General features: G+C 28.6%; 3 protein-coding genes across 4 annotated transcripts in view; 1 reads left to right on the top strand and 2 right to left on the bottom strand.

The window, feature by feature from the left end:
* Positions 1–1,710, bottom strand: part of LOC101241393 (CUE domain-containing protein 2) — a 41,506-nt gene extending 39,796 nt beyond the window's left edge. Inside the window, exons 1-2 of the mRNA XM_065813043.1 lie at positions 1,576–1,710; positions 1,316–1,462 (exon numbers count right to left, since the gene is read on the bottom strand). Of these exons, the coding sequence (XP_065669115.1) occupies positions 1,316–1,462; positions 1,576–1,667 (239 nt within the window). The 5' untranslated portion in view covers positions 1,668–1,710. The remainder of the gene's footprint in view (positions 1–1,315; positions 1,463–1,575) is intronic.
* A 13,673-nt stretch (positions 1,711–15,383) lies between these two features.
* On the bottom strand, positions 15,384–22,092 carry LOC136088079 (zinc finger MYM-type protein 1-like). Its single transcript, XM_065811735.1, has 5 exons — positions 21,810–22,092; positions 17,325–17,696; positions 16,444–17,177; positions 15,783–16,402; positions 15,384–15,702 (listed from the first exon to the last, which is right to left on the bottom strand). Exons 1-5 carry the CDS (start codon positions 22,090–22,092, stop codon positions 15,384–15,386), a joined length of 2,328 nt encoding a protein of 775 aa, XP_065667807.1.
* Positions 22,093–27,925: 5,833 nt separating this feature from the next.
* LOC100212061 (receptor-type tyrosine-protein phosphatase beta) lies at positions 27,926–65,851 on the top strand. 2 transcript variants are annotated; one of them, XM_065813041.1, is made up of 17 exons: positions 27,926–28,096; positions 28,498–28,534; positions 29,080–29,298; positions 29,378–30,388; positions 36,923–37,145; positions 39,346–39,428; positions 39,555–39,672; positions 43,598–43,735; positions 43,822–43,903; positions 44,161–44,251; positions 51,511–51,587; positions 55,130–55,264; positions 55,342–55,464; positions 56,732–56,877; positions 63,209–63,344; positions 63,599–63,758; positions 65,535–65,851. In XM_065813041.1, the coding sequence occupies exons 4-17, from the start codon at positions 29,575–29,577 to the stop codon at positions 65,627–65,629; spliced, it is 2,421 nt and encodes an 806-aa protein (XP_065669113.1). In that variant the 5' UTR covers positions 27,926–28,096; positions 28,498–28,534; positions 29,080–29,298; positions 29,378–29,574; the 3' UTR covers positions 65,630–65,851. The 2 variants fall into 2 exon arrangements, with proteins under 2 accessions (XP_065669113.1, XP_065669112.1); XM_065813040.1 differs by having other exon boundaries at positions 29,080–30,388.
* Positions 65,852–72,089: the final 6,238 nt, after the last annotated feature.

Below are 72,089 nucleotides of genomic sequence, written 5' to 3'. Positions count from 1 at the left end.
CTTAGATAAAAAATTTATATACACAAGTTTAATATAAAGTTTCAATTTGGATGATTTTTTTGTATTAAGTCAATAGCAATTTAACAAATCAAGTCTGACCATCAAAAGTTTTTCTAAACTATCGTTCAAAACTAAGTGTTCAATTATAAAAGCAATTACTTCGAAAACTAACTTTAGATCAAGTGTAATAACTTTAGACAGGCCAAATGGAATTGTTATGAAATTCATCTAAATTTAGACTATGGCCAAATGCAATAAACTATTATCAATTATGGCATAATAAATAAATTCAACAAAAAAACTTTCATTTTACAACTGTCAATTTTCATGAGAAAAAAAAATCATTAAAAATGATAAAATGCAAGAGATTTTTCATCCTTAGAGAATTAAAAATTTATTTATCAATTAAATAAACATTTTCTAATGAATCAGCCTCCAATGAATCCAAGAGGCAAAACAAGAAAAAGGGCATATTATTATATAAAAAAAGTTTTATTGAAAACTTGGTGTCTCCCATTCCAAAAATGGTAAATAATAGTTTTGGAAAAATATCATTTTAAAAAAAAAAAAAAAAAATTTAATTTAAAAAAATTTTTTTATATTTGTCTATTTTAAAAAAATGTTTATAAAATGGAAGTGTTCATTTATTTAAAAAAAATAAAACATGAACTATTTGTAAAAAACCATGCAACAAATAATTTATTAATAATTTAACACATAGTCCAATAATTAAATATCATTAAAAACAAGGATAATAAATAAAGTCCAAAAAGGTGCCGTGCTCAGTTTAGCAAAAATAAATATAAAATTTAACAATATAATATTGCAACCGCTAAAACACTGGTTATGGTCACGTAAATCCTTAAACTTCCTAATATTGATGAAATATTTGATTTAACAAAGGATTTTAATTCTCATTTAGAAAGCATTGCAAGTTAATTTCCATAAACTTAGTAACCATTTCGTTTATGGTTCTTAAAAAAATTTATCCTTAAAATCCTATTCCAAGAGTTTAAACTGTTAGTGATCAATGAAACATTTGTGTAGGATGTAATTTCTGCTTTATTGGCAAACAATGGCTAATTAGTTGAACTAGAATAAGTGGCCTCATTCTGTGTCCAAAGATAATGATCACTATCTAAACTGTATTTTAAACAAGCTTTAAAAAGCAAGAATAAAAAATAAATGGGGTACTAATTGAGTTTTAAACTTTAATCCTCTTCAAATGAAGAATAGTATTTTATAAATATGTCAGTAAAAAATATAACAACTTTATACATATCATTTTATTAATAGTTATTAAATATAACTTAACCTGTTTATATTTTTAAAACCAGGAATAAAGTCTGTCATCATTGCAGTAAACTCGTCAATATCAAAACTTGTTTCAACATCATTTGAATTCTTTCCAAGACTTTCCAAAACTGTAACCAAATACTCTAACAAAATTTCATCCACACAACTAAAATTACAACAGGTGTTTTGTTTTGTTAATATATATCAATTTCAATAATTTATATCCATCAATAACAAATAAATTTTTTTATATCCATCATTAATAAATAAATCTCTTACCTTAAATCACAATCTGTGTATTCAAATACAAATTTCTCAAGGGCATTTCTAGCATAATCTTTTACTATATCAGAAGACTTACTCTTATCCATAAATTTTTATACCTAGTGTATATATGTATATATATATATATATATATATATATATATATATATATATATATATATATATATATATATATATATATATATATATATATATATATATATATATATATATATATAAGAGTAGTCTATTAGAGGAGATTTTCAAATACCATACACTCTAGATTTGGGGCAAATATTAAAAAAACAACTTTCTTTAAAAAAATTTGAGCTTAACAGGAACCACTCAATCCTTACCCCTTAAGCACTTTTATAGAAAAAAAATTCATAAAAACCTTCAAAAATTGCCGATTTCACAGGTCCAGGTTTAATTACAAAAATTTGAATTTTTTTTTTCCGGGTTGTTTATTTTTACCTATATATTTGAGTAAAAATACATGGTAACAATTTTTTTTCAAAACATATTTTATTTTGGTATTTTGAATTGAACAAATTACAATATATAGTTATATACTTTTACCGCATTTATGTTACTAACAAAAGATTATTATTAATTGCCCAGAATATATACTTTTAATTTTTTTAATTAAGAATGTAAATCTACAATAAAATTTAGTAATTTCTATGAGGTGGGAATTTGACGAGACCCAGTTATAGTAGCTCAAAGAACAATTCAATGATTCTATTTCTTACAGCTGTAAATTGTTTTACAATAATTATCTTAAACTTGATTTTTTAGATTAGTAAAAGTTAAATTAATTTAAATATGTATAAAGAAAAAGAATGTGGTCAGAAAACAGAAAGTGAAAGAACACTAAGATCTAAAAAAAACTATTTATTATTGAAGAAGCAAAACCAGCAATAAAAGGTAATAATTAGTTTTATAATAAATCCCTCAAGTTAAAAACTTTAGCTAAACTTTTTATTTCTTCTTTTTTGTAATTAAGGCTGTCGCTTCCAACAGGGATGAAGATACTGCAGCACTTAGCTTACAAACAATCATTTTTGCCAAGAACATCAAAAAAAGCCACTATTCTTGCTTGTCCTCCTCAAAAAAAATTTCAAAGATGTGCAATAGAAAGTAAGTGTGAATATATTTTGGCCAAGGTAAAAGAGCCATGGATTAAAGTTGGATTTTCTATACTAAACGATCAAAGTCTAGTGAAAAATCTTTCAAATCTGGACAATGTATATTCAAAAACGTAAGAAGCATGAAAAAAGGGGATCTGCTGCAGATTTGGCACAGCAACAAGAGTTTAAAGTTTACCTAAACAAAATATTTTGGCCTGGCATTTCTGATTTTAGAAATACAATTGAAAATGATAAAAAAAATCTGATTCAGACAAGCTTAAGGATTTGGAATTTCTGGAGGACCAAGAAGGGGAAAGAAGATTTATGCTTGGATCAGAAGATAAAAAGTACAGAAAAAAATTATGTATTTCTTTAAAACCAAAAAAAAAAAAAAAAAAAAGTTTGCAAGACTTTCTAAGCAACTTACTTACAATTTGCAAGCACTTAAAAAGATTAAAAATAAAAACAGCTAAACAAAAATAACAATGTTCACACACTATTTCAATTTCTCATATAATTAAATTAAATTATTAAATTCTTTTGACATTTTTAGGCAACAGTGAGTAGTAGAAAGAGAAAGCAGTGTGTGAAACAACGATATAAAGAATTAGAGGGTACAACTAATGTTGAGATTGATACAGATACTAGTGAGGACTCCTCACATGATTTTGATTTTAATCCTGGAGAGTGGTTTGAAAGAAAACCTTTTCAACAAAAAGTCACTGCTGAAATTCCTATTGATATTTTTACTGGTAATGTGGCTATTATGGCTACAACCAGTGATATTTCTCCAAGTGTTTTGCCTAAAGTTACAGGTGCAATTCTAACTCAATCAGGAGCTGATCTGACAAATTTCAATTGTAGCCAGTCTACAGCATGTAGGAAAATGAAATATGCCAATCATAATATATGCATGATATCAAAAGAAGATGTTCAACAAGCAATGAATGAACCCCCATACCCATGCATTGTGCATTTTGATGGCAAAACATTAATTGAACTAAACAAAGAAAAAACAATTAAAACTGATAGACTGGCTGTATTTGTAAATATTGAAGGTGAGACACACCTGCTTGGAGTACCTCCTTTAGCATCATCCTCTGGTGAAGATCAGTGCAATGGTGTAATAGACCTTCTTATGGATTACTTTCGAGTTCTAATAACAAGGGGGAGAGGGTGCTATCAAAAGGGAGGGGGGTGCTAATAAAGGAGAGGGTGGGTGGTAATTTTTTATGTTACAATAAGTGTTTTTAAAAAAAAATTTCAGTTTATAAATCCAACCCAATATTTAACCTAACACGCATAAAACTATTTAAATCTAGCGTAGCTTGCGGTCAAATGCGCATTTTCTAACAGCTGTTTTATAATAATTTCAATAGGATTTAACATGTTGATAAAAGTTTTATACTTTGGTGAGAAATAAATTAATTAAAATAAATTAATTAAAATAAATTAATCTCCATAAATCAAGATTTACTTGTTCAGTGATTTTTAAAGCCTGTTTACACTGAAAATTTTTGTTTTTATCAGAGACTGAAATAATAATTTTTTAATTTTTAAGGCTGATTTTAAGTTGTTTTTTTTATAACAAGTAAAAATGGAGGGCAGGGGGGTCTTAATAAGCTTGGGGTAGGTAAAGTACGTACGCAGTAAAACCACTGATTTAGGACCCCTCCCCCATTGTATGCATATTTTTATGCTTTTAACAACTAAAACCAGGATTCCAACAACAGCAGTATCAACAAGTATAGTCCAGTAATATCTAGAACTGTTAGCAAATAAAAAACAACCTAATATCCAGCCCACTAATAAAAACAGTGGAAAAAGGGCACTTACAAAATTTACAGTATATGTAATAAATTTGCTGAATTCTAACATCTTGTTCATTCTCACAATCTTGATGTTTTTTGTGTTGTTTGTTAAATAACAATTTGATAGTCTACACTATGTTCTGGATACTATACTGTGCTTCTTGTGACAGAAGTAGTAAGGTGGTGTAGCAATATTTTTTAGCTGTTTTATACAATATACTATGGTTGACATACCACCTGAGTGTCATAAATGGAAAATTGCCTGTGCCAATTTAAAGCTTGATGATTAGACATTCAGAGTTATTGGTTATTTTTGCAGTAGTGGTTGGGGTAATGAAGTCATTGACTATATAGAAATTAATCCAAAATATTTTTCTACGTTGTGTTCCATTGATAGAAATGCAGAAGATTTAATTTACCTGATATAGATTGGCACTATTATTATGGTCAGGATAGTGTTATCCATAACTCCTTTTAATGTTTTATAAATATGGTCTTACTCAGTATGTCGATTAACCAATTCCTGAAAATAACATTTTAGATTTTGTTTCGAGTTCTTCCCCATCACTTATCAGGGATCTCTGCATTAAACAACCCATTGGAACTAGTGACCATTAGGTAATTCTACTTACTCCTAATTTTAACTAATTATATAATAATGATGAAATTTTAGCTCAGGAGTTCTACTGTTGGAAAAATGCAGATTAACAAGCAATCAACTTATCACTTAGATCAATAGGTTGGAGTTATATCTTTCAAACATGTTTTAATATTGAAGATTGTTGGCAAACCTTCACTTCTATACTAAATAACATCATTTTACAATATGTATCTGAAGTATGTGTCAGTCTTGATCATAATTTACCACTTAAAGTACACTATCATCATTATGCTAAAAAATTGATAAACTACATAACAATTGCATGAAAGAAATTAAAAATATCAGGTAAACCTGGTGACAAAGCAGCTTATAAATCGATTGCCTAAAAAAGTTCTGATGTTATTAAAAAGTATCATGCAACAAATAAACTAAAGATGATAGGAAAGAACAACCTTGGTAGTTTCTATAATTTTGTAAATGGCAAACTTAAAACAAGTAGTAAACTTTCCCAAAATAAGAAATTAATATATTTTATTTTTAATAATTTTTTTGGAAGTAATTTTCAACTCGTTCGGATGGCATTCCAAATGTTCTACTAAAGCAATATTGCTTTAGTAGAATATTTAGAAGTATATTGCTTTAGTAGAACATTTGGTATGCCATCCGAACCAGTTGAAAATTACTTCAAAAAAGTTATTAAAAATAAAATATATATTATTTTCTTATTCTAAGCTATTAACGAAATGCAATACGCCAATAGCTTAGCATCTTCCTAAAGCCATTTGTTTGACTCCTCATTTAAAACTGGTGCTTTACCTTTAAACTGGAAAGTAACAAACATCATTTGGATTTATAAAAAGAGACCAAAAATTGACCCAAGAAATTATAGTCCTATCTCTTTGAAATTTACTTGTTATCGTGTAATTATAAAACTAATAAGTTATCTTTTACTTAACAACCTAATCACAAAAAATCATGATTTTTTTCGCTGATCGGCGTTTCTTTTATTTATTTGCTTTTTTGCGCTTGTCACAAATACGTCTGAACAAGAGTTTTTCTCTAATTTGTATGTTCGAGGTGACTCACTCTTCCACATATTAAAAAAACGTTAATGTGAGGGTCAGGATCAGGGTTAGGGTTTTGGGATATTACCAGGTTATAGCAACCCGACCCTTTTCTTTAACCAATTTATACCAGCTATGACCCTAAATCTGACTCTAATCTTAATCCCCTTTACCCTAAACATTGCCCTCGCTTGATCTACTTTTTTTTAGTTCTGGCAAGCGCAAAAAAAAAAACTTATTTACGCCGCTTAACTGTAGCATAGCCTAATATATATATATATATATATATATATATATATATATATATATATATATATATATATATATATATATATATATATATATATATATATATATATATATATATATATATATATATATATATATATATATATATATATATATATATATATATATATATATATATATATATATATATATATATATATATATATATATATATATATATATCAGTGACAGATCCAGCATTTTTTGGTGTTTGAGATAGCTAACATCCAGACATGGAGAAAACACCAAACATTTTTATGTTTATTCTTATGTTAAATAAGAGGCTTTGCAAAAAATTACGATAATTGGAGGCTGGGAACAAAAAACCCTTTGTCTTCAAAAACAAATGAGAGGGGCGACAAGTTGATAAAATATTATTTGTACTACTAGACTTAAATTTATCGGTAAATTTTAAGGTTCATAGAATTATCTCTCAGCGTTAATAAATTATGACCATTTAAAGTTTAAACCCCCTTCAATTTGAGGGGGTTACAAATATTATTGGTTATAATTTTTGAACGCTGAGAGAATATTATTAAACTTAAAACATATCGAAGAATATAAATCTAGTTGAGAATAGTGGAACAAATATTTTATCAACTTGTTCCCCCTAACGTTTGGGGTGACATCGTTAATAATATATTTTATATTTAAATGAAAAAAAACATCATGCTCGGTTATATATTATTTTTATTATTTAATAGTGGTTTTTTGGCTTAAGTAGTATAAGCCATTATCAAACTGAAAAAACCGTTATACAAAGTTCATAAGAATTAAAACAAAATGATTTTATTACAAAGTAACAGATTTAGACTTGTTAAGTTTAACAGAAAGTGTTCTCCAATGGCGTGTTATCACTAAGTTCCAATTGTCGCGATTTAAGACATTCTCCTGGGATTTAGAACATATTAAACGCTATATTTTAATTGCTTCGCAAATCTTACGTATATAGTTATAATATAACAGAACGGCCAGTTGATAACAGAATGGCCAGTTGACAACGTGCATAGTTATAACATAACAGAAATTATTTATGGTTTAGTCCAGTTAATTGAACCACTGCAACATTGGGCATGTTCTAATGTATTCCAGTTACCTTTAGTTATGTTTTTCTCGTGTTCATTAATGTGTGTGGATAATTTCTTTCTTTTTTCATTGATGCAACTCGCACCACATGAACAATCTTACTGAAAGATACCAGGATAATTATTTGGATGCAATATTGATTTATTGCAACATTAAATGTTAGATAAAGAATCACCATAGCAAAAAGCGTTTTTATACCAACTCTACGAAATTCTCAATTAAGTATAATGTTTAGTTTTGGTATGCACGACAGTATGACAATTTTTCTAGGGTCTATTAGCTGGTTTATTGTATTTTTATGTGATAGTTTATAGTCATAGATCATCCAGGTCATTTTTTTTAAAATCCGGAAAATTGCTTGCATAAAATATCCGGAAAAATCCGGAATATATTTTCCCTTATTTTCCTTTTAATTTTGCTTTTAGCTGAGTCGTTTTAATTTTTTTTTCAAACTTTTCATAATTTTTCTATGATTGATGAGTGAAAAAGCTTAAAAAACAAATATATTACAAAAATATATACCTAAACTTGTATTTATGGAAAATGTTTTAGATATCCGGAAAAACAAAAAGTTAAAAAAAATATCCGGAATTCCGGAAATATCTGGAAATAATAAATTGTATCCATCAGATATCTGAAAGATAATTCCTGTATAATTTTTGGCTATGTCTGAAAATTGTTTGTATGAGTGTCCTTTTTGGGAAAACACATCAACAAGAAACTTACTTTCATTTTAAATATTTTTTTCTGAACATATTTTATATGCTATTGAAAGAAAACCTTTAAAAATATTTATTGCTGTATTATGTGAAATTGAAGAATGTGGTTTAACTAATACTTTAGTAATTACTTGCTTGCGATGTATTGAAAATTCGTATTTATGAAAAAAATAATTGGTGGAAATACAAACGGCTAGAAAATTTAGTTGATTTTGAGAATTTTGGTATTCAATAGTATATTAAATGGCTGCATTTTGTGAATTTAATATAGCAAAAAAAGAATTTGCGTTGTCAATATTAGAGAAACTTGCGTGACTATCATCAAAGTACCTTTTATAAGTTATTGGTGCAGTATTAAAGCTTAAAGCTTGTTAGATAGCATAAAATTCGATAAATTGTAGATGGGCTTCCGACATAATAACCACAATGGACAAATCAATCGGACCAGAATTTTTAAGATATGTATTTTGTCATCCCATAAAAAATAACATTTATTTACACAAAGTTCAATAAGCTTGTGAATATCTACTAATGACAATTTAGTTCGCATCTTAAGATTATCTTAATCTTTGTTTAAAATATCAATTATAGCAATCGTTGCTTTATCTAGTGGAACAGATGGATAAAAATTAATAACATCAAACGAAACCTGAATTTCATTTTTTCGATAACCCATTCTTTAGCCTCAGATACAAATGAAAAAGAATTTTTAACCCTGGATTCGTTTTTGTTAAGTGTAGGTTGTATCATTTAAACAAGATGTTGCGAATTATCTAGGTGGAACAGTGTCAGAAGGATATATTATATCATAAGTTTTTTTATCAAATTTTTTCTTTTCTTAGTTTACTAAGAATTTTTTTGCTACAATCCAAAGTTTGCGTTGGTATTCGACATAACATTAAAGCCAGATTTTGTTTTAATTGGACTGTGTATGTTAAAAGACTTTGGTGTAATGTTGTTTTTTTTACATTTTTCTAAAAATATCTATTGATTTTTACAAGTTGCATTTTTGATCTTTTCTGTTTGTAATTGAACGGCATTCTTTTATAACTTCCCATCATAGGAAACTGTGATAAATTTTTTAAGTGACATCGGTAATAATAAACTTTATATTTAAATGATAAAAAGCATCAGGTTCGGATAAATATTATTTTTATTATTTAATAGTGAGATTTCGGCTTATGTAGTATAAACCATTATCAAACTGAAAAAATTGTTAAGATAATAGCTTATACTATAATAGCCGAAATATCACTATTAAATAATAAAAATAGTATATAAGTTAATATATAAGTTAACAGTTGAGTGGTATAAAATAATTCTATTTTTTCGCTTGTTGCGCTCTCGTGTGGAGACTTGCTCAAAGTTTTTAATACAAACATAAGGAATATTTATTGGGTTCAGTACATACATCGACTATCTTATAGACTGCTGTTACAAGAGCGATATTTTAAGCCACAAGGGAGTACTGCTACATAGACTACCTTATAGCCTGCTACTTCAAGGAACCTTATAGCCTGCTACTACAATATATATATATATATATATATATATATGTATATATATATATATATATATGTATATATATATATATATATATATATATATATATATATATATATATATATACATATATATATATATATATATATATATATATATATATATATATATATATATATATATATATATATATATATATATGTATATATATATGTATATATATATATATATATATATATATATATATATATATATACATATATATATATATATATATATATATATATACATACTATATATATATATATATATATATATATATATATATATATATATATATATATATATATATATATATATATATATACATATATATATATACATATATATTTATATATATATATATATATATATATATATATATATATATATATATATATATATATATATATATATATATATATATATATATATATATATATTGTAGTAGCAGGCTATAAGGTTCCTTGAAGTAGCAGGCTATAAGGTAGTCTATGTATCAGGGCCGTGCCAGACCGGCGTCCATTGCGTGCACCGCACGCAATCAGTCAAACTAAAAGGGGGCCAAAAAACAATATGAATACGTCACATATACTCCATATTCAGTGCCGTAAAATGTAAAAATTTACTATAAAACTGCGAAATAAAAATTCATATTATTTTAAATTTTGTTGTATTTTTCTTCATATACAGGAATTTTTTATGCGTTACGTATAATATTAGTATCACCACTTTCTTGCTGATATTAAATTTTTTTTCTTTACGTTAATTAAACTGTTTATTTTGTTTTTGCGCACATGCCACTAAGAATGTTTCCGGCGCGGCGCCTATCTATGGGAGCCAGTTGCAGCGAATGTGTTACACACACTAATACTATTGAATTTATATGTGTAAATTCAATGCTAATACTTTTACTACTTACTAATTTTTTTTATACTATTTCTTTAATTTTACTTCACATGCTCATTTCTGTATATTTTGAGTGTGTAGTGTGCATCATTAAAAAGTAAGAACTAATAATTAAATATATTAATTTACTAATTTATTCTTTATGTTTCAGTAAAAACAATAATTTTTGATATACATTTTATTAATATTTAATCAGAAATAAACCAAAAAATTAATAAAATAAGTGAATTACTTACTGATTACTAATTTTTTTAAAAAATATTTTTATATTTTTTGTATTTTTATATTTATATATTTATACAGTACAATCTCTTTTATTTTTTCCAATAAAATTCGAATTAGAGAAGTTTTCGAATTATAGAAAGTTGACCTTTTTTTGAAATATTCTTTTCAAAGTAACGAATAGAAATCAAACAAACAAACAAATAGTAATTCTTAGGCCTAAAAGCAATATATATTATTTGTTTTAAACTTTTAAATTTGAAAAAAAAAGTCAGTAATTGTAGATTGTCATTTATGAGCTAGTAAATTCATGTCAAAGACACAATTTATACCTTTAAGAGCCTTTGTCAAATTATCTCCAAAATAACTTGCTTTTTTTTAAATTAGTCTAGCCTCCTTCCGAAGCTTGAAAATTTTTGAAGCATAACTCTATTGCAAAATGTAAAGCTTTTTATCTTACCAGCAAGCCACTAATTGGTACATTATCAGTTCTCGTTCGTTTGAACCATTTAAGTACAGCTTTGTTTACTAGGTAATACGAATCAACTTTCACCTGTTTAGTCAAATTTCTTTGACTAAAAGCGTCAAAGATTTTATCTTTATTCTTTTTGCAGGTTGAAAGAATGTTTGGTGGAATATTAAAAACTTTCGAAACCTCTTTATTTGTTTTTTCTTTCTTCAATTTCATTAGATTTCTATATTTCCGCTTTAAATTGTCTTCTTTATGTCTCTTTGATGCCATGATTTTTTTAAAACAGTAGAAGATAATTTACACTAATTGTTTTTTAAAAACTCACGACATTCGAAATTTGAAAAAAGATTAAGTTAAAAAAGTTCGATTTACAGAGAGAATCTTACTGACGTATCTAATTCGAATATTGGAGGTTTTCGAATTATAGAGATTCGAATTATAGAATGTTATACGTAAGCGTTTCTTAAACGCATTTAACGGTGACTTTGCATTTAATCGAATTACGGAGGTTTTCGAATTAAGGAGATTCGAATTAGAGAGATTGTGCTGTATGTATAAATGAAAATGAATTATTAGCATAAAATACAAATGACAACATTATTAGTAACGATATATTAGGAGATAATATAGTTACAAATATCGACGATATCACGGGAAATGCTTGCAAATAGCCAAGCAAATTCAAGTAGTGATTTTTTTCCGAAAATACAAATGCTAGTGACAATATTGCAGTTGCAAATATCGACGATACCACTAAAATTGATGAAGCATATTCTGCTATGTGTCTGGAACTAAATGATCCAGCTTGCTGGTATTTAACGCTTACCAATAAAATGGCGGATATTTAAATTAAAACAGGTCCTATTCAAAATATACAATCTACAAATCTAGAAAATAAATTTGGAAGATCTTTTTCAAAAGTTTATTTCTATAGAAAAATGCCTAATGGTGAAAAATTTAAACGTGAGTGGTTAATCTATTCTCCGAAAAATAATGCCATATTTTGTTTCTGTTGTAAATTATTTGGCAAACATGAAATAAAATTAGTTAATGAAGGCTTCAACTATTGGCAACACACATCTGAAAACTTATCTCGTCACAAAAAAACATCGATGCACATCGAAAACTGCACTTGTTGGAAAGAATTGAAATTAAGTTAAAAAAAAAAAATTGATAATAATATGCAACGGTATTATGATCCCAAAAAAAAAGATGGTGTTAAATTGTCACACGCATGATATCTGTGGCACAATTTCTAGCAGGACAGTGTTTAGCATTTAGAGGTTCTTCCACCAAACTGTACGAAAAAAATAATGGAAATTTTTTAAAAGCAATTGAAATGGTAGGAAAATTTGATATAATGGCAGACCACATAAAATACGTACAGAAATTAATCGCTTTAATGAACCACATGCCACATTACCTGGAAAATCGCTTTCAAAATGAAATAATCACTATCCTTGTAAATCAAATTCAAAAATATATATTAACATCAATAAAAGAAGCAAAATATTTTTCAGCCATTGTACGCCGGATGCTGGACATGTCGAGCAAATCACAATGATTTTCAGATATGTACATACTAAAATAAATAAAATTGAAGTAAGAGAAAATTTCATTGGTTTTTATCAAGCTGAAAAAAGTACTGGAGAATCTTTTTATGATTTCTTAATTCAAAAATTAAACTATCTTGAACTAAATATTAACTACATGAGGGGCCAGGGATACAACAATGGGTCTAATATGTCCGGAAAACATATTGGATTGCAAAAACGAATTTTACACAATTATCCATGAGCTTTGTTTATGCCAGGCAACGTGCATACATTAAATTTGGCGGTTAATGATGCAGCTAAAGTTTCGTTTCCAACGGTGGATTTTTTTAGTACTGTATAAGCAACATATAAGTTCTTCAGTGGTTTACCATTTAGTTGGCTTTAAAGAAAAATGTAAAATCTTTAAATTAAAACAGGTTAGTGAAACTCGGTGGGAAGCAAGAATTAAAGCGATTAGACCACTGCGACATGAATTAGGTAAAATTTACAATAGCCTTTTAGAAATAGCTGAAGAATGTTCTGCGCCAACAGTTCGACATGAGGCTGAATTTTTGGCAATGAAAATTAAATCTTATAAATTTATTTGTTCAATAATGATATGGTACGAAATCTTGGAAAAGGTAGATGTCATTAGTAAAATGATGCAGAAAGTTTCTTGGAATATCAGTTCATGTGCTAAATCAATTATGGAAGTTTTGAAGTTTTTCAAAAGCATTAGAAATGATAAATGTTTCGAAAACTATTTGAGTATTTCTAATGAAATTTGTAAAGCAGTTGAAACAGAACCAGTTTTCCCAGCTGAAATTAGTGTACGTTGCCGAAGTCGCCGAAAACAATTAAGCTACGAAGGAGAAGAAGATATTCAATTTACTGAATATCTTCTTCTCCTTCATAGCTTTGAACGAGTATTGATGATTTAACTAATGTATTTGATTGGATTTAAAAATAAATGATTTTTGATTGAGTTCTAAACTTACGAAAAAAGTTTTATTTAAAAAAAAATACGAATTTTTTAACGATGTTCAATCAAAATTTTCTTTAAAAACAAGTATTTTTTAAGATATTCTTTACAATCGAGAACGGCTTATCATCTCCGAGACATATATAACGGCCTATCATCTAGAAGTCAACTAAACTAATGCAACATGTATAGGAATTGAGTTCCTAACCATTCCATAGTTTTACAGAAAAAAATTGGTATAATTTGTAGGTATGATGTCTTTCCAACTTTCCTAATTTCCAACTTTTTCGCCTTTGATATTTAAAAACAAAGTCAGCTGTTAATCAACGTTTTTAATACTTGAAGAACAACTCATAATACTTGGAAAATATTCAAAATACATGGAAAGCGTTCAAAATACTTGGATAATGACTCATAATACTTGAAGATCGACTTATAATACTTGTAGAACGGTCAAAATACTTGGAGAACGTTGAAAGAAATAACGGAAAACAGAAAGCAAATTCCAAATCCCTTCTGAAGATAATTAAACTAAATGATACAAATATAAATGAACAAAATGAAATTGCGAATGAATTCAATAAATTTTTTACTGATATAAAAATTAAAATGGCAAATAGGGTTCCTATCACAAAAATATTTTTAAATGATTTTTTACAGCCTATAAATAATTTGCTTTATATTGATGATTCATTTCCTGATTTATCTTTTTGAAATGAATGAGTTTGAAAGAGCTTACAAATCTCTTAAAATAAACAATGCTACTCAGCTTTATGGCTCTGATTCAGTTCATCAAGCACTTTTTTGAGAGTATGTGCACTTTAAAACAGCATCGCTGCAAACATATGTATATGCAGCCGTAGCGCAGTGGCTAGCGTGCTTCCCTAAGAAGCCATCCGTGGTTCAACGCTACCTCTGGGTAAATTTTATAATATTGGTAAGGAAGGAGGCATGAACTTCCTTTCAAATGCTCTTTTGCGGTGTTCTGATATATATATATATATATATATATATATATATATATATATATATATATATATATATATATATATATATATATATATATATATATATATATATATATATATATATATTTATATATATATATATATATATATTTATATATATATATATATATATATATTTATATATATATATATATATTTATATATATATATATATTTTTATATATATATATATACACAGTGCCAGCTCAAGGTATTTTGTCGCCCGAGGCAAGATCCCAGTTTGACGCCCTAACTAAAAAGCACCAATATATTAAAAAAATACCTTAAAGTAAAACTATGAGTGACGTAGAAAATCGTATATTTGCAAAACATTAAATCCAAAAGTACAAACACAAAAAGCAAGCAAAATACATACAAAATGGGCATATTTTAACATGACGTAGTGAAAGAAGTTTACTTTCCTACTCTTTTCAGATGCAAAAGCTTTCAATAATTCAGTAAAATCTAATTTTTTTGGCCATATCACTTTCTATGGAGATCAAAGAAAGACCTGTCAAACGATTTTGTGATATAGTAGATTTTAAGTAATCTTTAATTAATTTCAGTTTTGAAAAACTACGCTCTCCAGATGCAACTGATACTGGCTGTGTTAACAGAATTCGTAAAGCAATAGAAACATTTGGAGTGAAATTATTGTTTCTTAAAATAAACTCTAGTACTTTTAATGGTGACGTTTTTGGTTCAATTAATTCTGACAATGCAAGCAATTCATCTAACAATTCCATGCTATCAATATCTACAGAAGTATCTGTGCTTAATATTTTTGAAGATTTAAACAATTTTCTCCAAAACTTTCCTTTGAAAAATCTTTTTTAATATTTGCAATATCGTACAGGAATTGAAAAGCATCACAGTATTTATTTAGCTGGTTAAATCTTTCTTCAATCGAATTTATAGCACTATCCAAAATGCAATTAAAACATTCTATTTTAAATCTATCTTTTGGATTTATAATGGGAACATCTCGATTTTCATAAGAAAGCATTTGTTTTTTAAACCTTGGTCTAATAGAAACTTCAAATGAAAATGATGGCTCCAAATCTAATTCAGCTGCAATTAATTCTGCATCGAAAATAACTTTTTTAAAAGCTTCATCTGAGCGATATAACTTTAAGAAGTTAACAGTTTTGTACAAAGTTTGTGTGGCTTCAGAAATGTCAATTTCAATATTCTGATTAAATTTGCTTGCTAAGTTTACTTGGTTTAAAGTATTGAACCATATCACAGTACAGCAACAAAATTTAAAGTTTTTCATCTTTTGAGCTAATACCTCTGCTTCATGACGTGAAGATGGATCATAAAAAATGTCCTGACTGATTTCAAAAAGAGCATCAAAGATTTCTGCAGCACAGTATCGAAAAGGTTGCACAGCTTCAATCCTGCTTTCCCATCTTGTTGCAGTCAAAGGTTTTGGAAAGATTTTTTTCCAAGATGATTTTTCAAAACTGTTCTTCTACGAGATGATCCACTAAGAAAGTTATAAATAGCTTGCACCATTCCAAAATAAGCCACAGCCTCTCTAAATGATTTTGCAGCATTATTAACAACCAAATTTTTTGAATGAGCATGACATGGTACAAAAAAGGCTCTGCTGTTCTTTTCGAATATTCTTTTCTGCACTCCTGACTGATGTCCTCTCATATTTGCACCGTTGACATAGCCCTGTCCACGCATATCTTCAATTGGAATCCTAGTTTGAGTCAACATTTTTAGAATAACATCTGTGAGTGCTGCACCAGTTGTCTGTTCTACGGGTATGAAATCAATGAAGTGTTCACAGACTTTAACTTCAGCATTTTCCATCTGAACAAAACGTAGCACAATTGACATTTGTTCCACTTTACTCACATCTTGGGTACAATCCGCTATAATGGAAAAATATTTTACCATTTTGAATTTTGACAAAATTTCTTCACGAATTCGTTTTGCAATTATTTGAATGAGTTCATTTTGTATATTTTTCCCCAAGCAATGGGTGTTTATCTCCTTATTCTTTATTCGGTGAACATGATCTGCCATAACTGCATCAAACTGTGCTGGCAGTTCAACTAATTTTAGGAAGTTTCCATTACTTTTCTCATGTAAAACATCAGAATTTCCACGAAAGGCAAGATATTGTTCTCCTAGAAATATCACTATTGCAAATAATCTTTCCAGAACTAACTGCCAACGCTGTATCTCTGCACTAAGAAGTTGTTGTTGTGATGCATCAATTGTTTTGTTGGTATCTAGTCAATTTGCTAATTCCATCCATTTGCTTAATGAACAGATGTGATTTTTAGAAGTTTTATGTTCCTTCAGCTGTCTGCGCAAATTTTTCCAGTCTCCAAAACCGATTGTCTTCAAATGTATGTCCATGTCACCAAACAACTTACACGAGAAACAAAACACAACATCTTTTCTTTTAGAGTATATAAGCCAAGATCTTTTAACAACTTCACCATTCTTGAGTACTTTTTGCGTGCATGAAGGATTAAATCTCCTGTTGTTGGCATTGACAAGAAATAGAAATGATGGATTAGGTGCTGATGGGCCATTTTTAACAAGAGTCACTCGAAGATCATCTGAAATTAGATCAGTCCAATTGGCAGGATTTGTCAGGTCTGTAGTTATTAAAGTTTGAAAGCTCTGTTCTTCTTCTGGCAATACAATTTGCAAAGTCGTAAATAAATTTGCTTCATCTCCTAATTTAGATTTTTCACCTTTCAGCTGATTTTTCACTTCCAAGTTTGAACTTGTTGTCGCATCTTCAATTTTATGGATTTCATCACAAACACTAACATCACAAGGATCTCATAGTTGTTGTTGGCTTGCTTTTGGTGTTATTAAAAAAATTGCTTAAAGATTCATTCTCTTCTTTTCGTTTTTCTTTTTGCTTTCTGTAGAAATCACTAGACTTTTTCTTTTATGTCGTACCATTTTTATCTATGGATGTCAGAAAATATATAATCAAAACTCAAAATGCCGCCCAAGGAAAGTGCCTCTCTTGCCTGTGCCTAGAGCCGGTACTGTATATATATATATATATATATATATATATATATATATATATATATATATATATATATATATATATATATATATATATATATATATATATATATATATACATATATATATGTATATATATATATATGTATATATAACAAGTTTTATTTGTATATAATTATTTTAACGGAAAAAATGTATTTGTATATATATATACAGAATAGGACAAAACGAGTGCAACCAAATAGTGCTAATTTAGTTTCTTTATATAAAAGTGCTGCATTTTTTCAATTTAAAGAAATAAGTATGTAACTGTTTAGAGACAAAGTTCTTCATTTGTACACGAAAATTAATAAATTAATCAAAAGTATTAAAAAAAGTTGGTTTCCTTCTGGACAAAACAAGTGCAACTCGACAAAATGTTTACCAAGCTGTATTTCGCTACCAATATTTCGTGGCGAATCCTTTAGATTCAATTAGGTGATCAATAAAACTTTGTTGAATCGCTGCCCACACCTTTTAGATTTGTTCAAACAGTTGATCCTTATTACGAACACCTTCACAATTAATTCTGCGGTTGACGATCTCCGACAGGTTCTCGATAGGGTTGAGATCCGGAGATTGAGGCGGCCAATCCATCACCGATAGATGGTTGTCTTGAAACCACTGCTTGACTACTTTTGCAGTGTGTTTCGGATCGTTGTATTGCTGAAAAACCCATTTTATTGGCATATTCCATTCAGCATGAGGTAACATAACATCTTTCAGGATATTTTTATACATGAAACGGTCCATTATTCCATCGTTTCGATGTATTGGACCTAGACCGCTGGCAGAAAAACGCTCCCAGACCATTACATTGCCTCCACCATGCTTCATGGTCTTATGGCAGTAACGTAAATCGAGGCGTTTTTTGGCCGGTCGACGTACACGGCAAATGCCATCGCTCCCAATGATGTTGAACTTCGATTCTTCACTGAACATGACAGTTCGCCATTTCTGCACATTCCTGTCAATGTGAGATGTAGCAAACAGGAGTTTGCTACATCTCATATTGACAGGAATTCGCTACATCTCATATTGACTTTTCTTCTGGTTTTTTAGTGAAATCAGCGGTTTCTTTGCAGGGCGTTGAGAAAACAATCCGGCTTCAACAGCACGTCGTCTGATTGTTCGGTCCGATACAGGCAGCTCTAATTGCTTTTGTATCTCGACTGATGATATCTAGGGATCCTTCTCGACGGATCTGACGATCATAAAATCCTCTCTAGAAGTGGTGGAACGCGGTCTTCCACCTTTGTTATCTGTTGTCAACTTCCCCGTAGAACGATATTTGGAACATAGTCTAGATATGGTCCATTTTTTCACCCGATATTTATCACAAATACTTTTTTGTGACATTCCACTTACGTAATCGCCAATAATTTTCTTTCTTAGTTCCAATCCAAGACTGTCGGGAGCCATTTTTGCACTTGAAGTCATAAAAATAATAAAAATAAATAATCACGCTTCTCAAGGCTTACCGTGTTACATTTACCTTGTGATGATACAATAATGCTCTGTGGAACACAACGTCTTGGTTGGATGTGGACTGTATTGATGTAATGAAACACTTGCTGTATTTCACTTCTTGATAATACTGACTGATTGACTTCTATATACTGACTGAATTACATGTCGATTTACATGTCTCTTATATAGTAAAATGAACCTGTGTGAACCTGTTCTGGAAGATTCTAGATGCTTCTCTTCGATGCTTCTGGAAGCTTCTGGATGCGTCTGGATGCTTCTGAATGTTTCTGGATACTTCTGGATGGTACTGGATGCTTCCAGATGCTTCTTCTGGAAACTTCTGGAAGCTTCTGCATGCTTCTGGAAACTTCTGGAAACTTCTGGATACTTCCTTTAATTCTTAAAAAACAACCGTGACGTTGACACGGACCAGACTTAAGAAAATGAAACGAACCAAAAAAGTTGCACTTGTTTTGTCCGCTGCAAAATGGCACTTGTCAACGAAATTCTGCCTATGTGCTGTTACCTGTCAGCTGATTGCTCATGTCATGGCATGCTATGACTCCAGACTCCTGAACTGTTTGCTGTGGTAGTAGAGTTCGTTTCGTTTTTAAGACATGTAAAATTAGGAACACTTTTTAGCATTGTTCGATGTTGGTTGCAAATGTTTTGTCCAATACTGTATATATATATATATATATATATATATATATATATATATATATATATATATATATATATATATATATATATATATATATATATATATATATATATATATATATATATATATATATATATATATATATATATATATATATATATATATATATTTATTTATATATACATTTGTTATATATTTATATAACAAATGTATATATATATACATTTGTTATATAAATATATATGTTATATATTTATATAACAAATGTATATTTATATATACATTTGTTATATATTTGTTATATATATATATATATATATATATATATATATATATATATATATATATATATATATATATTTATTTATATATACATTTGTTATATATTTTATATGGTTTTGGCGACAAGGTTTTTTTTGTGATCTTTTTTCAGATACTAAGTTTCTATATTGTTATATTGTTATATTACGACTAATGATAGTAAACTAAAACAAACTTTGTTAAAAATATGAAGTTATAGTACGAACAGTATCCAAACAATTTTGCACAACTGGAATCTTTTCAGTTTGCATTACTACTACACCTTTTCAAGATGTAATTGAGAACTTAAAAGTTGTAATTAAGACACGTAAGATCTAATCGAGAAGATGAAAGTTGTAATTAAGAAACGTAAGATGTAATTTAGAACATGAAAGATGTTATTAAGAAATGTAAGATGTAATTTAGAACATGAAAGTTGTAAATAAGAAATTGTTAGATGTAATTAAGAAGATAAAAGTTGTAATTGAGAAAAGTATAAAGAATACAAAGTTCTTTGTATTTTGAATTTTGTAGTCCTAATATACTTTGTAATTTAAGGCTGGAAATAATAATATAATATCAATAAAATATAAAAAGTCATGAAAAAGGCATTTTAGGTTTTGGCGGTAACTGGATAAATCCTATTGGGTGTCAATTAAAACTTTTTTTTATTTTTGTTTGTGAAAAATTTAGTTGAGATTTCAGATGAATAATAAATAAACCACAAATAATTTATTTTCATAAAAATTTAAAATCTAAATTTAAACAACGTCATTAAAAATCATTACAATATTCAGTTAAGCACCAACTTGGACGTCTTCCATATTTAAAATCGTTGCGTAATGCGTGGTCGTATGTTGTACAGCGCGTGTACAACCACCTCCCATTATTGTATTTTTTGCCACAGTAATAATACTTTCTAAATACTGCATTCGTTGTTCCATAATCCCAGCACCAAATACAGGTGGAATGCGAATAACATTTTAAACGTTTATTTTTATTATGGACCAGATAGCTTCCACTGGGTTTAACATTGGGCTGTTGGGTCCTAATCGTAACAACTGAGTCGGTGAAACACCCTTTTCAAACTAGCGTGACATGGAGCATTGTCTGTTACGACAACATTTCATTTACTATTCATTAAGTAGGCTCTTTGTGCACTTTTAAAATGAAAATAGTCTGCCTTCGAGGTAATTGGCAATTGTGGTTGTGCTGACGCTAATATTAAATTGTGTTAATGTCCTTGTTTTAATGGTCACCAATGTCAACTGACAGTCACTTTCAATCCATGTTAGTGTTTCTTCAATTTGATCATCGGTTAATTTTTTTGGTTTAAAACCACCTCTTCCAATAAAATTTAAATTTCAGCTGCGGACCCTATTGTATGCTGTCTTACATTTGACACCTAAAGTTTGCGCCAGAGTCACCCGATCGTCGTTTCGCTCAGCACATTCAATTACTCTTTTTCTATCATTCGTTGAAGATAAAGCATAGTGTTCTCTTTCAACTTGTTCAATTGTATGTATTTCATGTCTACAAATTGGACAAGGTGGTTCTGGTTGTTCCAGAAGTGGTTGTAAACAAATCCGGTGAAATAAATGCTTGCACGGATTCAATTTAATAACAGGCTTTCTATTCATACTGTATTGACAAATAACACAACAATCTTTTAATTCCATTACTGTATTGTTGTATTGCTGGTGCATACAAATGCTAAATTTGATATTATTAACTTATTAAAAGGCATGTCCAAGAAGATCTTTTATTATGACCTCTAAGCTTACATTGAATTCGCAATTACAAATAATGTATACTCATTTACATATTACGATTTCTTAATTACAGCTGTTGTTTTTCAAATTACATACTGCGATTTCTTATTTACATATTGGGTTTCTCAATTACTAAAGATGTAGATTAGTATAATGCATTGAACGATAAACATATTTGGCAGGTGTATTTATTGTGTTTTTTTTATGTAAACGGCGGTCTCCGCTTCTCGGTCTGGCTTATTGCATCAGCACCATCGTAAGGTTGGCTAAAACATAATAATGATCTAGCTTCAGATAGGTTAACAATAAAGCAATGTTTTCACCAGACATTTTAATTTCAATTTTATTTCCAAACTAACTCTTGCATAAAGTTTACAAACTACACTGGCTGTGGAATTTTATTTGTATTTGCGATATTTTAACATCACAAATAAAAACAACATCATCTCTTATCACGTTATTCCATACATATCTCACAGCTAGTGAAGTTTGTTCACAAACGGAAAGGTCGGATGTTTTATCGATAATTATAAAATAAAGTTTCACTAGGTAAACTTGATCTTTTTAAAATTTTTTCGCGTATAAGTTCACCAGCATATTTGATTATATCATTCTTGATTGTCTTACTTGCATATAGAATATTATTGCTAGATAAATAAACTAGTTCTGAACAAGATTTATCACCGCCACACAATCGCATTCAAAATATTGCTTTGATATATGAGTCATTTTCTCATTCCGTCAACTCCGTTACTGAAATTTTGTCCTACAGCTATAAAAACGCAATTCTTGTACAAGTAACATAAAAAACAGCACCGTGGGTAGTAATACTTATCGTTAATATAAACTAGCATTTTATCGGATATTTCCAACTAAAATTTAAAATTTTGTGTGCACAATAGATGTCCTACATCTAGGACTATATTGTTATACTCAATATTTTTTTTTCTTTTGTATTAAGGCTAATCGGGGACATAATTTGGTGCTTTAGACATGCTAATATATGGTATTTTAATACATGTATTAATTTACACCTTATCTTGTTGTAGCTCTTGTCAAAAACTTGCTGTCCCCACATTTTTTGTCCACTCCGTTATTACATTCTAAAATAGTCACAGGTTTATAGTTTTTACTTATTTACTAATTAAAATAACGAAAAAAAGTCCATTTCTATGGAATTTATTAACATTTAAAGTTATATCGTGCTGCAAGCATTATTTATATAAAAATGAGACCCTGATTACCTTATTTTAAAAATGATATTCTTATTCGAAGTCTTCTCCGTTACGCTTTTTTATTCCGTAAAATTACAAATTTTTATATGGCGTGTTTTAGTACTCTTTAATTCTTTTGGACAATATAGCAATAAAAGATTTTAAAGATGTTTTCCAATGAGTAAAAATGAGGTATTATTGATTATGTATAATTATGTCTACTCCGTTACTGTCAACTCCGTGATTTTCTCTTAATAACGGAGTTGACAACAACATAACGGAGCTGACATCACGAAGATAAAAAAAATCAAAAGCTTTTTTCTAAGGTATTTTCTGCATTAAATAAACACGTCAATCATTAGGGACTTACTGCAGCGATAAAAATATGATTACCTTGCAGCGTTAAATATGATTACCGTATGTACGCTGCGTTCTTTTACTTTCAAGTTATTGTAAGAGTAATTTGTAAGTATTTTAGTATTAGGATTTCATTTATTGTTTGTTTTTTATTTATATTTGACTCTAATACGTTTGGGTTTTAAAATAAAGGTAAATCTTGAAATATATTTTAATAATAATAAACAAATAATAAATAAACTTTTGGTGTATTAACAATTTCAGTTATTATACTATTTTTCCAAAAGAAATACAACTTGGCATATAACATGGAAACTTCAAAGAATTCTCGTGCTGAAATTCAGAAAGCGTTTCGGGACAGACAATTAGAAAAAAATGCAGACATATTTTGTGAAAAAGAATGCAAACGTTGGCATATGCGGCGTGAGCAGAAGAAGGTTAAAGTGATATCAGAATTATCAGAAAGAAAAAAACGAGTTGTTCGTCGCTGTTGGCGCGTCCAGAAAGCAAAATTTAGAGCTGCAAAAAGAAAGATTGAAACATCGTTATCAGAGTCACTGGAACGCGAGTTGAGTAGGAATAACGAACACAAACAAAGAGGTAGAGCAAAGGTTACTTACCGAAAAACAAAGGCTTATAGAAAAATACAAACATTAATGGACGAGTTGGAAACGGCGAATTGTTCAGCCCAAAAATACATAAAACGTTGGTTAAGGCTTAAAAGTTTCCTGCCTGGTTTACAAGCAAATTCACCTGCAACCACTCATCGATCATCTACTTCTTCTGTAGAAAACGGTTTTCTTACAAATGAAACAAGCAGGATGTCAAATTTATTAGCAGGTAATAAAACCCCAAACTCTTCTCTTTCATCAAAAAGTACAACTCCAAACAGCGAATGCCATCGTGGTAATGCATCGCTTGATGCTGAAACACAGGATTTGATTAGAGAGTTTCTTACACGTGATGACAATTCTAGAATAAAAACTGGAAAGAAACAGACTGTAACAAAAATTAAAGATAAAAAACAAAAGCGACTACTACTCGATTCATTAAATAAACCTTTATGAAAAATTTAGCGCGGAATATACGAGAAACAACATTTCATATACAACGTTTACTCGTTATCGCCCATTATTTGTCCGCAAACCGTCGGCTAAAGATAGAGATACATGTCTGTGCAAAAAACACGAGAAAATACAATTACTTTGTGATAAACTTATTAACTTACGTGTTTTGAAAGAAAAAAATATTGAAGAAGTAGTGAAACAAGTTTATTGTAGTACTGATAGAAGAGAATGTATGTTCAGAGAATGTAACATTTATTTTAAGTCTCGTGTTCAATTTCAAGCAAAAGGATTGCTAAAAGATGAAAGTATTATAGTTTGGTTCCAGTGGGAAAAAGAAAAACAGGAATACGAAAAGATGGGAAAAAAGAAAACAACGAATGTTATCAGGAAAAGTGTGAAGCGTGGAACATCTGGAACCCGTGCTAATTGAACTCAAGATAGATAACCCACAAATTACAGATCTTCATTTTTTTTCTGATAGACCAACCACACAATATAGGAATAAGCAAAACTTCTTATTCTCTACATTGATATACGAATTAAAATTTAATTTAGCCAGTTAAAATTTTTTTGAAAGTGGACATGGCAAGGGAGCACCAGATGCGATAGGAGGATCTGTGAAACGTCAGGCAGATCAATTGCTTAATATGGGTTGTGACCTTCCAGATGCAGAAAGTTTATATAATTTTCTTAACAATGGACATTCATTAATAAAGTTTTACTATATTGAGGGATCCAAAATTACTTCTTTTGACTCAAAATGTTCCAAAACATTTAAGGCTATTACAGGCACTATGAAATTGCATCAGCTGCTCACAGACAGAAAATTTATCGAGATTTAAGTTGCTTCTGTAAGAGGGCTACAGTTTGCACATGCTACAATTTAAAGCGATATATGTTTTCCAATAACACTAGCACGGTAAAAAAATATTTGTGTATTTTATTATTTTGCTAATTTATTTGTTTCTATAATAATTAAATTTATTTTAAGTACTTCCGTGAATTTCTTTTTAATATTGCAGAACTTTAACAGTGATGAAAGTATTACTTCGGCCAATGCAATGAATGTCTATGATTACCAATTTCAACATTTAAGCAACAATATCATTGATCTGGTTAATTTCGATGAAAATTTGAATATCTTGTTGATTGAAGCAAATGATGTTGTGAGCGACCACGACTTACGATTAATGATGTATGGTAATGATCCAGTAACGGAGTGGACAGTATTTGTACAATTTAAATCCGAAAAAGATTTTTCTCGAGTTAGTTTCTTTTTTTAAAAACGCTTTACCTTTTTTAAAAAGACAATGTACTGAATTTATTTGTATACTAAGATTTTCCCTTTAATTTAAAATGTAACTTACACTGTTTTGCTTTTAAATAATAAATAATTAGCAAATGTCAGTAACGGAGCAGACATTGTCACATAAATTAAATTTTTTATGTCTTTAAATTTCGCTAATATACTTAAAATGTAGGTTGTAGTTATAGTACCCAGTATATTTCATTACAAAAATAGAATTTGTTACAAAAATAATAATAAATCACAGATGTAGTTACATTTATGTTACGGTAACGGAGTGGAAAAAATTATTGGGCCTCATTACTTGATAATATCCAAAAACATTTAAAAAGCAGATTCGTGCAAAACCAAATCTATTTTGAACATCCCTAATCATGAAGTTTAACATACTTGTTAAAATTTTATAGATAGTCCAAACTTTATTTTCATGCAACATTAGTTGCGACAAAACCGTCTTATGAGAAATTGACTCATATCCTTTACTTTCATCTGGATCAACAACATTTACGCGGCCGTGATCTCGATGTCTGAAGAAAGAGGCATTTTCTTGCGCCATTATTGAAATGATACCCAAAGGAGTTTTAAGAGGCATTTAATTTTTTTCTATTCTTTTTTTTTCTACCCCTTTATGACGTTGACAGAGAAATTCATTTATAATGTTTTGACTTCTCTTACGAGATGAAGATAAATTGTGCAAAGTCAATGATCCGTCTTTTGCAACAATTTTTTAAAATTTTGTCATGGTTTTGTAATGGTTTTAAAACTAAAGGTTCAATTTTCTTTATATTTGCCACCATATGCATGTTCACCATCGTAAAAATATATTTAATGACATTTTAATTATTGACAATTTTGTCAAGACATTTTAAAATTCTAATAATAAAAAAAATCTTCTACATTAATATAAATACACTGTACAATTCGTAAACCAAGGCTCCATAATTTAAAATTACAATTATTGCGGTGAATCAATCACTCACATTGACTTTAATTTTTGTCAGTGAGATGGAACTAGTTTCACTTTTTCCTTAGTTACCAAGTTTCGATGGCAACGTTATGTCTATTTCATGTAAGATCTTTTGACATTTAATGTACTTTCAGTTGAAGCATGAAGTAATTTTCTCAATCAAATACTTCGAAATTATTTCAAAGCAATACTTCGAATGCGATTGTGTGGCGGTGATAAATCTTGTTCAGAACTAGTTTATTTATCTAGCAATAATATTTTATACACAAGTAAGACAATCAAGAATGATATAATCAAATATGCTGGTAAATTTATACGCGAAGAAATTTTAAAAAGATCAAGTTCACCAAGTGAAACTTTACTTAAGAAAATAATTTTTTGAAGAACTTTTTCACCTTAATCCTGTTAAAAGCTCTGATTTTAGACAAATTAATTTAAAAATACTTAAAAACTAACTTTTTATAAAAAAGAAAATTTAGTAATGTGTAATAAATCTCATTAATGCATTTTTATCGAAATCGATTATGTAAAATTTAGTAATTTAACTTTGGAGAATTAACTTTTATTTATTCATATACCTATATTTAAAAATGTAATACAAATTTTCCACTCTCTTTGTTAAGGAAATCTGATAACTTTACTCAATTAATTAATAACATGTATTCAAACATACTACTTTGAATTATTTAATCTATATTAATCAGGTTTATTCAATATTACAAAAAGAAAATCAACTGATGTATGTTTCCATACATTTTTTCGGCTTTTATAATATAAAACAATAACAGGCTATTTAAAAGAATTACTCTTTTAACAATATAGAATTCTTATCTGAAAAAATTTGTTATCTGTTGAACCTTTATCGCATGAATTAAAATATAATGCTTTGTGTGTAGTCTCTTTTTCTAGTTAAAAAAAAACTTACAAAAAAATTTAACCAAAAGAGAGCATATAATATAATAAAAATGTTTCCTAACTTTTTTCTGTTTCACAATTTTTGGTATGTGTTTTTTTACATTTTTTTACTTGATACACCTTTGTTTCCGTTAACAGTAAAAGTTAATAGTTAATAGTAATACTTTTCATTCGATTTTAGCGCTGTTCTAAAAGTTATTTAAAACTTTATTTCACAGTACTAAAAAGTATTGTGAAATAAAGTAAAAACTAAAAGTAATACTATTTCACTTTAACAAATATATTTATTAATAAATTTTTTCTTGACGTTAAAGCAGTAATTATGCCATTTATGATTTAATTTTCAAATATAATTTTACCTTTCTAAGTTAATTAAGAAGCGAATGGTTTCAAAAAAAGCGATTAAAACTTACGAGATGAAAAAAGGATATTATCTGATTAAAAGAGATGGAATTTGTTTTTTAATTTTATGTTTTCTAATTTCAGAGAAAGGATGACGTACGTTGCTGTTTGTTTTGTTTTAGTAAGATTTATTTCATTCAAACCTTGTAACATTTTTTTCTTGATACTGTACTATCTATTTTATTTGTGTGCTTGAATAATTGAACCTTTCGTTTTGAAAAGTCTTTAATAATAAAAATTATTATATTGATTAACGTTAAAAAGCAAATAGACTTTTTTTTTTAATATCAGTTCTTAGTACATTTTTAAAAAGATCTTATTTATTCTTGTGTGTATGATATTAAAAAATATCAATAATTATCCACTATCTGGTCAGTAGTAAGCAACCCTCCCACAACCCATCGGAAATAAAATATTCTCTTTGGTTTAGAACCCTAGATCAAGTGACGCAATGGAAATGTCGCTTCCTAGTTTAAATCAACTACGCAAGCAATTTTTTTTATCTGTGCAATATTTTTTTATCTGTGTAAAATTTTTTTATCTGTGTAATATTTTTTTTATCTGCGCAATATTTAAAAAGTTAAAAACTTTTTTTTAAAAAAAAAAAAAAACAATTTTAAGTTCTAAAACGCATTTTTTAAAAATTTATTACTGTTTTATTTTCAGCTTTATTCATTTCATTTTTCGACAAGTGAAAATGTTTTTGCGCTGTCTAATGTTTCAAGAAGCTTTCTAAAAAATACAGAACAAACGTTTTTGAAATACTCCGCAGTTAAAGAAGTGGGATTGCCTAGTTTGAAGTATATCAGTTCGAATGACAATGTTTCATCAGAAAACTACAACTATAGCAAATCAAATGCTTTATTTTCAAACGTATTTAAACAAGTAAGTGAAATCGCTTCTAATAAAAGTCAATTGGCATCTAATAATGATTTGAAAAATAGCTTTGAATATACTGTTATAGAAAACTACGTTGATTATAATATATTAAGAACACTTGCAACTTCAGATGTTAAACCTTCGTTGTTGTTTTACGCCAGTATTTCTAGTGCAGGAACAATAAAAGAAAACAAAGACTTCGCTTTTCAAAGTTTTTCCATTTATGAAACCCCAATTCTCAGCCATTCACCAGTTCTCAGCTATTCCCCTAAATACTCTTCAATGTCTAACTGTAATATCTTAGACCTTTCTTTTGCATCCAACAGTGCTAAAATAATTGTTAATACAACCGTAATTAACGCCAGCGATAGCTATATAACAAAAACATCACTGCATAACATATCAAATGGCTCAAGCGGCACTCTAAACCTATCAAATGACTCAGTAATTTTCTCAAGTGGCACACATTTTGTTTACCAACATAAAACTGTCGACCCAAATAACTCTGCCTCTGTTGCAAATAGCCCATCTCAACATTCTTTGAAATATTGGAAATTTATTTCTCTTATTTCCTCGAACTCCCCGCCAGATGTTTCTTGTTCACATACATTAAACCCATTTGTATCGTCAACTTTGGCTTTAAACAAAACTCAGTTAATGCTATCAATTTTCTCAGAACTAAACACTATTATGTCTTCAGACTTTCAAATGAATTCAACAGCGTCTGTTACTTTAAAAAAGTTTCAAACATCTACAACAGTTTCACACCTGAAAAATACGCTACATTCTAAACTACATTTTTACGAAAATACAATAATTTCAGATTTGAAAAGAACCGGTGGAAGATATATAAATCCAACAGCGGTTGTTCTGACATCCGTTTTAAATGTGCTGCCAAATGCGACGGATAATTTACCGACAGACGTTGCTCTACTAGCAAGCAAACGTGGACTTTTTTTTTTAAGTTCAATTTTACAAACAAGAACTGTCAGCATTTCTCATGAAGCAATTCGTTTATACATTCAAGCTCCGTTTAATGCAAAAAAGTTGACAAAAATTGTTATTTTTGTGCAAGAGTTTCATCATCTTTATTTAGGTTAGAAATTTAATTTTCCTATTACTATTATTATATTATTATTATTATCACTAGCAGTAAACAACCTGTAATACGGGTTATTAGTAATTAAATCATTAATAACAATAAAAATAAATTATTAACTTGATATATTATCTAAAAAATAAAGTTAAATACAAATTTATCTATAAATAATATTTTAGGTTTAACTTCATAACAGCAATGTCATTGCTTATAGTTAACGACATAAAAAGATTGCATTAAAATCAGTTAAGTTCTTTTTAAAATCTTCACAACACAGAAGGTACCAGAAAATGAAAGTCAAGTAAAGCCTGATAATACCTAAAAAAAGAAATTGCAATTTTCAACTACAAAAGTAGTATTTGCATTTTATTGTTAGTAGAAGAATTAAGACAATAACAGCCAAGTTCTATCAACATAAAACACAGTAACAATACCACATAGCATAAGGTATTTGTAAGGACACATTAATGTGTCTCCAGAATAATTAAAAAAGAAAAGATTATAAAAAGGCTAAACAACACAACGTAATAACACTAGCAAATAACGCCACAACTTAATAAGATATTATATTAACTAAAATACTTGAAACTAAAAAAGATTTTATTTATTACAATATTTCAAAAATCGAAGGATAGTTATAGCTAAACAATTTGAACAATTATATTTTAAAATAGAAAACAATTCATAAAATATTTCTTATACATAGACATTGTAGTATTAAAAATTGTATTATTAAAAAATACGCAAGAGCTCAGCAATTGCATAAGTTTTATCAATTCTCCCTGTACTAATTTACATTTAAGTCTTATCTGAGAGAGAGAGAGAGAGAGAGAGAGAGAGAGAGAGAGAGAGAGAGAGAGAGAGAGAGAAAGTGTTTCCAATGCAGTATGTTAAAAAAAGTAAAAAAGACATGCAATGAAATAATAGTAACTGGTTATGTTACCAATAAACAAAATTGTTTTTACCTAAACTAAAAGTTAATTTCCAGTATTTCTTAATTAGGTTCCAGCTTCTCTCAAACTGTTGACTAATGATTAATAGAGTAAATTTCACATCATATTAAATTTATAAAGTTAAAACCATGTTTCAACAGTTAGCAAAATAATGAAGTGATGACAAAGGCAACTAAAAAAATAGAAAGAACATAATTATGTTTGAAATAACAAAAAAAAAAATCATTTAAATTTGAAACTGTTATTAATTGTTACTACAAATAGTAAAATTCATACTTTACTTTGTTCTAAATTGTCTGATGTAAAATTAAATTAACTGACATTAACACCGCTTGACACTGAATTCTGGCAAATAAGTTTTCTGCTCGTTGAACAACATTTCTTGCATATTAATGACAATTAATTTCATCATGCTTCGATCTATCTCTTTCATTTGACAACAAATATTTTCAAGTCGCCTACCGGTATCCGGGATCCCAGTATTTGGAAACAACTTTTATTGAAAAAATTTGAGTCAGTGTCCATCAATGAAGTGTTGCGTTTTCAACCTAAAATACTTTTGAACAACAATAAACTTGTGCTCAAATTATTTAAAACAGTTTTGAATAACAATAAATATATTATAAAAAAAAATTGCAACCCGATACCAAAACTAATGCTTGTAGATGAAAAATACAATAGACTACTGTACTATATTGTAATATATTGTTTACACAACTATTTTATACAACTATAAGTTGTATATATATGGATATATATATGTGCATGTGTGCGTGAATGTTTGTGCGCGCGCGCGTGTGTGTGTGTAAATGAAAAAAAGTAAAAATGTGAAAAAAATTATAAAAAGTATTTTCAGAAACTTTATAAAAATTATATCATTTAACAGTATGTTATACCATCAATCACAGTATATAAAAAAGACGTCTGAAATCTATCTGCATTTAATTGAAAGAAAGATATAGCTGATATTGGAGTTTAGTACATCAAATACTCATTTATTTGTAGTTATTAGTTAAACTTTATTTATTATTTAAGCCTAATATTAACAACCATATTTCAATATGTTATGCGAAATGCCAATATGCACTTATGTTAAAACTTGAAATTTTATTCGGCGCATTTATGCCAGTTCGCAATTACACTAGCTTTTGTAACTGCTCGCACTAATGTCAATTCGCACTTATGCGAGTTTCTGTAACTGCGTCGCTCTTATGCCAGTTCACACTTACACCAGTGTTTGCAAATTTAGTTGCCGCACTAAAAATAGTTATAATTTTTTATAACTATTTTTAGTTAAGTGCAAAAACTAAAAATAGTTATAATTTTTTACTTGTTCACATACGCAATTTATATATATATATATATATATATATATATATATATATATATATATATATATATATATATATATATATATATATATATATATATATATATATTTACAGAGACAATTTTACGGGTGTGTGGAGGGGCGGGGGGAGGAGAAAGGGGTTATACACCCCCACCCACCCACCCTTCACCTTAAAAAAGGTGATTTTCAATTTATAGTCGGTTTTTTTACAACTTTAGTTGGCTAGTCGGGTATTTGACACAATTCAGTCGGGTAAATTTTAATTTTGAAGATCTTTTTTATATTATTATTTACAAAGCCAGTCGGTACTTTTAAAGGACTCATCCTCCCTCATTTTATTTGTAGAATCGCCTCTGTATATATATATATATATATATATACATATTTTTTTTTTTTTTTTTTTAAACAACTTCGCTTCCAACAAGGATTCCTGCGAGCAATCTCTAATTAAAGGCGGAAATTACTGGATGAGAAAAGATGAAGATTGTAGGGCAAGATAACGATTGACGGACGACTTAAAGGATTGCAAATTATATGAATCAAGAAAGCAAGATGAAGGAAACGAATTCCAAATAACTGATGTTCGAGGAAAAAAACTAGACAAATAAGAGTTTTTGGAGCACTTAGGAAATGTCATTAAAAAAGGATGATACTTAATTGAATGACGAGTAACACGAGAATGAATTTTAGTAGATGGCACAAGAGACGCTAACTCTTTAGAGCAGTGCCCATTATAGAATATGTAAAAAAGAGAAAGAGAAGCAACATTACGACAATGTGATAATGTTTGGAGGTTGGCTGCAAGAGCAGGTCCAACTATGTTTACAATGCGTTTTTGCACCTTGTATAAAAGAAAAAGGCATCATTAGAAAATCCGCCCCAGATATGGCAACAGTATTTCATACAAGGCCAGATTTGAGATTTATAGAGATAGAGAATAGAATCCAGAGTAAAAAAGTGTCAAGCTCGATAAAGAGATGCAACCTTAGCAGGTGCTAATTTTGCAACTGACTTGATATATGGTTTTCAAGAAAGATCGGAAGTAAGAGTTAATCCTAGAAGATGAAGAGTAGATGACTCATTGAGTACATCACCGTTCATAAATATATGAAGATCTAAATTATTGCGATAACGATTAGCTGAAAAAAGTTGAGTTTTATCTGTATTGAAGTTCACCAGCCACTGTGAGCCCCATGCTGTAGCAGAAGTGAGATCCTTTTCAAGCTCAAATGCCCCTTCCAAGCAATCAAAGAGTGTTGGTTTCTTATCACGACAAGAATAAATGGTAGTATCATCAGCAAACAATGCTACCTCAGATGTGAGAATATCTGAAAGATCATTAATGTAACTTAAAAAGATAATCGGGCCAAGAATATAACCTTGAAGAACCCCTGAAGTTACAAAAAAAGAAGAAGAGTGTTGTCCATCGAGGACAACTTTCATACTACGATTGGAAGAATTCAATAATCTTAAAGATATTGCCAGATACACCATAAGAAGAAAGCTTATGGAGAAGACCAGCATGCCAAACTTTATCAAAAGCTTTTGAAATGTCAAGAGCGATGGCCTTAACATCTCCACCTTTATCTATGGCACAATAAAATCTATCAGTTATTACTGTTAGCAAATTTGCTGTAGAACGAGAAGATCGAAATCCATATTGATGGTCAGAAAGTAAGTTATTAGATTCAAGATGAGAAATTAAGTGTTTGTTAATTAAAATTTTAAAAACCTTGCTTAGATAGGAAAAAGACTAATGGGACGGTAGTTAGAAAAATCAGATCGTTCTCCAGAATTTTTGAAGATAGGGGAATAACAGATGCCGCTTATCAGAGTCTTGTTTTCCAGCAGGCTGGAAAACAAGACTCTGATAAGCACTTGTTGAATAGTTTTAAGAGTATAGATGGCAGCTCCGGAGAACACTTCTGCAAGACAATAACAGGTATGTTGTCCGGACCACAAGCTGTAGAAGAGTCTTGGCTGGAAATCACTTTAGATACAGAAGCTGGAGTGATACGAATGTCAAGCAATAGATCAGCCTGTTTGTTGGCAATATAAGGTAGAACGCAACTAGTGGAATCAAGAGATAATGTTGATGAAAAGTTTTTAGCAAGCAATTCAGCTTTGTCTTTAGGTGAAGTGAAAAAGTCTAAACAATGCAAGAGAGGTGGAATTAAAGATTTGCCCTTATTATTAGTACTATTAAAGATTCTCCAGAAGTCACGAGAGCCTAATTTTTGAGATGAGATGCGAGATTTCATGACCTGAGAATAGCGGGCTTTGGCATTAGATAAAACCTTTTTACAATGGTTTCTAGCAGTAATAAATAGACGTCTGTTTTCTGGAAAGTTGATTTGCTGATAAATATGGAAGTAACGGTTTTGATTGGCAATCGCAGCAGCACAGTGTGAGGAAAGCCATGGAGGAGAGTGAGGCTTGACCTGGAATCGTCAAGAGGGAACAAAAGATTCCATGCCAGCCTGAATCCACGAAGTTATGTAAAAAGCAAATTTGTCGAGATTTTTAGAGACAAAAGATTTTTACCCAAGGACCATCATGAAAAAAATCACGGAAAGAATCCCAGTCAGCTTTACTGTAGTTGTAAGAGGTACAATAATAGGGGGATTCAGATGATGAAGAAGAATGAGATATTTGTTTTAGAGAGATCAAACTGTGATTAGAAGCACCTAAGGGTGAATGTGGAGAAACTGAGCACTGACTAGGATCAGAAACAAGACCTAAGTCGAGTAGAGAAGGTAAATGATTCGGGTTGTCTGGAAAGCGAGTTGGAAAGTTGACTATTTGAGTTAGGGATTGAGAAAGGCAAAAGTTGTGGGCTTTAGTGTCTGCAGAATCACTGACACTAGAGCCGAGCCATTCAGAGTGGTGAGCATTAAAGTCACCGACAACAACAATATTAGCTGATGGATAAAGAGAGAGGGCTTGGTCAATATGATCAGAAATAACATCAAAAAGAGTGCAGTCTTGAGATGAAGGAAAGTGATATAGAACAAAGAGAAAGGCGTTAGAGTGAATTGGTGCTAAACAAAAGCACATAAAAGAATAGTCTGTGGATTAAAATCTAGTTTCACAACAAATGGGTGAATTCTTACGAATGTAAATGCCCAGGCCAAACATGTGACTATTCGAGTTTTTACGAATTAAAGGAAGATAACCATCAACACTAAGATCGCAAGATAAGACAGCTGAACTAAAATTAGTCTCACAAAGAGCAAGTGGGTCTGGTGAACTTTGCAAGAGATAAGACTCAACAGAAGAAAAGTTACTTTGAAGACCACGAATATTAGTGAATGATAGGTTTAGAGAACTTGGTGATGATGATGGTTTTTTGTGTTTTATAGTTTTTGGTACTTTATTCAATTATAAATATATATATATATATATATATATATATATATATATATATATATATATATATATATATATATATATATATATATATAAATATATATATATGTATATATATATATATCATGCATACACACCAAAGTTCATGCAAATTAATTGTACTGATAGCTAGAACTCTGGGGTTTTATAGCTTATTTTTATTGGAATAATATTCATAAAACGTAAAAAAATTTCTTTTTTTTCGTAATTAATGAAATAAATTTTGCAACAAATTTTATTATTTATTTTTTTACAAAACAACCACCTTAAGTTTTTATTGACGGTTTCACCGTTACGGAAACGTAGTATAATATTGTACTAAGTTTCCGTAACAAATGTGAAACAAGTAAAAAAAGAACGTGACATTTAATTTGGCTCTAAAACCATTTAAAACGCATGTTAAACTCGAGTAAAACTGCCCGTGTTTTCAGTTTAGTACTGGATCGGGATGAACACGTGTTTTTACGGGTTTCTAAAGTGAAACTAGATAAGCAGGCGGGACAGTTACAAAAAAATGCTAACTTTGGAAAATTTTACTGAGAAAAATAGTTTCTTTAAACAGCTTTTGAAAGATTAAAAACTTTTTTTTTTGACTTATAAACATATTGCCATTCATTTTAATAACTTGCCGTTTTAACTTAATTTTGAATATGTTTTTGGTTTTTCATTTTGTGTTCGTTATTTCAAAATTTATTAATCCAGAAACAACTAAATCTGGTAAAGTAAACTCGCCGAAATAGGCCAAACATAACTTTAGAATTTGTTCAATAATAAACTTAATTCATATTAAATATATAATTAAAGTGGTTTTAAATTTAGAAATCACAAAAGTTTCCACGTGGTACTATGTAAACACAAACAAGACTTTTCGTTTTCATAAGTATTGTGCAAAAATGGTAAACCAATCAGAAACTAATGCGTTGTTGGAAAACGATCTTTTTGTTCAATATAATCAGTTTTCATTTAAAATTGGTGTGGAAGTTTGCGAAGACCGCAATAGTATTATTTGTAACGGACCTCTCAAACCAAATCATAATTACCGGTAGGTAATTTTTATCGTATTTCAATGTAAGAATATGGTTTATTTTATGGTTATATATATATATATATATATATATATATATATATATATATATATATATATATATATATATATATATATATATATATATATATATAGTAGCGTGCAAAAGTAACCGGACAAGAGCATAACTTGAGATAACTTTTGAATGAAAAGTCCAATTTCTTTTAAATTTTCACTGAAATGCCAAAAAATTGATTACAAATCTAAATACAAATGAATTTTTACTAAACCTTAGCAATCTAATCTTAAAAGTTCATTTAATTAAAACCTGCGCGTGCAAAAGTATCCGGACAGAAATAAAAAAACTTTAATTAGATTTTTTTTTAAACATTTTTAAAATTGAAAATGCTTTCTTTTAAAGTAAATTGCTCTAATACTTGGTCGGGAGGCCCTTAGCCTTTTGATTACTGCTTGAGAGTGACAAGGCATTGAGTCCAACAGCTTCATAATCACAATAATTTTGATTTTTCTCCATTCTTATTTTAGAGTATTCAATAAATCACGTTTACTTGTTGGTTTTTGACCTGAAATTTATCGATCAATGAACTTACATAAACATTCAATAGAATTAAGGTCAGGACTTTGCTAAGGCTATTCGATTAATTGAATTTCTTTGGTCTTGAAAAAGTTTTTCACAAGGGTTGAAATGTGCTTTGGGTCATTGTCCTGCTAAAACATCCTTCCTTGAGGCATTTTGTCTTTAACATGTGGTAGCATAACATTCTTAGGTATACAAAAATATGTACAAAGTACACATTTTTGTCCATTTTGCCATCAATCAAATGGATAGGACTGTTACAATCTCTATTCAAGTTAGCCCTGTTCATAACGTTTCGACCTATGTGCTTTACTGTTGGTAGCTGGTATTTAGGATTGTTTTTATGGCCTTTGTGTCGACGGGCTTATCTGATATTATCAGATCCAAATAACATAATCTTAAATTCATTACTAAAAAGTACTTTCACTCACTGTTTTCTTGCCCAATTCAAATGTTCATTAGCAAATCTTAAGCGTGCTTTTCAATTCTTTATATAAATAAAAAGTTTCTTTGTAGGACGTCTTCCAAATAAGTTTGCAGACCTCAAAAGACGTTGATTGTGTCAACACTACATTTTACATTATAAAGTTCTTTAATTTTAGCATTTACCAAGACAGCATTTTGCGTGGAACATTTTTCAGGGCTCGAGGATGGATATTTCAGCCCAAAGCACAGTTTAACCCTTGTGAAAAACTTTTTAGAAACCAAAGATATTCGATTAATCGAATAGCTTTAGCAAAGTCCTGACCTTAATTCTATTGAATGTCTATGTAAGCTCATTGATCGATAAATTTCAGGTCGAAAACCAACAAGTAAACGTGATTTATTGAATACTCTGAAACAAGAATGGGGAAAAATCAAAATTATTGTGATTATGAAGTTGGTGGACTCAATGCCTTGTCACTCTCAAGCAGTAATCAATGCTACGGACTTCCCGACAAAGTACTAAAACAATTTACCTTAAAATAAAGCATTTTCAATTTTTAAAATGTTTAAAAAATCAAGTTTATTTATTTTTGTCCGGATACTTTTGCACGCGCATAATTTAATTAAATGAACTTATAAGATTAGATTGCTTAAATTTAGTAAAAATTCATTTGTTTTTAGATTTGTAATCAGTTTTTTGACATTTCAGTGAAAATTTGAAAGAAATTGGACTTTTCATTCAAAAGTTATCTCAAGTTATGCTCTTGTCCGGTTACTTTTGCACGCTACTGTATGTATATGTGTACATTAACTTGTTTAGTAATTATAAATAATTTTGTTTTCAGAAATTTTTAAAATTCTTAGCTACTATGATTTTTATATAGTTGAATTGTAATATATTGCAATAAAATGTAATAATTTTTGCAAAGCTATCCAGACAATACAAATTTCAGTGAATACCTCTTTAGTGAATATCTCTACTTGTTTTTAAAAAAAGAAACTGCAATCCAGTTTTACGCTATCGATTGGAGCAAATAATTTATTAAAAGTATCTAAAAATACAATCTTCATAAATATTGAAAAATTAATAAAACAGTGTAATATTGAATAGAGTGAATAGATATTTATATTAGTAATGAAGTTATAATAATAATAATAAAATAATTATATCAATAACAGTGCATTTTTCTTTAGAATCCAAATAGAATTTTATTACCATGGTAACTTAAGTGTTGAAGCACATTTTACAAGCATTTATCACACTAGCAATAAAATTAGTATGGGAAATTTCAATGCTTAAAGATAACAAATTTGGTTGGGTGATTTAACAATAAAACCTTTAAATGATTTTTAAGTTTAAACGTGTACTTTGATGGTAACAGGTTTGTATGTTTATATTTTAGGTAAACAAGTTCCGTTTTGGTTACGTACAAATATTGCAGTTTTAATTGTTCTTTGTGCAAGCCTCTTCATCCTTGTTTTTGTATTTGCTGTTATCTTTGGAAGAAAGAAATATATTAGGTGAGTTATTTAATTAAAAATATCTGTAAGGTTTAAAACAAAAAGAATTCTAGGTTTGACACCTAACAAAGTGAAAATGTGTTTAGAAAAAAAGTAAAGAAGATTTTAGTAATCAATTTCTTTGCAAGCTTTAAAATTATTTTGTAAAAGTAATCCTAACAATATCAACTTTTTTAGAATAGTTTAACCAAATCATTAAATTTTTTTTTTTTTTTGTCTGCGTAAAACACAAACTGTTTTCTTTAAAAATAATCAGCATTATACCGGGTTGTCTTTGAAACCAGTTTACTAGTTTCAAATTCTTCTGTTTAAGTCCAGTTTACTAGTTTCTTTTTTTTAAAAAAAAAAACAAATATTGAACGTATTTTGCGTAAATCGAATATTTAAAATAAAGATTAGCTTCCTTTGAGAAACGGTGTTGGGGAGAACTTTTTTATATAATGTATGTACTTCACCAAACAAGTTTTAACAAAAAAACAATCATTTCGGGCACTGATTTCATTCTATAAGATTAACAACAGATTATAATAAAGTATATATATTTTTGATTTTAGAGAAAACATTCTATTGTGGTTAAGTGACACAGGTGTGGGGCGAGTTTGGAGAACACATTAACAAAAATTACTAATTAAAAACTATTAAAATCAAAACCACGTACCTTATAAATATTTTAATTTCATTAAAATATTTATATTATTATATCAAAATTTTTATTATAAATGTATTAATGAAATTAAAACTTTTAAAATTATAAACCACGAAACCTTACAAATATTTTAATGAAATTAAAATATTTATAAGGTTTTCACAATATATTTACACAAAAGCGATATAGAGAAATGGGAGATCAATTAATTTTCTTTTTCCTACTTCACTCTTGAAAAAATCATTTTTTGGGGGTACTTTTCAAAAATGTGGTTTTTACCACATATATAAGCATTAAGCAATATACATAAGCAATATCTGCTATACATTAGCAATATCTGCTGAATAAAGAAAAAAGAAATCTCATTGTTTACATTAGATAACATTAATTAGAATATGTTAGTTGATTGAAACCAAATCATCAATACAAAGACAATAAAAGAATACGACTAATTTATAATAAGAAAAACCGACAAATTAAAATTGAAAAACTAATTACATTTAGTTAAAATTAAAAATTAGCAAAAGTAGCATTAGCAATTAGTCTTATAGAATATATGCTCTATAATATACTTGAATGCAAACTGAATAAAAATGTTCAAAAACCCACATAAAAAAACCCTCTTTGTAGAATTTACCACTTCACCATTTGAGACAAACGTCGAGCTTTTATTGGAAATAAATTTTAAATGAACTTGTAGAGCCAAATTGATTATTGTTCTTGTTTTCTACAGACAAAGGTTTACAAGACCGTAAAATTTAATATCTGTACTCATAAATCGATGTTTAGTTTTAAGCAGTTTTAAATTACTCATTACTCTTAAAAGTTGGGTGTACTTAGGGGTTATCGATGGGTGTACCGAGGGGTGTGCAGAATGAGGTAGTATATTTAAATAGTTTACTCCATGCTCGCATGTTTATTTAATACTGCCATGAGCATCTGAACACGTGCTTTTGTGGTTATGTTTGCGTCATATCGTTACATATTAAAAACAACATTTTCTTATTGCAGTTAAAACAGTTTTTTATTTAATACTTCACAACTTTTTAAATATTCATTGTTCATACTAATACTTGAACTCATACTTGTCATTTATTTTTTGCACCAGTTTTACGGAATTATGATTTTTTAATATTACCCATCTCAAACGCTTTATAACAAAGTTCTTTTGTCAAAATATACTTTTTTAGTTTAGCACTTGTTTCTCTGTAAATTTTTAATTTTATAGTTCAACACTGTATTATTTTTATGTTCAACCGACATTTTTTTCATTTATAATTGAAAGATGTGCGTTTCTGATGAAGATAAAGAGATTTAAGTAGTTACTATGACAAAAAATAAATAAATAATATAATTGTATTTACAGGTGTTTACTTAATTTCTTGCTTTATAAAGAATTCCGTGCAACTTTAGTGGAGGTATTATCAATATGATTCCATGAGGCAGTTTCTGGTTTTAAAAATTAGATAGAAGAATCTATGTTGAACTTTTTTCAATATTTAAAGACAATCTATTTTGTTTAAGCGGAATAGAAACTTTTTTTAACTTATTTTTCATACTAGTAAAAATCATATAATTATTTTCATGAGACATGTTTTTTGATGACGGTTTCAAATGCTTTGAAAGAATCAGTTAAAACTCTAAATATAAAACAAGAATCTTTAAAAGAATCAGTTAAATTGCACGTAATTTGAAAAATGGTATGATTAGTTAAACTATTTGTTTTTAAATTCAAATTAGTTATTATCCAAGAATTTATTTTCAATAATTTAAGAATAGACTCGGTTAATCATTATTCTCTCTGATAAATTTGAAGAAACGGGATGTGCTGATATAGGGTATTTATTTTTTATATTTGTACGATTCTCTATTTTAAAGATTGGCATTATTATTTATTTTTAAACTATAAAATGAATTATCATAAATTGTAACTACTTAAGAAGTTTAATACCAAGAACAATTATCAACCGTTGTAAAACCAACTAAAAGCGTAAATTACAACGAATGTTGTTAAAGTTTGGCTTATCTTATGGTGTTAAAGCTTCAAAGACTAAATCGATTTAAACTTATGTTTATGTAAACAGGCTTTTAAAAAAGGTCGAAACAGACACAATTGCTAAAGCTTTTGATTAAATTTGAAAATAACTTGCTGCGTTTTAAATGCAATTTTCGAATAATCAAAATAAAATGAAAGTAAATTCGTACTCATGGTGTGGGGGTTTACACTGTTAGTTTTATGATATGAGCAGAGAATTTTATGGTTAGATTTTTAAACTTTGATGGGCGATTAACGTGTTTTAATTTTAAACAAATTCAAATGCTAGTATGCATTTAGTTGCTAAAAAGAAAAAATAACATATTTGACTGTTATTTTATGATAAGCTTTTTTTCTAAAAGTTGTTATTAGTTATCAAAAGAATTTGGTTAATAGCGCCAGATTCAGCAAAATCAAAAATTAATTAAATTAAATCTCAGCTGTCTCTTCAAATTAGCTCTCCTTCGTCAGTGTTTTTATAAATAATTTCGCACGATATAAATGTAAAATCACACTGTAACTAAGTTTGTAAAATATATTTAAGTGTAGCGTTTAGAAAGTTTAAAAAGTATTTAGTAACTTTGTTGTACCTATCGCGTTTTTTATTTCAGATAACGTGAGCATAATGGATTTTTTTGTTTGAAAAACAAAATTGTTTCGAGATTGAAGTTGTGTGCAATTTTTTATTTTATTAAAAATAATAATTTAAATTTAAACTTCTTAAAAACAATTTGATAGTTTTAAATATTAATTCTCTTTAGTATTCAGGATTGTGAATAGTTCTTGCAAAACAGCTTAAACTCTTTAATTTAAGCTGTTTTTCAAGAATTATTTACAATCATGAATACTTTTTTTCTTCTTTAACTTGCACAAAGATGCTTGCACCTGCAAATACTATCATAAAGATATTAAAAAAATAAAAGTCCTCTTTGTGTCTCTATTCGTAATTACATTTATAAAATAATAACAATTTAAATTGATGTATTTTTTAAATATAAATATAGAGCTATTTAGTGTTTAGTTTGAATAAAAATGATTAGAGACAAAAATCTAGACTCCAAGCTTTCAGAAGAAAACTACGTATTGTTCAATAAAAAACTTGTTCGTTGCTACAAAATACCATCGCAAGAAAAGCGCGAAAAATCATTGAAAGAGACCTTAATTCACTTAGCGTTTTATACAAAAAATCACTTTAGTGATAAATGTTCAAAATATTTTTTAAATTCTTCTACTGCCATTGATAGAAACCGGAAGACCTCGCACGAAAACACGCAGCAAAATACTAAATTCGCACTTGTGCCTTCGTCTCAGAAAAGAAGCGCTGGAAAACGGAAATTTGATTTATTATTAGAGAGTGAAAAATCAGTCAAAGGAATGACCAGGTTTCTTGTTTTAAATTTTATAGAGTTGTTTATAAATAAAAAGTTGAATTATATTGCATGTTTGTATTACTTTTTGCATAAATTAGACCGGTATCAGTTCGCGACTTCAAAACTTGGGTTGATCGTAGTACTTCCGATAGTGGATATAGATTTGCAGAAGAATTTGAGGTATATGATCAAGCAACTTTAAACATGTTTTTTTCTACTAATAATTTACAATTTACTTTTAAAGTATACTTTAGGTTCAAAATGCCATATAAATTTATTAAACAAGTGTGGTCACCAAGGATATATTTAATAACAACAATTGCCTACGCATTTGTAGATATTCTTTTTGAAAACTCCTTATAATAATTTTCTTTTAGAGGAAGGTTGTTCTTCTAAATAAATATTTTTATAGAAAATTGATAATTTTTAAACTTTAGTCTATGCGTGATGTTGGAAAGTTGGAACGCCATGAAGTTGCTAACATACCGGAAAACCGCGGGAAAAACAGATACACCAATGTATTACCGTGTAAATACTTTTTCTTTATATTGGTATTTTTTTTAATGTGGTTATTTTCAGTAACATAGCAACAAAAGTTTAAACCTGCAAACTTCTGATAGTTAAACTGTTAGTTTCAGTTTCGGCTATATTTGAGATTTAGATTAAAAAAGGAATTTATATTTAAATTAATTAACTCAAAATGGTTTTAAAAAGTATTTTATGTATATATATATATATATATATATATATATATATATATATATATATATATATATATATATATATATATATATATATATATATATATATATATATATATATATATATATATATTAAATTTTACATCATAGATACTAACTAACCCATCAGAGAACTTTTCTCAACATTACTTGGGTTTCTATCCAATGCACAGTGGGTCAGACGCCGGCAAAACCATACAAAAAAGTTTTTAAATTTTGAAATTTTGAAAAAAGCAAATTTTGCTCAATATATTAATAAGCCAGAAATTATATTTAATTTAAAAATAATTTTTCAATAAAACGCCATATTTGTTGTTTAAATATTTCCTTAAATACTTTTTATCAATAACAACAAAAAAGTGTGAAAACTTTATTTTTTTACATATTTTGAAAACTTTAATTTCTTATTTTAAAGAAGTTTAAGTTTATTTTTTAACTTATAAATGACTTATATAGTATTATGTTAATATTTAAATCAGATTAAAAAAAAAAATATTTTTTGCATTTTATATAGGGGAGAGTGGGGTAATGGCGAACGCGGGGTAACTCCGAACATGGTCAAAACAGCATTGTAAAAAAATAAATTCGACAATTTTTTTTAACCTGCTGAGAAGGGATACTATGCTCAGTTCCAGACGTGCAGTAGTGTAATGAAGCTGCGGATGTTGTTTATTATGATTTGATTTTAACTTTTTCTGATAATTTTATGCAACTTTTTTCTTGAGTAACACTCTGTTGGAGCTTCTATGGCAATAAAACCACTCCTATTTTGTTGTTGTTGTTGCATAATATAATTTTTAGACTTAGTTATTCCAATTAGCATTTTATTCATTATTACGCAACAGTGTTTGTGATTGCCCCCCGATGTGCTCGGAATTACCCCACGTAGGTAGGGTAATTCCGAACACCAAGAGTTTTATTTTTGCCTTAAATTTTTATTTTTATAATAAGATTTTTAAAAATTGCTTTTGAGGGTTTGTGACTGAGTAGTTAAACTAATTGATAAGCAATAAATATGATCAATTTTGTATAACTGGTGTCTTTAATTCGCATTCCCGCTTAGGTGTTCGCCAATACCCCACTCTCCCCTAAATATTTTCAACAATGCAAACATCAATAATTGTGAGTTATAAGTTTTTATTTTTTTCAAAAATATCATTTAAAACCATCGGATCAACCTGTATCAACCGCTTAAAATGATATATAATTGAATACCAATATGGCATTGATCTTGTGGTATAAAAATTGGCTACCTATAGCTGCCTAAACGAATACACTTTTAAATTCAATTAACTACGTCCACGTTTCTTGTTAATGCGTTTTTGATCGATAACAAAAAATTTAAGAAGATTTGAAATTTAAAAACTGCAATTTGACTTTATAATAATTTTTGTTAATTGCTTTCCAGTAACTTCCTTGTATTTGCTCAATGAACATTTAGATCGCATTGAAACCATTACTCCTAATTTTTTATGCTACCGTTTTAAAGTAATAAAAACTCAGAGACTGTGATAAAATATGAATTATATACTTCTACGTAGTACAAGTTTGAGACATAATATTTATTATTTATTTTATAATTTCCGAAAACAATAAAGTTATATGTAATCGATAAAAAACACGATAACAACCAATGAGAAATAAAGGAAAGGAACTGAGTTTCATAGTTACTGCTCGTAAAAAAATTACTTTATTAAAAACATTTTAAATTACTTTCTTTCAAATTAAAAGTATTTAATTGAACAGAAAATCTCTTAAAAATGGATAGGAGATGTCTTATGAATTATATAATGGAAAATAATTTACTACAAAATGATGATTTACATGCAAGATTTTGAGTTTTGTTTCCCAAAGCAATTTTGAAGAATCTAATGATAACTTGTCAATTATTTCAAAATTCATTTACCAAGCTATAAACAAGTGGAAAAAGTCGAAAAGAACAAGTGCAGTATTTGAAAAAAGGTATAAAGTTTGGTTAAACCAAACTATATTTAACTGTAAAAAAAAAAAATCGAAACAAAAACCTGTGGTATGTTTACTTTAACTATGTGTAAATTTATTATAATGTGTATAATTTATTTGTATTATTATTACGACGATTTAATAATTGATAAAATAATATTATACTTTAAGGTGGACGCCCTTCGATTTTGTTTGAAGATGCGTCTGTGAGAACTAAAGATCGCATAATTAAAGAGCTTTTGAGTAAATATAATTTAAACGAACTTTTATATGCAGCAAGTAAAAGTTAGAAAAGGGATAAAAGGTTTATAGAAGCAAAAGTGGTTAAAAAAATATACAACAAAGAATTATCGACAGAATCACTTACTTCAGAACAATCATTAGCGCTAGTCTTAAATGCTAATTTATCCAAAGAAACTTATCAGCATTTAAGAAACAATGCTCTTCCATTCAGCTCTCTATACCCATCTTATCATATTGTAAAAGAGGCTAAAAATAAATGCTATCCTGAAAACATTCAGGTCAGTGACTACTCTGCAGATGTTCCATTACAAGCTCTTCTTTTTCATACTGCATCAAGAATATGTTCAGCTTATAGTGGTGCTTAAAGATTGTACTATACTATTTATAATATACAAAGCTGGTTTTGATGGTGCAACAGGACAATCTGTTTATAAACAACTGTCAGATGTTTCTAGTGAACTTCATACAGATGAATCTCTTTTCATAACTTGCTTGGTTCCTCTAGAACTATATTGTTTCAAAGATGACAAAAAACAGGTTGTTTGGAGAAATCCGAAATCATCGTTAACTAATTACTGCAGACCTCTGAGATTTAAATATAGAAAAGAATCAAATGAAGTAATTCTTGCAGAATTTGAGTCAATTATGGCTTCTATTAAAGAGATAACATTATCTGTTGTACCTGTTTTATTGGAAGACGGTACAACAAAGGAAGTTGAAATACAACATATTGTAAATTTATCAATGATAGATGGAAAAATTCAAACTATTATTTCCACAGCAACCAACTCATACATGCTGTTCATTGTGTGGTGCATCTCCAATCGAAATGAACAATTTATCTTTAGTTGTTCAAAAAAAAACTTAAAAAGGGAATATAAAACATGGCGTTTTAACTTTGCATGGTTGGATAAGGTTTTTAGAATGTATGCTCCATATCTCTTATAAGATGCCGATTATGAAGTGGCAGGCTAGAAATCAAGACGAAAAAAATATGGTTAAACTGAGAAAGCTTGAAGTCTGTGGTGAATTTCGAACAAAGATAGGTCTTGTCATAGACCAACCGAGAATAGGTGGGGCAGGTACATCAAACGATGGCAACACAGCTAGGCTATTTTTTCAGCAATACGATGTCTCAGCTAGTAAAATGAACATCGATGTAGATCTTATGAAAAGGCTTCATATTATTCTGGCCACAATATCAAGTGGTTATGAAATTAACTCATCCAAATTTAAAACATTCTGTTGGGAAACTGCTTCGCTCTATGTATTCCTGTACCCTTGGTATCCTATAACCCAAACACTTCATAAGATTTTGAGTCATGGGTATGAAGTCATCGAACTATTTACTCTTCCATTAGGTATGTTTTCTGAAGAGGCTCAAGAGGCTACCAATAAGGTTTTTAAGATTTTTCGTGAAAATTTTACAAGAAAATGTGATCGGAAAAAAAAAACATTACAGACCTTTTTGATCGCCTTTTATGTGCATCTGATCCTTTAATTTGCACATTAAGAAAGAAGATACATAACAAAAAAAAAAGTCTACCATCTGGTGTACTTAAACTATTGCAAGAGCCAACGATAGAATACTCTGCGTAAAACATAAATTTAAATAATATCCTTGTTGTTAATTTTGTTGGGTAAAAACGGAATTTTTTATAAATGGAAAATAAATGAGTTTTTTAATAATTTGCGTAATTATGTAATAAAATTTGAAGTTTTTAAAAAACAAATGTTATTTTTTCCACAAATTATGTTTTTCAATATAATAAACTGTTTCTAATTAAAAAAATAAAAAAGTTTTGGTTTTATAGGTTTTGGCTAGAAAATGTCACTTTTGACCCACTGTGCAATGGCATTGATATTTAATTAGAATTTAATTAATTATTTAATTAGATTAGATGAGTGATTTTTACATCTAGTTTTCCGTTTCCTTCAAGCCTGTTGAAAAACTTCCGTTAAATTAGCGCGTGTTTGTTTTGACTCAAAATACAAGTCCACATAAACGCGTGTTTGTTTTGACTAAAAATACAAGTACATATAAACTTAGTAAGTACTATTTTTAACTTTATAACTATCTGTGTATTTAATAAATGAATTAAAATACTAATATTTCTAGAGCAAATTAAGGTAGCAATTTTAGAAAAGTAAAATGGCAGTTAGATGAATGTCTAAGAGATTGTTTATAAATAGCTCTAAAATTCACTTTAATACTAAATTTTCATTAAATACTTTAAACAGAAAGCATTTCTAAGAGAAATATGATTCTTTTGATTATTAATTAGTTTAATTAGTTTATAAAAATTAATGTTTTAATTAACAGGGGCTTAATGCCCCCAAATGCTAAGAAAGTGATTAAAATAACCAAATTTTTTTTTTTTTTTTTTTGTTATTCACCTCTTCAAGGCCGATAAAGCCACTACAGATGAGGAGGCTACTTAATAGTGGTTATAACCCTCTCTCAATTCTATCACGGTACTACCAGGTACTACCAGGGACGTGGTGGGGATCGAACTCCGAACCTCCCGTTTATGAAGCGAGCGCTTTACCACTACACCACTACCGCATAATAAATTTGATTAATAAAATTGATTAGATAAATAAAATCAATGTTTAAATTTTATAAACATTACACAGATATAGTTTAAATTGAAAACAAAAGTTACGTATTTCTAGAAATAGTTTAATATTGTCTTAAATATACTTTTGATAATGGAGCTTATTGCCCCCTTTGTTTAGCAGAATGGTTCGAACATACAAAAAGAAAGAGGAACTAGAAAGGAAGTCATATGCAACTAGCCAGGCAATGATAGATGCCTACAATTCTGTCATATGTAAGCAGATGTCTGCCAACCATGCTTCCATGCATTATGGAGTTGATATAAAGGCTCTTTTAAGGAGAGTGTGAGGGGAAATACAAGTAAATTCTCATCCAGGGAACTGAACTGTTTTAACATCTAAGCAAGAAGAAGAACTGGCAGACTGTCTTATTGTGTTAGCTGAGTGGGGTTGGGGTTTTAGTGAAGAGGAGGTAAAAGACATAATACAGGAATTTGTGAAAGAAAATGGTATTGAAACTCCTTTCATCGATGGTCGACCAAGTAGGGACTGGTTGTGTGGCTTTTTGCAACGTCATCCGAAAGTAGTCCCAAGAAAAACAGAACATCTCAGCAATGCGAGAGCCAAGACTGAAGACCCTGAGGTCATTAAGAAATTGTTTCAGCTGGTCCAGAAAACTCTTCAAGATGCTGGAGTTAGCGGCCTACCATCAACATCACTACTTTGTGTATCATAATCAACATTTTTGTCAACTGCAGCATCATCAATAAAATCATCACTTTTATCTTCAGCACCTGCAGGACCTTCAAACATCATTGACACTTCAGCACTTGCAGGATCGCAAACATCATTGTCCACTTCATCATCAGGAAAGTCTTCTCAAAGAACTGCAGCCTTGATTTGCCCAAACTTCTGGGTATGGTAGGTCGGCTAGAGTCTCCAGGTTTCGCTATGGAGAAAGCCTGACAGGTGATGAATGTTTGAAGCAACTGAGAGATGAAGCAGCAAAGAAAGATAACACCCAATAAAAAAGACCACCAGAAAAAGAAATCTTCCACCTGGAGATGATAGGGTGTGCGATGAAGATGACACCGTGTGCCTAAATTGTAATATTCATGGAGGTCACAAAGAACAATGGGTCTGCTGTGACTTATGTGATGGTTGGTACCATATTAGATGCACAGAAATTCCAGATGGGGCTGATATTGAAGCCATGGAATATGGATCTGTGAGATTTGCCTACAAACAATGTGAAAATATTTGTTTAACATCTGGAGCTTATTGCCCCCATTTTTTAAATTTTGAGTCATTGTTAGTTGTAACTTTTTAGCTTTTTTTTCACTGTAAGACTAAATTTTTCTGATTAAAGCTTTTGTACTTGAAGAAATATGTGTTGTCTATTACTTCAAAACATTTTCAGTTGGAATTTAATATTTATTTACTTATTTAAAATAGAAGAAATGAAAGTTCTTGAAAACATGGGGCTTAATGCCCCGCTTTACCCTATATATATATATATATATATATATATATATATATATATATATATATATATATATATATATATATATATATATATATATATATCAGGGATGCGGAGTTCCAAAAGGACTCCGGCTTTATATCTCTACTCTTTCCAAGTCTGTAGTGCCCAGAGTCTCTAAACATGTTTGTTGACTTATGATCTGCTATAAGAAAAAAATTCATGAGATTTAATGACTTAGAACTTATTGTTTTTAAGCCTGGAATCCCGGAGTCCTTGCCGCCATTATACCTACATACTCCGGGTTCAAAAAATGATTGTTCCTCTAACCTAAAAGTCTTAATTTTTTTCCTATCAGTAGTCCATATACTTATTTATATTTTTAGAGCTCCTGGATACCAAAAACTAGGATGAAGTAATCTTTTTGTGACTTTCAAATCGGGAGTCCTTTTTGGGACTCTGCATCCCTGATATATATATATATATATATATATATATATATATATATATATATATATATATATATATATATATATATATATATTTGTAAATGTGGCGTAAAGTGATGGAAACTAAGGGGGGCAAAGGCAGCCAGAATTAGAATTTGAATGGAAAAAAGAAAAACTTTTCAAAAGTCTGTGTAATGGGGGAGGGCTATCTCCCTTTTGCCCCTGTTCCTAAGCCAGTATATGTATATAAATATATATATATATATATATATATATATACATAAATACATATATTGCGGTTTCAGGAAACTAATTTTAATTTTCAATCAAGTTTTTTTGATTTTTTTTTAGATGATTATACTCGTGTAAAATTATCATTCATTGACGATGAGCCAGGTTCAGACTACATAAACGCAAATTACATACATGTAAGTTCACTAAGTTACTATTTATAAAATAGTTATTGTTCGAAAAAGTATTCTATATTGTAAGTATCAAATTCTAGAAGATTATTGTATAAAAAGAACAAGATATCTAACAACTTTTTTCATCAAAAGAATGTGTTTTAAATGGATCATAACGATTTGAAAAAACACCTAAAATACGCTAATGTAATTTAAAAGAATATAAAAAACCGTTTTAGTCTGGTTTTTATTGATCTTTTAATTATTATTTAAAAACAGACAGTAAAAATAGCCTCATGTTGATAAAATATTTGATTCGAGTTTCATTAAAAAAATAAAGCTAGAGAGAACCGGTCTGTATTTAAATTTTTGGAAACGATTTTGAATTAACAGCTTTCTATTAGTTCTATTTTTTCTAATATTTGAAAAAAAAAAACTTTTGACATTAAATATTTGTTTTGGTTTAAAAATAATGTAACGCGTATACGTTGGATCTTATTATATATATTTAATGTTTTTCAGAGGAGAACGGGGTGAAATAGGACCTGGGGTGAGATGGGACATGGCAATATCTCAGCAGAAAATTTAATAACGCAAAGTTTTTTAAAAATATCTGTGATAAGTTGATAATAACTTCTTCACATTATTGTGTTTTTTGAGTTTCAGAAGTTTTTTTTTCAAATTTTTTGTAAATACTTTACTTGATGTTACTGTATTTCAGTAAAAGAAAATTAATTATATAGAATTTCTAATTATAAGATACAACAGTTAACAATAGGATTTTTAAATGATTATTAAAGACATCTTTCACAGTAAATATTGTTTAATTGACAAATATTTTTTAACGCATTTTTTTTTAAGTCGATTCAGTTTAAATTATTTTTTTTAAGTCTTCACTATAACCCTTTTAAAATTTAATCCTAATTTTAATTTCAATAAAATGAGTTAAAGTTTATAGCTAAATCTGGATTTTGGTAAATACAATTAAAAGAAGCATAATTTTTTAATAATGGACTAAGTAATAACTGTAATATTTTTTCAAATGTCAAGAAAGTACTCATGAGTGACAAATTGGTTAAAGCCTGATGCTCATACAATGAAGCCGCTTTGATGGCTGTCGAATTTTTGTCGGAGCTTATTACTACAAGCAGCTGCACAAGAGTATAAAATTTCAAAATCAAGTTAACAGCAGAAAATAAAGATTAACACAAAAAACTTCTTACAATAACTTATATTTTGATGAACAATGTAAATATATTTTTAAAATATGAGGCGCAAGAAGATGATTTTTTAATATATCTTTGTTAAACATCTAATATGCATCATGGACTTCAGAGAACGTCATGGGCATTAGAGAAACAAAGCAACTTGCATATAATATGGAATTAAAAATGACATCAAACTGCAAAAAGTGTGAAACTGCTGGAACTATATGGTTTTATTTATTCTTAAATCATACAAAAATATCTATTTACATGTCGGAAGCTATCAGCTTCGGTCAAAATTGAACAACTAGTTTTAATTGCCCAAATGATACTTTCTTCAAAAACCTTGACAGAGCGCAGAAGCGCTATAATTTTTCTGCTGATTGCATTTACAATATTGATAAAACCGCACTTACAACTGCTCACAAGCTAGCGAAAGTGATTTCTGATCATGGTGTAAAACAAGCAGGACAGGTAACTTCTGCTAAAAGGGGAATCCTAATTACAATAGTGGGTTGTATAAATTTCCTTTTAGGCATTTATACAGTAGTGGTGGTTGTATAAATTCTATTCCACTGTTTTTGATATTTTCCACTTTTTAAGCCACATGCCTAAAAGTGTACCTACAGGTACCAAAGGGGATGCTTATCCTAGTGGATGGATAAATACAGAAATTGTTTTGAAATGGTTTGATCATTTTGTGGAGTATGGATATACTAGCAAGAATCATTCATTACTTTTAATAATGGAGAAACAAAAAAGTTATATATCAATTGAATTGATGGTTAAAGCTAAGGAAAGTAATGTTGTGCTCTTGATATTGCCACCCCACTGCAGCCACAAACTCCAGCCACTTGACAGTATTTGGCTCATTAAAAAAATTTTATGTCGCTCATAGTTAAAGGCACAGCCAAATATTCTTTTTTAACTTGTCCCATTTCAACCCAACTCGGGGTGGTATAAGAAAAACATTAAAAAAACACATGTCACTTTAAAAAACAAATGCCTTGAACTTAATTCAATGGTTAAGTAATGTGTTTTGCAATTGTTTTTCAAGGCATTTCAGTGGACTATAGTTTTAACCCAAAATGTATGGTTTTTGAGGAAAATATAAAGTGCAACACGCAAACAAAAAATTTTGTCCTATCTCACCCCACTCTACTCTATATGAAATTATGAAAGATTAAAAAAAATGTGTTGGGTACCATTTCCTTTTTTTTAAACAATCTTCTAAATTCCTATACAACTAGTTCACAATAACTATAATAGATGCAACTTTACGTTACAAGGCCCAAAATCCATTAGTTTGTTTATTTAAGCTTTGCTGCGAGTGTACTAAAGTGCTACCTATTAGGTTATAATCCGTAAGTTATGTAACTTATCCGTAACTTATACATAAAGTGATAATTTGTAAATTATTAGACTTATTTTACAAGGTAATTACAAGGCTAATTATTGATCAAGGTTAACAAAAACAGTAAATTAATATAGTGGCGGTGGTTACGATAAAAAAAAAATAAAAACAAGATTATAACAGTACATAAACTATATCAGCAAAAATATTGGCAATGGTGAAGGATTATGCTCTTCTTGCGTAAAAGAAATAAAATAAACTTGCTCCTTAGAATAATTTAAAAATGAGTCTTAATGAAAGTAACATTGATTGAAAAGTTTCTAGATGCTAGAAGAATACTGCCCCCAATTTTTAAAACATTTACGATTGTTCCCCTCCACTTTGAAACTTGTGTCGTCGGCCCTGCAATGATATGATGGTTAGTCAGGTTGAGTGAGGTATTTCACTGTATCGTTTTTACCCGTTGATTTTTTAAGGGTTTTTAATATTAAACCTATGGAACAAATTGACAGTTAAAACTTATTTTGACTCTTGATTAAATTAGTCACCACAAAATTTTGTGGTGACTAATTTAAACGTGTTCAACTATGAATTAACAGGCAGTTTCAGAGTTTTAGAATATAGTTCAATTATAAAAAAACTCAATATCATCAATATCTTTGAAGCATTAAAAAAAACATTCCTTTTTGTTATTATTATAATTATTTTTTGCATTACAAAATAGAGAAACCCTGATTGTATTAATAATCAATGCCTGCCAACTTTTAATAAGTAAGTGTAAAGCATTATGGTATATCTTGCAATAACTTAAAAACATACTGATAATATTTGTAGAAATTAATAATTGAAAATGGTAGAAAATAGAAAGCAACTAATCTATAATAAACTATTATTTCAAAATGATTCATCTCATACATTATTAGACAAATTAAATATTTAGGATGATATAAATTAGAATCCTGCAAATATTTAAAAAATAAATTTATTTTTTATCACATTTAATTTAGGGTTACAAAAATCCTCGTGCTTACATAGCGACCCAGGGCCCATTGCCTAGTACCACAGAGGACTTTTGGAGAATGGTTTGGGAGCAAAACTCAAATGTTGTTGTCATGTTAACTCAGTATATGGAGAGAGGAAAAGTAGATTATTATCAAGCAAATTTTTCTAAAGTGAATTATTTTTGATTTTAGTCCTTTTTTTTTTGTTTTGTTCTTAGGTAAAGTGTTCTCCATATTGGCCGACAACTACCCCGATCAAATATGGTGATGTCACTGTAAAACGACTTAGTGAACATGTTTACATGGAGTGGGTAGAGAGACAATTTCTATTGGTGTGTGATGTAAGAATGAAAGTTTATTTATAATTTCAAGTTTTATAAAGTCTCAAGTTCAACAAATATTGACAAATATTGTTTTAGTCATTTTCTTAAGCCTCAAAGTTTATTTTATTTTTTAACATAAAAAAGATTTTTTTTTTTGAGGGGAGAGGGGGTAGGAATTTCTTGCTGCGTTTTTTCAATGCTGAATCAGCAAAAACACCACTTTCTTAAAGCTAAGAATTTGAGCTACCTTTACATTTGTTTTACACAGACTTAAACATGCATGCAGAATATACATAAAAAAAGGATGTAAAATGATTGCTGTTTTAGATCCATAATAGCACCTACGCACATTTAGGGAATTTAAAAAAGACTTAAAATTAAAAAAAACCATTGCATAATTTCTTAAATACTTGAAGGATTAATTAGATTCTAATTTGCATACTAATATGTGAATTATATAGCTATCAAAACAGTAAATCATTTCATTATAGCTCTTAACTTTTTTTATGAGAAAAAAGTTTTAATCAAGGTTTGCTAATATATTTGGTCTTAAGCAACTTAGTTGCTAAAGACGTTGCAAAAAATTTATACTTGTTTTCAGGGGCAGATCATTTTTTTGGTGTTTGATTTAACTATGTATAAACATTTGTATGTTAATACATATTGGTTACAACTACCCCAAACGTGAGAGCAACGAGTTGACCAAATATTTGTTTTACTATTCCCAACTTAAGCTATATTCATTGATAAATTTTAAATTTCATACAATAATCTTTTAACATTCAAAAGTTATGACCATATAAAATTTGTAAACCCCTCAAATTGAGGGGGATTTTAATTTTATATGTTCATAATTTTTGAACGCTGAAAGATTATACTATGAAATTTAAAATTTATAGATGAATATAACTTTAGTTGAGAATAGTAAAAGATTATTTTGTCAACTTGTTGCTCTCACATTTTTGAGGTAGTTGTGGCCAAAATTTTAGGGCTTTTTTGTTCCCAGGCTCCAATCATCTCAACTTTTTGCAAAGCACCCTTTATACCCAAAGTATAAACATATAAATGTTTTGGAGTTTGTTCCATTTCTGAAAGTTAGTTATCTCAAGTAACAAAAAAATCTGGATCCGCCCCTGCTTGTTTTTAAAGAAAGTAAAGTTTGGAAAATTTAAATAAATGTAAGTATATTTTTTTTAAAAGAAACAAACTAATCTTTTAAACTAAAATTAAAAGAAAAATTTCTTTAAAAAAAAATAAATTATTTTTATGTTTCATTTTGATGAAGGGAGAAAAACGTACCATAACACATTGTCAGTATACAGCATGGCCAGACCATGGTGTACCAAAGTCGTCAATTGAGCTCTTACAATTTATCCAAACAGTAAGAACAATTCAGCAACCAACAGATGGTCCTCTTATTTGTCACTGCTCGTAAGTTTATTATAAGTATGAGATAAGTATATAAGTTTATTATAAGTATGTAACTCAAATTATATTGTATTTTTATATGTTTCTTATATAATAGGCAGTGGTGTACCCTTAGGTTTTTTCCCGGTTGCCCTGTGGGCGACTAAAACAGTTTTTATTTCTCATTTGAGTTGTCTGCAATGATAATCAGTAGTAAAAGTTGGTGTAAAAGTTTTTTTTTTGTTTTTTTTCTTAGGTGAAAATACTGAAAAAAAATTTAAATGTCTGATTATTAAAATACATCTAATAAGAAACGGTTTATTTAATAAAAGTTACAAATAAAATTAATTAAAGATGGGTTGTCATTTTTGTTGTAGTCGATATCTTTTTGTTTTTGTCAACCTTTACAAAGGTTTCATAACGTGAAGCAAAAATGTTGAAAGCCATAACTGCAAAGAAATGTTTTATATATAGAAAAATATTTTATTATTCTCTCTCAACCTTTGATAAAATTTAATTTAGTTGAATGTTTAAAACATTATGTTTTTAATTTTCAAACATTTTTCATTATAATAAGAATTTTTTTTTAGGAAAAAAGAATTTCCATGTTTATCGTTAATTGCATTCTAGTAATAAGTTTTTATGTGCATCTTAGTAATGTTTTTTATTTTGTTAATTTTAATTGACAAAGTTAAAATAAAAATTTATTTTACTAATGAAAAATAAGAGATTCAGCGTTGTTAATGATTAAACTGCCCATTCATGTGATTCAAAAAGGACTATAAGGTTTGAAAAATGATACAATTGTATTTGGAAATGAAAAAAAAATGTAATTTTAAAACTCATTTTAAATTGAGGAGAAACGTGTTTTAAAGCGCAACAACAATGTTTAAAAAAACAGTAAAGTCGCACTTCGAAATTTTAAATTGCGTGTCGACTACTTTTTATTAAGTTTGGTGAAATTATACACCATAATGTACTCATTATTAAACTACTTTAAATGCTTTTTAAAGTTTTCTTTAGAATAATCGCTAGAAATAAAATCTTAATGGATCAAAATATGGTTTTATTAATTAACACACTTTTGTAAGTAGCAAGCTGTCTGGTCGTCCTACTGACAGGCATTTTTAAAAAAATTTTAGTCGCCCTTGGAGAAAACGAGTTGTCCCGTGCCACCAGACGACCATGAGGGTAGACCCCTGATAGGGTGTGTCATTTAAAAAAATTTTATATTCATAAAAGTTATAATTAAAAATTATTAGGCTTTTACTTATAAAGAAAATAACTTTAAATTTTTTCATTTTAACGCAAGCTATACTTTTTTCAAGTTTTAGTTTTACTGTTTATGACTAATATAGAAACTACTAAATGCGCACCCATAAATATGCTTCTCGGTTTTAATTCCTAAATCTACCTAGAAACAATAAAAGTTCCTCCCTTTTTGGTTATTTTCTAACTTACTTCTAAATTTTTATTTTCCTCGCCCAAGTAAAAAAATTTTTTAAAAGTCCCTAAAACTCAGTTTCTTTTAAACTTAAAAAAAAAAAAAAAAAAACTGTCATTTTATAAGCTAGTTGTTGAAAACTTTTATAAATATTTTATAAAGTAATAAACTTCTTCGAATTTCAAGGAAAACCTAAAAAATTTTGCAATATATACTCTACAAATAATTTTCGCTGTATCAGAAAATTTTGCAAAGTGATCTTTGTAAAATCCTTTTTAATCCTTATAAATGTCTGTTCGTAAAATAGATATTTCAATACTTCTTAATAGATTTTTCTAAGGAGGAAGCTTACATTTAAATGTAATTTATATTTTTAATAATTTAACATATCTAAATACAAGAATTTATGTCTCAACAAAGATAAGATATAACAAAAGCTAGTTTATAGAAGTAATAAAGTAAATATGAAATACTTATTAAATACTAATCTAAATTAAATGTTATACCAAGTATATAATTATACTTAAAATATTCAAACAACAAAAGTTTTTTAATTTTTAATAAGGCAAACTTTAAAAAATCATTTTAACTATAACTTAGAAGTCCAATCATGTCTTTTTAGCTCCTAATAACAGACATCATCTCTCTACTAATGAATTGAGCTCTAATGTAAGATTCCTTTCTTTTTGCTGTGTGAACATGTCCTGCAGCTTCTGTAACCATTTGTACAGACCTCTCAACTGATTGTGTATGAGAACTCCATTGGGGAACAACCATGGGGCTATTAATAAAATCTTTAATAGCAGCAGATGTAAAATTGCATATCAAAGTTGGCTCTGTAACATTATTGTTCCAGTCAATAAGGCTGTAAAGATTCTTAGCATCAATGTTAATATTAGGTGTTCTTCGATGCCTATGGTTATAATCACCAACATTAGTTTGCTTGTATAATTCTCACAGACTCTAAGAATTATCTCCACTGCTTAAGCTCTTTCTTCTTTATTCTCGCTATATATCATTGCTTGCAAAATAGCTTCTGAATGTGTGTACCAAGCAGATCTTTAACTATGGGAATTACAATATCAAGAACTGGTTTCTTCTGGTTTTTAAAGAGTTTTAATTGGTATAAAATATGTCTTGAACCCTCAACCCAACATGCTTTGACATATGTTGAACCAGTTTGAAATATAAACATCTATTATAAATTCAACAATCCATTTAAGATTTTGAAGGCTGACGGCAGATAGCCCATGCAGAGAAACCCATATTCTGCAAAAATCTTAGAGCTGTTGTGAGCCATCTGCTATAGCAAACAGGTCCTATTTGTAGCATTGCTAACTGCTTAGGTAAATTACCAAACCTTATTGCCTTGATTATTTGGTAAGCATAGCTTTGATCAGTACTTAAACTTTGGATAACTTCTGGGCTAAGAACAAGTAATGGAGGTCCAATATCAATCTTTGAAACATTAGAGACCACTCATTTTGACATTTTTTTGGGCCATCTAGGTTTATAACTAAGTGTCTTAATCCTAACTCATTAGTGTGAAGATCACAAACAATTCACACTAATTTCTTTCTCAATTTTCTTTCCACCCATTGCATCACACCACCTTCATACCCAGTATTTACATTTGTGTTGTCTCCCCCAATGGCTTTTAATTACATTCCTAAATTCCTTTCCACCAGCCAGTTAACCAGGTGGTCTGCAATTATATCAGCAAGTTTTCTCTGATCGGTCTTATCTGGAACAAAGTAAAACAGATATCTACCACCTTGTTCAGTAACTACAGAAAAATGTTCTTCCTTGATAAGACAAGGAAAATATTTGTCAGTAAATTCTGTTAATACTTTTGTATTATCTTTTTTGCCGTCAAAAAAAATACAGGAAACCTTATTATTCTCAAGATCTTTATCAAATTTTTTACTTAATTCCAATGATAACTTCTGTTGTGCCCTTTAAACCTTGTTATGATCAATAATTAGCAATATATTGTTCTTTGTTATAATTCTATATCATCAATTAGTGCTGCTGTTGCTATTTCCACAGTTTCCCTTAAAACCTGTGTGATGTCTCATACTAGCGATTGCAATGTTTGTTATGTCCATACTATTATATACTTTTACACTAATCTTGGGAAGGTTCTGAATTTCTAGAAAAATTTGGTTCTAAAAACTCTTCATCTGTTTTTTCAATCTAGAATTAAATGCAATCTTATTGATATATTATTATTGCTCATAATTATAACAAAAATGTAGTGTTTATAAAAAATAGTATTTTTTAGTATGCATTTATTTTAATAGCTTCATATTTAACAAAGTATTCTATAAGTAATTGCTTAACCTATGCTAGGAAATTATAATCTTGCTGAATTTTTTGATTGATCTTCGCTTCTTTTATTTTACGTTTCTTTGCTCTCTCTAATTTGCAATTATGCTTGTCTTTTCTTTTTATAACTTCTTTTATTTTTGTTGACTCTTTTATGTCTACACCACCAATATGGTAATGTGCGAAACTACCAACCTTATCTCTGTGACTTGATAAAGCTGAGTTTTGTTACAGGAATTTTATTTTCTTGCTCATATATGCTAAATACATGCACTTGCTTTTTACAGTCATGGTTACAACCATACTTTGAACAAAACTTTATTTCACATTTGCAAGATAAAATATCAACGAGTTTGTCAATTTTTGAAATGAACTTCTCCTTTTTTGATTTTTTAACATTTCCAAGACTAAATTTAACTGCAGTTTTCCAAATATACTTAAGTTTAGCTTTAATGCTGAATTCTTGAATTATTACTGGATATACAAACTGGCAATTAGCTTTTTCCCACTGAGAAGATAAGGCTGGAGTCATATTGGTAACTAGTTTATCAACAGTATAGTTTTTTTTATTTTGATTACTTGTCTCTCTCAAAAAAATCCCATATCGTAAAATATCCTCTGCAGTATTTATTTCTTATTTTTAATAATCCACCTCCCCAAGGCCGAGAAGGCCACTACAGATGAGGAGGCTACTTGTGGTTATAACCCTCTCTCAACTCTATAACTCCACAACACGAACCTTGCCGAACAAGGCCGCTGCACAGAGATACAAGTTGAGCACGGTACTATCAGGGATGTGGTGGGAATCGAACTCAGAACCTCTCGCTTATGAAGTGAGCGCTCTATCACTACACCACTACTGCATGTACCGCAGTACGGAGCTCAGATAGTAAAAATTGTTTTCCACTACCAATAAATTTACTTAAGTGAGAAGCTGATGTATTTCTTGTTTTTTTTTTGGTGCCATTAAAGTTAATTTTAATTAAATACTGATTAAATTTAATTTATAAGTTGTTATACTCTGATGAAAGTATTTTTACTATTTTTAATTATAAACAAATTTTAGAAACAAATCTTAAAAACTAAATCCTAATAGTTAAATCCTTAAGTTTCTTTTAAAACGGAAATGCAAAATACGTCATTATTTTAAATATTTTTAAAACAATAACAAATTAAAACACATAAAAACCATAAAAAATGTTGCTACCTCTTTATTTAAGTTTTTTTTCAAAAGTATCACTCCATTTCATTTATAAAATGATACCATTATTTCACAATATAGTTTCTTTTTTTCAAAATATTTTAGTCCTTCAATTGACATGCCCTACTGGAGAAGCACAACACCAATATCTAAAAAAAGTCATCTATATCTAGAAGTTTCTTTAAAAAAAATAAAAAAGGTCTTTCAGAAAAAAAGTAAAGGGGGTTAGTGCCCCCTGGTTCCCCAGTGTCATTGGCCCTGAACAACAAAGTTAACTATTTTTGAATTTTTTATTATTGGTAAAATAGCAATAGAAATAAACTTTCTAAATTGCTATATATAGAAAATTTATGTTAATGTTATTGCTATTTAAATTTATACTTTATTTTGTTGTTGTTGAAATAAGTTTGCTTCTTTGTTTCTTTTGTAAATTAATTAAAAGTATCATTAATCTAGCCTGTAACTCACTCAATTGTAAAATCAATAAACAATAACAAGAATTGTACCAAGTTTTTTTGGTGTTTGAGAGGTAACTTTCAGACATGGAGAAAACTTCAAATTTGAGTATGTTTATGCTTATATCTAATAAGAATATTTTTAAAAAATTACAATTGTTGGAACCTGGGAATAACATAAAACCTAATACTTATGCTCCAATTCTAAATGAGAGAGCAACAAAAAGGACCTGCACCTGACTATTTTCCACCCTAAACAAATATGTTGCACTGTTCCCCTATCAACATCTCTTGCAAACATGTCACCTAGTTAATTAAATGACATTATTTGTTACAAAAGAATGTCAAAGTTATACCATGCTGTTGCTTGTTTTAATTCATATTTGCATCTGAATCTTTAACTGATTGTATTGCTGTATAATGCTGTATCCTTCATATGTTAACTGTTTTTTTCCTATTACAAATTGGTTTGATTTTTAAAAGTGCTAGTATCTCTAAGCTGACTGCAATTTTAGCTGCATTTGAAAGTGTTTTCAATCTTATTTTCATCCTGTTATTAATGGTGCTTTGGTGAACATAAATGTACCCAGGTTTAAAGTTTGCTCTCAACTACCAAAAAAAAAGCAATTCCTGATTAAAAAAGTACATCAAAATATACCAAAATGCTAATGAGTTATCAAAACACCTGCAACAAAATGCTATTAAAATATAATTGCAAAACACTTGAAAGGTATTTTATACGTAATATCTTGATTACTGTATTTTCTAATGATTCTTTTACAAGAACGCTCTTGTAAACTTAAAAAAAGGATTGTCTTTTAAATTAAATTCTAAAATCATTTAATATATTTTGATTTTTATTATATTTTGTTTTATAAATTTGATCTTATTAAAAAATAAGTTAAAAATAACTATTTATTTTTTAAGGGCTGGAGTTGGAAGGACAGGAACCTACATATGCATAGATATTATACTAAATAAACTCCAATCTGAAAATAATATTGATGTGTATGGAGTAGTCTCTGCCATGCGGACTCAGCGATCCTCAATGGTTCAAACGGAGGTATGTACGTATTTTTTTCAAATGTCTGTGTCATTTTAAAAATATTTTTAACTTTATTTTAAGCTTTTATCGTATCATAATGATTTTAGGATCACTATATTTTTTAATTTTTAAATGTCTTTTAGGATCACTAATCTTTGATTATCAACTTTAGGATCACGAATCTCTGATTATCAATTTTAGGATCACTAATCTCTGATTATCAATTTTAGGATCACTATTCTCTGATTATCAATTTTTGTCATGTCTTTTAGGATCAGTATATCTTCATTCATCGTGTTATTCTTGATTACTTAATTCAAAAAGAAACAACTGATCATATTTTTATTCTAAAAAGTGGTCTGCTTATAAACAAGGTGAATGGACGAAATTTTTCAAAACTTGTTGATGAAAATGTTGAGGTAGCATCAGAAGGTGAGATCTGCTTTGTTTACTGTATTGTATTTGTGTATATTTCAGTTAAACTATTTTTTTAACTGCCAAGCTAACCTACTCTTTCTAAATAATAACTAACTACTGCTTAAGTTAACTTGTAGTTTTGAAGAATCAAGTTAATTTTTGTAGTTGTTACATGGTTGTATAAATTCTTCATACGTCCCTATACGTTTTATAAGTACTTTAATGTAGTGTTTCAAAAAAATTTTTTAGAAAAATTTTATTAGCCAACTGAATAAATTTTTTTTTTTTAATTAGTTTGTTTTTGAAAAATGTCATTATCCAACTGAATAAAGTTGCTTAAGTTACTTTATTGTTGAAAAATGTGGTTTTCATTCAATTATATATTACATATTGTTGACGAATATAATAATATATTGTTGACGAATATTTCCGTGTTTCTTACACAACTTAACTACTGAATGAAAAGTTTAAAAAATATTTTCATTTTTAATACTCTTTGGTGCCTAATAGACGCCCCCCCCTCTCCCTTCGCTAATTAATTTTTCAAAAATTTTCCACCCCAGGACATTCTTATTCCAACCCCCCTATTCAATTTTAGAAAAAATTTCATCCAAGACAAGACAATTTTTTATAAAAATTTTCTTTTTCACTACTTACTTACGTTACGTAATATCATGCATTCAAAAAACTTTGTTTTAAAAAAAAGAACGTTCTATTTTCTTCTTTCTATCGTTACGTCATTATTCATTAAAAAAGAAATTTTAATCTTTCTATCGTCACGTCATTTCATTGGACTTTAGTACTTCTTTATTATATATTTACTTGTTTTCAGACACTAATATATATGTTAATAATTAACAAAAACATTACTTAGTTATTGCTTTAAGTATTTAAAAAAACTCGAAATTTTCCAACCTCCCTCCCCCCCGCTTATTCCAGCCCCCCTGCTTATTAAGTTTTAGTGATATTTCCAACCCCCTCGCTTATTTCAACCCCCCCCCCCTTCTATTAGGCACCAAAGAGTAAGTGTGAACCACCTAAATTAAAAGATCTAAGTTAAACTTTTATTGTTAAAAAATTAGGGACTTATTGGTTTGTTAATTGCAAAAAATTGTAAAACCACATTATTGTTTAATGTATTTAATGTATTTAACTGATTTGTAACTTTTGTACTGTAATTAATGAAATTATTGACATAAAGATCACATATGATAAAAATTTTAACATAAAGATCACAAATGATTAAATAGCTGCACTGATGATTCATAGCAGCACAGCGAATTTGAATAAAAAACAGTTTGAGTAGTTCTAAGTATGCGACACAAGGCAAGAAGGTTTCCATTTTACAGCTATTATATATCAATTGAAAACTTATTAAGTTAGTTAAACTTTTAAAATCTTTTATATTATTAATTTTTATTTAAAATATTTCAGACCACTAATTTTTATATCTTAAAAAAAAGGCGGTATATTTAAGGAATACACTTTTTTTAATAGGATGAATTATTGCGCAAAAATTGTTCCTTAAAACGACGTTTTATTTAGAAACTGCAGAAAGTAATTCATAAATTGTTACTTATACTGACTTTTACTAAAAAAAAGCTTCAAAAAATAGACTGTAAATTTTTACTTATAATGACATTTCGTTTAAAAAAATAACATTAAAAAATAATTTTTATGCGAAAAACGCCATAAAAAAAATCCTGGTTACTGTTTTTTTTTACTTACATGTTTGTATACACTTTCTTAAGTGCACTTATTGGTTCATGTTTTTCTGGTAATTTATTTTAGCTCTTTTGAGTGAAGAGAAACATTACATTTCAGAAAGTTCACCAGCAAGTATAAAAATCGAAGATATAATTGATATCAACGAAACGGTGGCATAGTTGTAATGAGATTCTAATCGGTTACTAATGGTTCCTTTTACCTACGCGTATTTAATATTTTACCTACGCGTATTTAATATTTATTGTCAAAAAATAGAGGATATTTTTTTAGTTATTTGTTTTTTACTTTTAAACATGAATTTTTTTATTTAATATGCATTACTTATTTTAATTGTATTTATTATTTATAAAATAATAATTATTAGATGGTTTAATATCAAATTATTTAAGTTTTTCTCGCACTCACCATGTAATTATATAAAAATAGATTTAATTAATAATTTAATTATCCGCGTTGTATGGTTGATTATTAAATATCTCTTTTCAAAATTTTTTTTGACGGCCAGTAACTTTTTTTAATTGATACTGTAATAATTGAACTGTTCATAAGTAATTTGACCGTCAGGTTGAATTTTGTGCCCATTTTAAACTGATGATTGTGTCCCTGCTTTAAACAAGTTTGGAAAAACTTAATATAGCATTACGCGTTTTTCTGAAGCAAAACATATATATATATATATATATATATATATATATATATATATATATATATATATATATATATATATATATATATATATATATATATATATATATATATATATATATATATATATATATATATAAATGTATATATAAATGTATATCTAAATATAATTGTATATCTAAATATATATCTATATATATATATATATATATATATATATATATATATATATATATATATATATATATATATATATATATATATATATATATATATATAAATTTATATCTAAATATAAATGTATATCTAAATATATATATATATATATATATATATATATATATATATATATATATATGTATGTATGTATGTATATATATATAAATGTATATCTAAATATATATATATATATATATATACACACATATATATATATATATATATATATATATATATACACATATATATATTTATATATACACATATATATACATACATACATATATATATATATATATATATATATATATATATATATATATATATATATATATATATATATATATATATGTATGTATGCATTCTTTAATGTATTTAACTATTAAAGATTACTATGTTTTTGTGTTAAAACCATAGTGTCTAAAATTCGACATATTTTTATCACTTAAACTTATTTAAAACTTTTACATATGTTGGTATTCATTTTATTTATTTGAAGATATAATTGATAAAAATGGTATACTGGAAAAAGTTCTCAGGTGCGCAGTTTAAAAAAAGGAAGCAGATAAAGCAATCGAACTTATCAAATTGAGTAATTCTATTGAAAAATTTCTATGCCCTCACATCAGCTTCATGGTTAGAAAATGATGAAAAAATATAGGCCAGCTATGCAATGACAAACTTATTTGTCAATAGCAAATAAAACATCAGAAACTGCGATCAGATATCTTTGAACTCAAAGAAAAAAAGTTTTTCAATTCTTTTCCTTGTTTGATCCAATCGCAAAAAAGATACAAAATGAGAAGAAAAAAAAGAACATGTTCACTATTTGGGTATCAATATTCAAAGTGAACTTATCCAAGTGCTATCTAATGGTATCAAAGACAAAATCATTTTTTTGGTTAAAAAGAGATAGATGCCTGAACTCCAATCACCAATTAATACATGTGTATGACGCATTGTTTGAGATTGCTGAAGATTTATCTCTAAAAAGATCTATATGGTACAATTACTAAGGTTGAAGCTGAAGATCTTCTAAAGAGCATATGTTCATTAAAGTTTGTTGTGGCAGTTGTAAAATGACAACATTGTTGTGTAAGTTGTAACATGGCGTAAAATACTATTTCAGATCAATTTAAAAAGTAAACAGCTGCAAGAAAAAAAAGTTTAATGAGATACAGTAAATGAGCTCAAAAATGTAGTGGGGTATTTAAACAACATGAGGAGTGACATTGAATTTGAGAGTTGCTTGGTGCTTGAGAGATCGTTGAAGAAATCAATATTGAGGCGAATTTTCAACCAGAGATAGAAAGGAGCAAAAGAAAATACTTTACTTGCGAGTCAGAAGATAAACCTCTTGATTAATCCAAAGAGAAGTTTATATTTTTATATTTTGCAATAGTAGACACTGCAATTAGTTCCGCAAGAGAGTGACTCGCGCAATTAAAGGAAATCACAAAATTATTTGGTTTTCTTTATGATTTAAGTGACCTATAGGTATTAATGTTCAAAAGAACTGATGATATTTTATATTAATTTGGAAATTGCACTAACGCAAATTCATCTTGGAAAAACCCCAACTTTTCAAAGGGAAACGCAAAAGCTCTCTGCTCTGAAAATTCAGGAATCACTCATTGTATACAAAAAATGTGCTGAGCTATCTGTATCAAAACAGTTTAGAAAATGGGTTTCCAAATTTGTCTTTAGCCTTTTGTACCTTATCGATTTTATCAATATTGGTGGCAAGTGCATGGAGGATTTTCTCAAAACTGAAACTAATAAAAATTTATTTACGCTGTAGATTAGGTAAGACTTGCAGGACTTGCCTCAATTTTGATAGAAAAAGAAACGATTTATCAACTTTATTAAATTAAAGATCATATAAAAGAAGTTTCAAAAATAAAAGCGAGGTAGCGTTGGAATATAAAAAAGAACTGAAAAAATCCCAGTTAAGTGCAATAAAATTACCAAATTTATAATAAAGTCTAATTTCTTTACCAATGTTTTATTTGCCTTCTAAACTTTTGTATTTTTTGTTTAGTACAAGATATGCAATATATACGGTGAAAATTCTTTTAACTCAAATAGCGAAACCTATAGGCACCTAAAATGTTTGGCGGTAACCTGTAAATAGCGAAACGGAGCCAATTAATTTGAAAAAAATGTCCAGTGAAAGAGGCAGGGTTTCAAAAACATTAAATGTTACAACTTAAATAAATGACAACCAAATATAACATTACTTATAGTCTAGTCAACGTAAGTCTAAAAAAGGGCTAACCTGGACAAAATTTGGATATTAACAAATTTGGTATCATTTGAAGCGTAATTTTATCTACTTTAATATATCCAAAATCCACCAAAATTCATTTTGGGCGAAAAAAGTTATAAATATTATTGCTGACCTCACTTTGTAGTTGTTTTTTTTTAAATAAACTAAACCCGTACGACTTGCTGTCAATAAGTTGTGATAATTCAGCGAAAAATGATGTGATTCATATAACATTTTGTAAAAATATAGTTTAAAGTTTACAAATTATAAAAATGTAAAAATACCAGCATAGCATGCTCTAAATGCACTAATTTTTTTTTAAAATAAAATATTTTGTGCACTTGTTAAACTGTAGAGCTATATCGCGACGTTAGAATTATCTTGTTTTATCTCCACTTTTTGAAAAAATCGAGTTTTTATAGTTTTTGAATAGTTTTGCACTATGTTTTTCTATTTTATTTATATTGAAAACATATGCAACTTTTAATACGGTATTGCATGCCATATTGCATTGTTCTATCTCCTAAATAAGCAAATTTGAAAATGTTATCTTATTTTAACTCCGATCAACCAATCATATATTTACAATTACATATTTGTACGGAATAATTTTGTTGTTATTGTAATTTTCAAAATGGCAACTAAAAATATTGACCAAAAAATGGAACATGCTCTAAATCAAAACGAAGGTATTTTTTCACTTAATTAGCGTTATAATTTTGCCAATTTTTTATTTTGATTATCCAGAATGCATAAAAAACAAAATAATTTATTATTTATGCATCCTAGATAATCAAGTAAAAAAGGTAATGGAGTTTTTTAATCTTTAGAGTCGCTTGGTATTACACCTTCTCGTAGGTCATCCCATGGTGGAATATCTAGAAAACGTAAAGCTGATACGAGTAATTAGAAACAAAATATAAGAAAAATGCAACGTCAGTCGGGTAAAGCTTATAAAAATTCAAAAGGTAAACAAGTGCCTGAAAGATCTATCGCAACGCTAACAAGTTGCAGAAATTGTAAGTTCAAATGCTCTACTAATATAACTGAGATCGAGCGTCAAGTTATATTTGATAACTTTTGGACCTTAGATGATGACGGTAAAAAACATTTTTATTCAAAAACTACCGAAAAACTAGAGAAAAAACGCTGTCGGACAGCTGCTGGTGAAAATTCGAGAAGAAAAATGTCTTATTATTATAGCTTCTTTGTTTCTAATACACAATATAGAGTTTGTAAATCCTACTATCTTTCAACATTGAATATTAGTAGTCAAAGAATATTTTACTTTCACAAATTTAATAAATGCTTAACTACTGGAACGCCAATGCAATCAAAATTTGGAAGACATGTAAAAAAAAGCTTACCGGAAGATTCTAAAAAAGTTGTACGAGACCATATAAATCTTTTCCCAAGAATTGAGGCCCATTATTGCAGGAAAAAGACATTTAAAGAGTATATGGAAGGATCACTCAATATAGGTAAACTATATGATCTTTTTAAAATATATTGTGATGAAAATGACTATATACCAGTAAAAGAACATATGTATCGTTATATCTTCAATCACGAGTTCAACATAGAATTTCAAAAACCAAAGAAAGATTTATGTGACATATGCTATGAATATTGCAACATTGTTAATGCTAGCAATGAGCAGACAGATAGTTATAATAAGCACATAACATCAAGGAATGATACCAAAACTGAACGTGAAAAAGATCGTCAAAATGCTGATCCTAAAACTGCAGTTGTTTGTATTGATCTTGAAAATGTTTTAAGTTTGCCTCGGGCTAATGTTGGAAACTTTTATTACAAACGGAAACTTTCAAATTATAACTTAACTGGCCATTGTTCGCTTAACAAGAAAGGTTATTGCGTCCTTTGGCATGAAGCTATGGCTGGTCGTGGAGGAAATGATCTTGCCAGTGCTGTAACATGTCTGCTTCTGAAAATCATGGATGACCTTGACATAAATAAGTTCATACTTTGGTTTGATTCATGTGTACCACAAAACCGCAATAGTTTCATGTCAGCAGCTTTATGTGAATTTATTATACGATACCCACAAATTAAAGTCATTGAGCAAAAGTTCTGCGAGCCAGGTCACTCCAGCATTCAAGAATGTGATGACATTCATAGTGAAATTGAAAAATCTCTCTCTGTTGCAGAAATATTTAGTCCGCTTGGACTAGAAAGAGCTATTAAAAATGTAAACCGTAAAAAACCATTCTCTGTTTACCAAATGCAATTAAAAGATGTGAAGAATTTTTCAGTTGTTGCTGGTTTTTCAAGTTATAAGTTAGTGCCTTATACAAGAGTTAAAAATCTTGTTTATCGAAACGGACTGCCATACCATGTTTTAATTAAAACCTCATTTTCAGACAACTATTCACAAGCTCGTATTAATAAGTTTTCAAGCAAGCAGCATCAAGCATTATTACCAAACCATTAAAGACAAATATACCAATGGCAGCTTGCTTACGTGCTCCTTATCAGTCTTTATCTGCAGTCTTTAAAAGCCAATGATATCATTTCCATGTATTCATACATGCCTGCTGTTGATATTGCATTTTACAAAGCTTTAATAAAGTGATTTTATATATGACTTTCTCTGTTATTTATTTAGTATTGATATATAAAACATATAATTATTATTATTATTTAGAAATCTTGATAAAATTCCTTATTTAGCTTATTATTTATAATAGTTTTTAACAAATACTTAAACTCTTGTAATGGAATCACAGGTATACGAAAAATAAAATCAAGTTCATCTTGCATGTTGTTTGTAATTAGATTAGTTTAATTGTTGTGTTAATATCTGTAAGACTTAAATAATTTATAGAAAATTTTAAAAAAGCTATTTCTTTGATAAATATTTTTCATCCCTTTCCTATACGCTTTTTTTACGTACTTTCCTATTACCCTTTTTTTATTATGTAGCGAAGTGTTCTGTTTTAAATTAGATGTCTTAGTCTTGTTCAGAGCCGGCGCGAACAGGTATCAAACAAACTTGTAAGAACAGTGCAATAGCTAGTGGGTCGGAGCCCCTCCCAAAATAAATTTTAAAAAATTCCATTTTTAGGTATTACAAAAAAAAAAACTCCTTTTACTTTAAAAAGAGTTCCCATAGATTCGCCGGGTCCCAACCAACCCTAATTTAGGGGCGTGGGGGTGCAACAGTACTGCGTAAGAAGAATGACTACCTAGAACAAAATTTCATCGATTTTCAACATGTCTTTGTTAAAAAATGTAGTTAATATATTTAATAAATAAGATGTAACAAAATAACATTTTTATATTTTACAAAATACCAAAGTTATTTTGTTCTATCTCCAAAAGTGGGTGGGAAAATATGGGCGTTAGCGAAATTTTTATAAGTTTTTAATTTTTTTTTAATTTAAAAATAAACAACGGAACAATCATAAATCTAAAGAAAATCTTTAATTCCCAAATAATTTTTTCAACTTAGCAGCAAACAA

This window comes from Hydra vulgaris, chromosome 12 (assembly GCF_038396675.1).
Source record: "Hydra vulgaris chromosome 12, alternate assembly HydraT2T_AEP".
NCBI lineage: Eukaryota > Metazoa > Cnidaria > Hydrozoa > Anthoathecata > Hydridae > Hydra > Hydra vulgaris.
This window is presented reverse-complemented; position numbering and strand designations above follow the sequence as displayed.

What these genes read in the sequence shown, in the direction of transcription:
- LOC136088079 (XM_065811735.1), bottom strand. Translation starts at nt 22,092, where the DNA reads ATGGAATTAAAAGATTGTTGTGTTATTTGTCAATACAGTATGAATAGA. An exon ending in CTGTGGCTTATTTTGGAATG is followed by an intron (nt 16,403 to 16,443) that starts GTGCAAGCTATT and finishes ATCATCTCGTAG; the next exon opens with AAGAACAGTTTTGAAAAATC. An exon ending in TGTGATGCTTTTCAATTCCT is followed by an intron (nt 15,703 to 15,782) that starts GTACGATATTGC and finishes AAAAATATTAAG; the next exon opens with CACAGATACTTCTGTAGATA.
- LOC100212061 (XM_065813040.1), top strand. Translation starts at nt 28,505, where the DNA reads ATGACGTACGTTGCTGTTTGTTTTGTTTTA. An exon ending in ATACACCAATGTATTACCGT is followed by an intron (nt 44,252 to 51,510) that starts GTAAATACTTTT and finishes ATTTTTTTTTAG; the next exon opens with ATGATTATACTCGTGTAAAA. An exon ending in AATTTCTATTGGTGTGTGAT is followed by an intron (nt 55,465 to 56,731) that starts GTAAGAATGAAA and finishes ATTTTGATGAAG; the next exon opens with GGAGAAAAACGTACCATAAC.